Genomic DNA, 72,089 nt, shown 5'->3' on the forward strand with positions numbered 1-72,089 from the left:
CACCTGAATATTCTTGTGGCGTTAACCCCTTAGCTTCCCCCTACTTATTCCCAACTGTGCTAAAATATAGAGAATTAAATGTTATATCATGGACCCAGCATGATTTTTAATAAGTTGAGAGAACTTTCTGACCGATTAGGTTTCTAAAAACCTTCCAAATCAGGGAGATAAAAGCGGATGGTTGGGAGATTTAGCATGCATGCTACCTTTAGGACAAACAGGCTGGGATGAATAGTAAGAGGTTCATCCAAACCTCCTCTCCTCCCTTGAAGTCCTGTTGGTTCCAGGAAACACTAACATTTCCTAGAGACGGGGCCAACTCTAACTCTTCAGCTCCCCCACAGAGAAGTTTAATTAAATTAATTCTCTCTTATCCCCCCTTGAACTCTCCCTCATGGCTTTGGAATCTTCCCCAGCTATATCAACTTGATTTAACCCCCACAAAACACCGCTCAACTCCAGCAAATGAGGGAAAAAATGTTTGTAAGTTGTCTGAAATTTTCCAAACTCAACAAACAACACAAACGATGCAGGGGACGGACAACAGGAAGAGGAAGAAATCCTACACGACTTCAAGTAACTTCTCGTATGTGTCGTCTCCTCTCTGCTCCTCCTCGTCTCTGCATTGTACATCGATCTCCTCTGTCTCAGCCCTCTGCAAGTTTAATATCTGTAATGTTAAATTTATGCCTTAGGATTAATGTCTGCAGACTGAAGTGAAACTAACTTTTCATGCATTTAGTGGTAAAAGTAGTACTGAGTCTTCTAGACTTCTGAAAATAGCCTGTTGAATAAAATATGGTAGGGGGTTGGGGTAATCAACTTCAATCACTGTTTGGATCTACCACCACACAGGATGAGAACAGACTGCAAAGGACAATCAGGACTGCAGAAAAAAATCACCAGGGCCGACCTGCCCTCCATCCAGGACTTATACCGGTCCAGAGTCAGGAGACGGGAAGCAAACATCTCTGCAGACCCATCACACCCCAGACAAAAACTGTTTTCCCCTGAGGCGGTCACTCTGATGAACACTTGACTTGACTTGAGTGTCAGGAACAATTCATATGCAGTAAACCTGTGACACAAACATCCACTATATGCCAGTAAACACATTACACTGTATCAGAATCAGAAATACTTTATTAATCCCTGGGAAATTCGGGCGTTACAGTTGCACACACAGAGAAAGCACAGAGAATATATGGCATAAAATAGAAGTAAGAAAAAAGTCAAATATATGCATTATATACAATAGGATAAGAGATAAAGATTTAATGCTGAGAAGTGGATCTATGGTGATTTATAAGTCCCAGAATAAGTTAAGTTACAATGCAAAGAAGTTACATACATAAGAGTTATTTACAAATGAACAGTATAAGTTTTTATGTCGACATTTTGTTAAATTATTGCACAATCATCCAGCACAATCAAAACAATGCACCTGTACATCCTGTATATTTTTTGACACTGGAAATACTGCTGTACCATCTACCTCATGTGTACAGTCATAGCTGTTTCTCATTGTCTTCTTGTGTACTTTGTGTGTACACAGACAGCCCTGTAGACCGAGGCCAGATTCCTGGAATGTGCTCACACACTTGTCCAATAATGCTGATTCTGATTCTGATGAAGTCTGATGATGATGATGATTAAGTGCAGCTGTGATGAAAGTGCAACTTTATTTTAGAATAATTTCTAATCATTAGTCAAATGGAACAATAAAAGATCATTATCATCTTTACATTACTGATGCCTTACAGGTCATTTATACAGAGATCCAAAGGTTCGGTCTGTCCTCAGACTTTGGTAAATGTCATCATTTAAGTGTGATTTATTGTACATGTACACATAGAAGCAATTTTGACTCCGGTTTCACATCTTTCACTGTATGTAGGTTTAAACAAGAAGAAACATTTGGACATAAACATTAAACTGCCATATACACGAGTACAGTATACTTTGTTTCTATTGTACAGAATTAGTGAAAAAGACAACAGTGCTCCGGTGAAGAGTGTGACAGTTGAATTAAATATGAAAATGTATGCAACAGGTTGCTTTATATACACGAGGTAGGTTTATATGATAAGATTTGTGTTTGGTGGTAATTACAGCAGTTATCAATGTTGATCATCATTAAATCGTTAATAAGTGGTTGATAAATTGATTGCTGTAATATGTTAAGAGTCTTGTGGTACAACCAGGCATCATTAACCTGCGGAACAACAACAAAACCACACGTACCTCTGTAGTATTATAGCTCAGGTTCACCTCTGACAGCACGCTGTAAAAAGTTCTGTTCTGTTAACACCTCAGCTTGCTCTGTGTCTCTGTTGTCTGCTTTGTGGACTATTTCTTTCAGTGTGCCCCACAGCTCCGCCCACACGGTGTCGGTCGGATTACAGATTTTAACTCTTCTATGAGCACTGAAGGTTCGCCTCTGCTCAAGGAGAAACTGTCCCGTGATTTATTTAAACAATCTTTATTTAAAAACCGTTTCAGCTGCTGCGTTAAACCTGCTCTTCGCTGTAGGAGTAAATCTGATGTGCGCCGCTGCTGCGTCTCTTACGGCCGCTCAAAGTTACTTTAAAGACTTTGATGAATTATCCGTAAAGTCAAACAGAGAAGAGGAGACATTATGTCAACATGCATGGAAATAACTGATTAACTGAGAGCTGCTTGTTGTTTTCAACACTGTCCAGGATATAAAGGCTGTCGTGGAGGTGAGGTGAGTGTTTGTGCGCACTTCAGCGGATTATCTTCATATAATCTGAGGAGCTGTCACCCTGCACCGTGTTCTGAGTCGTGATTAATGTTAGAACTGACCTCATCTGTCCCCACTGCTGTTTTTATGGAGCATTCTCATTTTGTCCATCTGATCTTTTGAGGATGAAGACGAAACAGATGCATGATGGCTGACTTGTGAGATACCTGAAACTTCCTCTGTTAGCTGAGCTACTTAAATGACACCTGCTGCAGAGTATTGTGGAAATAACTTTGGAACAGACAAAGAAAATAATTATTCCGTTTATTTCAGATTAATTAAATGGCTTTATTGGCACTGTCTCTTAAAAATACACAATATACAAAATCATTATTGTACAACTTGCTCTTTTATTTGGACAACTACCTAAAAACAAGATAATATATATATGAATAAAAAAACAAAAAAAACGATATCAAAGTACTTAAAGATCAAATTATTTACTTAATTTCCCAACATGCATGCAGCTTTTGACACAGTTATGGACTTAATTAAAAACATGGGCCCTATGATGTCTTTCATTGGTTTAAAGCCTTGAGTTTGGCATTTTGGCTGTCACCGTGCAATGTTTTGTCCCTAGCTGGTTAACAGGCTGCCGTGGTCAGGACTTGTCGTTCACAGGTAGTTATGCCCAAAAGCATACCCTGCTTTATTACCTGTGTCCCAATTCAGGGGCTGCATCCTTCGAAGGACATATTTCAGCGCCGAAGGCTGTCCCATTTCGAAGGCTCCATCAGATGCAGCGAATCCATCGGGTGCATCCTTCGCAGCCCAATGTGTCCCGGGATTCATTGCGCGCCAATCCAAACGAGATGGCGGACTCTTACGCAGCAGAGAAATACACTTTATGTGTAAATGTTCTTGGTTTCAACTTAATCGAATAGCTAGCGATACAAATGTTCAAAAAAGGGGCCTTGAAACTTCTAATTATCTTAAATAATAGGTTAAGTTATGTGATGTGAGTTATGTTAGCTAGTTAGTTAGCCAGCTAGCTACCTGTTGCTAGGACGCATCCTTCATAGCCTGCATCCTTCGAAGGATACAGCCCTGAGACAGAGCTATTGTCAATTTTACTTTATACGGGAACATCATGCTGAGTAGAAGATTTTTCAATTCGATTCGATTTTCGATCCGATTCGATTCAGTATCGATTTTTGTCAGGGGTATTTCAGTTACAATATCAGTGCACCTCTAACCTGGTGCATTATCAAAATGTTTAATGTTTACAATAAGAATTGACCCCAAAGAAGTTACATCATGTACTTTTTATTTAACATGACCAACACACAGCAGTCGACACAACATTAACAATTGCATGAATTAGACAGCTACTGTAATGAACTTTTTGTCCAGTTCAGATTTTTTGTCTGAACATCTGGCTCATGTTTTGATTAAACGAATTGGGCTTCAACTTGCGTGAGATTTGGCCATGAGATCTCTTAGTGCGAAGAACAAAACCACATGTGACTAAGAGTTATGGGGAAAGGCATATTATATAACAAAATGCTGAAAATACACTCGCGGCCAAAGCCGATGCTAACAGAGAGTAACGTTATAAACATCAGTGCAAAACTAACTTTCATATTCACGGATGCACACACGATAAAAAGAGTCTGATCACTGATGTCTCCGTAGTAGCTGCAGTAAACAAGTCCGGGCATGTCTCCCTCACTGCCGTGTTTCAAGGGAATGCGCTGAGTCGTGCTGCGTTCTGGAGCGTTCAGAAATGTGAGTGATCAGACATGTTTTTACGCATATTTTTAAAGATCAATCTCGGGATTTATTAATCGATATTGGGTCATTCGAATGAGAATTGATTTGAATCGGAAAAATCGATTTTTTAAACCCAGCCCTAGTTGAGAAATAGGGTCATTTGCTGGTACACTGTTACACAGTCCAATTTGTTTTTGCAACCAGTGCAGTCTCCCCCTGCTGGCCGTTAAAAGAATGCAGGTTGGTAGCACTTCCTCATCGTCTTCCTCAAACCAAGATGCTACGTTCACTTCTTATACACAGTCTACGGACACAGTAACACTGAACTCAGGAGTCTCTTTCGTTAATTTAACTCATCTAAATATTTGTGTACTGCATATGTGTCCCTACATACAAAGTTTCTGCACTATAAATGAACACATGTAGAGTTTGAGATATCGCCACTTATCAACCAAAAAAGTGAGTGGTGATGTCAAACAGATCCAGCTGTAATCACAGTGTCACACTGATCCCTTTGTCCCTAAATTCTAATAAGTAGAAGACATATCTTTCTAGTACTTTCCATCTTTTTCTGTTCCTGCAGCGTCACTTACATGCTGTGCCAGACTTTAATCACCTTTAATAAGTCAGCGGATCCTCAGAACTGGCAGGTGTTGCTTGAATGATGAAGAGCAGAACAGAGCTTACTTTAACAAGCAAAGGCTCATGTCTTAAGACCACATTATGGATGCATGTTAGGTTACGATAATGAAAAACATCAGCATTTACTCCAAGTTTTGGCTTTAAAAGCAGCTTTGTCTCCTCTTGCTCGTCCCTGTGCGTGGATAATGAGCACTGGGCCCGAATGGAAACTATTTTTGGCTAAATCCACTGAAAGATTAAGGATTCTATTAATGCATGCATATATAAATTTCATGAACAATGGAAGGCTGGAAAGAGGCGACAGTGACCGAGATAAAAGGCTAATAATAGACAGATATGGCCGAGGCTCTGTGGCATTGGTTGGCTAAGACTTAGAGGATTATTGTATTATAATTCAATGAGCATATAACTGACACAGTTAGGTGTCTATAGCCTTGGAGCAGTGTCAACAGTTCTAAGGCTACTTCTGGAGGTTGTTAGGAAGGGAGTTTGCAGAGCAGTTAGGTCCCATCAGGTATGAGGCAGGTTCATGGGAGGAAACCGGCCCGCAGCCAGCTGGATGTGAGGCCGGCTGGAGTCTACAAGACAGAGCTTTGTCTGCAGGCTGCAGGTGAACCTGGGTGAACATGCAAGGTGCTGTCAGTTAATGCAATCATAGGTCTGTCCTGAAACAGGAGAGAGACTTTACTGCACACATTATTTGGCAGAAGCTAAAAATTAAAATTAAAATTAAAAATTAAAGCACATTCACCATAATCACACAGCAGCCATTTTCCTCTGATGTCAGGCTCAGATAATATCAAATGCTATACCCCGATCAACCATAACATTACGACCACTGACAGATGAGGAATAACATTGATTATCTTGTTAAAATGGCACCTGTCAGTGGTTGGGATATGTCAGGCAGCAAGTGAACTCGTTGTCCTTGAAGTCGATGGTTGGAAGAAAGAAAAATGGGCAAGTTTAAGGATGTGAGCGACTTTGGCAAGGGCCAAATTGTGATGGCCAGACAACTGGGTCAGAACATCTCCAAAACTGCAGCTGTTGTGGGGTGTTCCCGGTCTGCAGTGGTCAGTACCTAGTGGTCCAAGGAAGGAAAACCAGTGAAGCAAGGACAGGTTAGTGGGTGCGAATGGGGAACAAAGCCTGGCCGTGTGGTCTGATCCAACAGAAGAGCTACTGTAGGTCAAATTGCTGAAAAAATTAGTGCTGGTACTGATAGAAAGGTGTCAGAGCACACAGAGCATCAATGTTTGTTGCGTATGGGGCTGTGTAGCCGCAGACCGGTCAGGGTGCCCATGCTGACCACTGTCCACCACAGAAAGCGCCTACAATGGGCATGTGAGCATCAGGACTGGACCATAGAGCGATGGAAGAAGGTGGCCTGTTCAGATGAATCACATTTTCTTTTACAACATGTGGATGGCCGGGTGCGTGTGTGTCCTGGGGAAGACATGGCACCAGGTTGCAGTATGGGAAAAAGGCGAGCCAGTGGAGGCAGTGTGATGCTTTGTGCAATGTTCTGCTGTGAAACCCTGGGTCCTGCCATTCATGTGCATGTTACACGTACCACCTACCTAAACATTGTTGCAGGCCAAGTACACCCCTCCTTGGAAAAGGTATTCACTAATGTCAGTGACCTCTTTCAGCAGGATAATGCGCCCTGCCACACTGCAAACATGGTTCAGGAATGGTTTGAGGAACGAGTTCAAGGTGTTGATTTGGCCTCCAAATTCCCCAGATCTCAATCCAATCGAGCGTCTGTGGGATGTGCTGGACGAACAAGTCCAATCCATGGAGGCCCCACCTCGCAACCTACAGGACTTTAAGGATCTGCTGCTAACGTCTTGGTGCCAGATACCTTAGCACATCTTCAGAGGTCTAGTGAAGTCCATGCCTTGACAGGTCAGAGCTGTTCTGGCCGCATAAGGGGACTTACACAATATTAGACAGGTGGTCATACTGTTATAGCTGATGGGTGTATAGTTCTACTGTGTGTTCCAGGTTGTAAGTTACATTAGACATCGGGAATCTGAAAACTCAATATTATTTCACATTCCTGTTTGGTCAGCGGCTTCAATCCCATTCCACCCCGTTGCCCTTTTCCTCCACTTTGCATGCTGCCATGTAAGGTAGGGTGGTCTGTTTTTCTTGGGGATGTAGAGGAAGTGGTCGTAAAACCCTCCAAATGGCACTACGAATGAAGCATTTTTACCAAACCTATCAATAGAAGAAAATTTCCCAGAATGCTTTACAAACTGAGACAAGGGAACATGAAACGTGCAGGGAAGGGGCCATGTCTTAGCAAATAATCAGGAAAAATGGTAGAATATTTTTAGTTGTATTCAATCTGTATAACATGCATTTGATTTATATCGCGGTTCACAACATCGGTACTGCTTTGTGTAAAAGCCGATTTACATTACAGTTATTTAACAGCTCTTTTTGTCCCATATATTAAGCTTCAAAATTTGACCCCAGACCCTTTTTGCTGAGTTCTTGGGGGGCAATACTTAGTCAAGGGCGCTCCAGACCTATTGGTAAGGCCAGGAGGGGGATTTGAGATTTGGCAAAAGGATAGTAAAAATCTAGAGGGACATCTGGCGATAAATCAGAAAAAAAACATCTTTGATCAGCCGTCAGGCACTTTTAGACAACAGTTAATGTTTATTCACATGGGATCAACCCAAACCAGATAACATTACCATTAGCTAGGAATATACACCTTTTCTACCATATTTTGTAACATACTATTTATATACGATTTATTACAGTCCCTAAACTGCAGTACATTTCAAAAAACACATCAAACTTCTATCCTAAAATGTAAGCAGTATAATAATACTGACATTATTTACAGCTAAATGCAGGTTCATCAAAATTCACACCACTGTGGTCTAATGCTTCTGTGTGTAGTGTGGTAATAGTCTGTGTGTGGTGCTCACAGTGGTTTTACTGTAAATAGAACTCGTGATGGAGACGCTCCTTTAAAGGCCGGGTAGTTTAAGCTGCACATATTTTGATAGCAGATTCATCTGTGCATGTGTTGATTAAAGTCCAGAAATACTTTGTGTTTCATTTTCCATTAGCAGTTGCACCGTCCCTCGGATCACTTTCATGATATTTTGTGTTGCAGTGAACATTAGCTGTGTTTTTTCCACAGCTTCATGCTATTAACACCAACATCAGACTCATGGCATTATCCTTGATGTCAGACAGAAAGACTTAGGCTACTTATGCCTCTTGAGAAAACATTTAGCATTATGCACAAAAAATTCATGTCATGATTATCATGGACAAAACAACGGTACTAAAACATACTAGAATCACTTGACCCTACATTTTGTTTAGTAACAAATACTAACATTGCCTCACAGATAGGATACCCCTTTTATTTATCAAACCTCCTTTTTGAAAAACAATCATAAAATAGATTCTAAATTATAAGGTACCCCTGCATAAGTAAAGAAGCTTTAAATCATGCAAATCTAGAGGAGTAAAGTGTCTCAGCCCTGACTGGTCCTAGTTCAGCTCATTTTGCCCTCAGCTCTGTGAAGTTAGCACCATATTAGAGAGCCACAGTTAGACAATAAGCCCACCCAGCTGGAATAAGGCCTCTGTGGTTTCAGCTCCAGTTGGCCCTTGTGTGAGGACGATGGGGTCAGTCAGGATGGAAAATGCTGGGAATCTGCCAACTCCCCTGACCCAGGACAAGGCTCCCTCAGGCATAGGAGTTCCCATATTATACCATCAACTGTCAAAGGTGGACGCAAAGACAATTTCCTCCTTTTGAAGATTGTTGTGTAGATTTAGGTTAGCAGTGAATTGTAAACAAAGGTCACACTGATCCTCTGAGGAAACCTGAACCAGGATACACAGCTCAAATACTGTACAGCATGTGAAATACAACACCAAACAAAACTGTTATCTCTTTTCATGCAACTGTTGGATGGTTGGACAATGAGCCAGATAGCTCATAGGTGTATTAGGTTTTGTATTTCTGTTAAACTTTTTTTAATATAGGCTATAAGCTACTTCTATCAGAACATTTAAAAAGTTTAAATGATTGGGATCTCAGTTTTGTTCTCTTTGACAGTGTAATTTTTTTCCAAGTAGTGTGCAACCTAATCCCTCCTTCCTGTGCTGTGATTAGCTAGCATTACTCAGATGTGTTTAGCTAGTACTTCCCTGCATTGTTTAGCTAGTACTACTCTGCTGTGTCTAGTAGGCTACTACTCTGCTGTGTTTAGCTTGTAGCTACTACTCTGCTGTGATTAGCTAGTACTACTCTGCTGTGTCTAGTAGGCTACTACTCTGCTGTGTTTAGCTAGTACTACTCTGCATTGTTTAGCTAGTAGGCTAATACTCTGCTGTGTTTAGCTAGTAGCTACTACTCTGCTGTGATTAGCTAGTACTCGTAAAATTTTGCCTTCAGAGCCTTTGTCCAGTAGCTACAGAGCCCCTCTGGTGACATTTGAGGGGAAAAATAATTTGCGGCCTAAGGGTTTAGTAATGCATGGCCACAGTATAGTAATGCATGTCCACAGGATAGTAATGCATGGCCACGAGATAATTAAGTTCAACAAACTTCACAGTTCCCACAGACGTGGCTATGACTTCTAGTTTATAAATGACAGCAGTGAGGAAACATTCAGGTGACGAGTGAATGCGTTGTCATCGATGCACACTCAACCCACGTTGGAGCTGTTTATATGAGACTCAATGCGTGGCCACAAGATAACTAAGTCAAAGTTGACTTATTTATATCCAAAACCATGATCATTTCTTTAACTTGTAATCAAAAGAGATATTTCCATTTTTGGTATCCCACATGCCTTGTAATGATCGTCACGTATATACTAGCAAACTGCCCAACAATGTCAAAAAAGTAGTTTTGGAATTTTTAATGGAATTTTAGAGTCTGCCATTTCCTGATAACATAAAAAAGATCCTTCCTATCATTCTGTTATTACAGAAACTTGTAATTGCCAGAATCAAATAGCACTCTGCTAGCCATATCATGGGAGAACTGCAACCATTTAATAACCTTAACCCCATACTTGGTTAGGGTTTAGGCACCAAAACTATGTTAGAGTTAGGAATAGACTCAATATTACAAGTTAGTTTAACACCGGAGCTAACAGTAATGTCCTGGGTGAAAAGTTTTGTTTCTGAACTATTGGCTTTTCTAGCCAATCACAGCATTGTAGACGAGGACATGGCAGAGTCTATTGGGGGGAAAAAATAACCCTACTACTTCAGGTGAAATCTTTTTTTGTCTAATACTCTGGTTCAATAGCACAATTAATTAATTATCAAATGTAAGCACGACAACAAGATTCTGAACATGGTAAACATACTTGCTCAACATGTTAGCATTGTCTCTGTGAGCATCACAGAGCTCATGCATGGCTTGTTTACCTAAAAAATGTGCATTTGAATCAAAGGTGGTTTCACTATTAGCTTTTATGCATCTCTGAAAATCTTGCAGTCAACAGTCTGAAAACTGAAACAGTCTGCTGCAGAAACACAACCAGACAGATTTAGCCTGGTCACCCTGCCATGTTCTAATTTGTCTGCTCAGAGATAAGGACAAAGGAGCAGTTTGTTTTGGGAGGCCCCGTTGACCAGGAAACACTTCCTTATCTTGTTTTATCTGAACAGGAAATTGCTGCTCATCACCGCCTTTATCAAAAGAGATAAACCCTAAAATGTTTCATTTCAGCTGTGTTCAGTGCTGTTGTCTGTTTAGGGGATAAGAGTGCTTTTCAATCTAGATAACCTGTTCCTCAAGGTCTGGTCCAGGCAATAAGCCATGGTCATGTTGGGGGTTACAGGGGGGGCTACAGCACCAAATGACTCTGTTTTTATCGGTGGACTTGTTGGCCTAAAAAAGACTTGAGTTTTTCCGATGCCAGTACCCATATCTGAAATGCCTCTTATTGTGCCTAAAATGTGGGATTGCGAGTAGGCCAGTCTATGGACCCATCAAATATTGTTATTTATAAGAACCAAAAAAAAAAAATGTAGTTGCTACACTGGAAATCAATTGTTCTACACTGCTCCAGAGAGAAGCCGAAGCAAGTTGTTTTCATAGATGTATTATGTCCGCCAATGGTAACTACTGTTTTAGAGCAGCGAAGAACTGATTTCAGGTTATTTACCACCTGACGAAAGTCAACAACTGTGTGGTGCTTGCTAGAATTTTTTAGCTAGAAACATTTTTTTGAAGGTCTTTGGCTGATACAGCATATCAGGAAGTAGGCAATCAGAGCTGCCGCTAATGTTAGCTTAACTAGTTTCTAGGTGATTCGGTTGTTTTTAGGTTCGGATAACTTCAGTGTTCATTGTTCAGGAGGGTCAGGCAATTGTAATTACTGACAATTGCAGTTGCCTCTCTATGCCACTGAAGGAAAAGTCAGTAGGATTTTTGGGACCATTACAACAATAGTACAAAATGTCTCAGCAGTCCATTCAAGAGTTGTAGTGGTATTTCAGTCTGGACCGTAGTGGTGTAATGTCTTTGCCATCCATAAAGAAACAAGTACTTAGAAGTCAACATTACTTCAGGATCTGTGGACAACCAGGGCAGCAAGGTGTCTTATAATCACAAAGGTGTTAAAGGTCACATGCTTGGCCTGAGAGCTGGTTCCCAGTAGATTTATTTTTAGACGTGAGCCTATGAAAATAACACCTACTATACGTTACATGGGCTAAATATATGCAAATCCATTATCGTATCTGTAAGCTACTCCATGCAGAGATGATCCCAACCATTCTGAAAGAAAGAAAGCACCATATTTCTTCCAGAAAGCCATGAGAAACACCTCCTTCTGTGCCAGGACATTTTTACCTGCAGCCCAGGCAACAGGCTTTTCACTGAGGGTGAAGGCAACACGCTGTCTGAACAAGATTGTGTCAGCCTAAATCCCAAGCTTGAGGCTTCAAAATGGTACTAACCAATGGGTGACTTCAGGGTAGTCATGTCCACTTTTTCTAAAAAGTCTATGATGCAACTTGAACAAGTGAGCTGTGTCACGGAGAGCATGTTAGCATGCTGATCTGCATTGCTGGAAAACAGCTGATAGGTGAGGCTGCTTGGAAAGGAGGCTAGAAGAAGACTAATTGGATTTTTGAAAGGCCAAGACCAGGTAACTTTAACCAAACAGTGGCATGCCAAGCCGTGATGGCACGTGTTTCTGCTGTGGTAACAGGGCTGAGCAGGGCCACACAAGTCTTTAAACACCTACAACCGTATAAGTCCTTTGTTCCTAGTCTTAAATGAGACCTACAGGAGCATTTCCCAAATCAGCTCCCCTACTGATGTTAGGCAACAAATCCTCATACCTGCATGTTCGTACCTGACAAACCTGATACACCTGGTTTGTAGTATAGTAGTATAGAAAATATATAAGTATAGAAAATATTTTGTGTAACAAAATAAGTACTCTACTTAAGTAAGTTTAATCTGTACTCAGGTTGTATGAGGTTCTTATCAATACACAGTGACTTCAGTGGATGGCAGTCAGCATGGCCCCTTTTCCCAGAACCAAAAAGCTGATCGGACTTTTCCCCTTTTAAAATGAATCTTCTTGAAACAGGATCCAGTGGTAGAGTCGGTCGTCTCTCAATCAGAAGGTTGGGGGTTCGATCCCTTACTGCTACAGTCGCATGTTGAAGTGTCCTTGGGCAAGACACTGAACCCCAAATTGCTCCCAGTGGCAGAGCCAGCAGGTATGAATGGGCATAGATCTGACTGGAGATTGGCACTTAGGCCTTTGCCATCAGTGTGTGATTGTGTGTGTGAAAGGGTGATTGTGACAGGTAGTGTATGCCTATTTGTGTTTATTTACAACTTGTCGTCATCCATAGATCCTTATATTGTGACTGTAAAGCATATACCGTGTTATTATGTCCGCCCCAGACATGACTCACTGTTCAACCTGTTGACTTCTTCTGTCCTGTGTTGTAACTCCAAACAAGGCCCATGACCGTAAACATGTTCACTGTGTTTCTGTGATAACACACCTCAGTAACATGACGTGACTCGGCCTGTTGATGATTGATGTAATTGTATGTACAAACACTGAGCTGATTATTCTGCAGCTCGTTCTGTTTATTAACTCTTTGCTCTCCTGCAGGTTCCCAGTCCTGTGTGGGATGTTATCAGACTGGTGGCGCGTTGAGGCTGAAGGAGCATGGTGAAACACCAACCCTTACAGGTCTATGAGAAGCAGGTCTTTGTGTCCTTTGTCACTGGGGTCTATGGCTGCCGCTGGAAGCGCTACCAGCGCTCCCAAGACGACAGCTCCAGGGTAAGACAATAAAAGTTATCACTTATCAAGTATGGCTAACTTTATTATTAACTTTGTGTCAGTGTTCAAATCTTTTTGTATTATGTTCTGTTCTTGTTCTCAATATTATAATTGTATGTCATGCATCTTGGCAAGCTGTCGCAGTTTTGATCCTCAAATCATCATTGTTTGATTTAAGTTGATCATGGTTTACATTTTTAACAATAAAAGATATAAATAATAGTGCAATTATAATAACAAATTCGAGAACCAAAACAAGTTTAAACATGGGATAAGTCCATCCATCTATTATCTATACCACTTATCCTGTTCAGGGTAGTGGGGGACTGAGGCTATCCCAGCTGTCATTGGGTGAGAGGCAAAGTTAAACCCTGGACTGATCGCCAGTCAATCACAGGGCTGACACACAGACACAGACAACCTTTAACTCTCACATTCACACCTTCGGGCAATTTTAAAGTCGCCGATTAACGTAACGAGCATGTCTTTGGACTGTGGGAGGAAGCCACCGGCCAAACCAGGATTTGAACCATCACCTTATTGCTGTGAGACAACAACACTAACCACTGCACCACCAGTCCGCCCTGAAGGAATAAGTCTTATTTATGTAATGTCTTATCACCTCTACAAGAACTTTGCAGGAATTAAATAGTCAAATTTGTATTTCATTAATTATCTGTTCTAGTAATGAACAAGACCATGGGTCCTATCGTCCACCCAGCGCAAATCGACAAAGCGTGCAGCACAAGTGTCATTGCTATCTTCCACCTGGTGCAGTCGTCATTTTCACCCCCAGCGCCCATGTTGTGTAAATAGCAAGTGATCTTGTGCCACCGTTAGCGCCCGTGGGTGTGTTTTTTTGGAATGAGGTGTGGTCAGGCAAACGGGTGGCGCGTTGCTATCTAGAGGACGCAGGAAGCGACTGCGCCTAAGACCAACAAAAACCTGGTCTAAAGTCTAAAATCTATGGTGCAGTCTGTATTTGCTACTTAGAGGGCGCATTATGGACATACATCGGCGAGTTTGCAACACAAGTCTGCTTGTCACTCACACGGGACGCACAGCAGCGCTTCTACACATAAGGAAAAAGCAGTGTGTTTGCAGATACAGTGAAAAAACTTTGATTAAGATTCCCCGCTGCAGCCTCGCATGGGCCAAAAACTACCGAGACCGACACAAAGCTCTCCATACTGCGCCCTCATTCTGACGCACGCTCTCTGTACTACAGCAGAAACCGAGACGCACTCACACACACGCAACTAGGAGGTAAATTAATTACCATACTCAAACATAACTTCCTGTGGCACCGACAATTGTGCCCACAGATATTAAAACACTGCCCAGTGCCAACGCATGCACAGGAGACAATACAGCCATGTGATCCAGCAGCAACAATAAGTAAATAAAGATTTAAAGCCGACCTGTCTTTGATAGTCAGCATGCAGAACTTTAATAAACATAAACATCCTGTCCGTCTGGAGATTTAAATCATTAATGCTGTGCCTCAGGTGTAAATGTATACAGTGCGCCTCTTTTCATTTTCGTTTCTGTTGGGCAGTGAGATCGCTTCAGCGGCTTTAACATCAATCCGTGCTTCGACATGTATCATACAGTAACCTGTGTTTTTTTTCTGCGTGTTCGAGGACACAGTGGAAAGAAATAAGTTAAATATGCTGGTCGGTGTCCGGTTTAAGAAGGAAGACTGAAATCCGCCGGGTAAATAGCAACACGCTTGCCTGCAGGCGCACCGGGCTCTTATAAATAATACAGGGACTTAACCCAACCTCTCTGCGTCTTGCACCTCAGTTTGCGCCCAGATTGTGCGCGGTACAACTAGCAAAAGTGCGTCACACACGGGTGGTTGGGTATTGGGTTGGTATTGGGTAACACTTTACATGAAGGGTACAATTTATATATTTAAGTAATGCTTAACTAATGCATGAATTAATGCAGGATGTATCATGAATTCCTGTTGCTCACCATAAAGAAATGATGAAGTCACTGTGACTTTATGTGATTAGTTTACACTTCATACATCAACAATTGAGGTGTTCACTCACCATTACTTCATACATTGATTAATACGCGACCATTTACAAATGAGTATTACGACGTCACTTTACACAAAAGTTAAGGAAGTAATGTGGACCTCGTGTGAAGTGATGATTTAGTAATGATGAACTCAATTAGCAAATACTGCCTTGGCGCTCTACGTGTGGTAACCGTGGAAACGGCTTCTATGTACTACTGTATCCCTGCCGGTACAACTGTATTTTCTCTATAGGCCATGAAAACTAGCTAAATAAGCATAGTTGTTACTTAACCAACAAACATAACATAAAGCCTGGCTTAAGTTAAAACTAACATTACATTACCTGATACATCCAGTCTTGCGCCGATGCTCTGCCATGCAAAGGCCCTCCTGATCATGTCCCAGTAACTGTTTACAAAGTGGTTTTAAATCTCACATACAAACTCACATACAGCACGGATCAGTCTCTCATCCATTGTGGTTTTTGTGGTTCAAGAACTTTCAACTCTGGCAGCGGGCGGTCGTATGCTTGAGACGAGCACGACCGCAACAAGTTCGTGGGATTGCGCCAGCTTGTTGCTCCGCCTGTCAGGTTGCCCATACCTCCCTACCTGCCTGCTCGCCTCTCATTGAAAATGAATGACAAGGCAGGGTGATTGTACACCCCCCGTCTGAAAAGACCTTTCCACCCCAAATGGAAATAGCTTTCACTTTTATTGCACATCACTCTATAAAAAAAACTTTCCACTGTCCAAAGATTGTCAAATTTCCAAGGTGAATCTGTTTTCCATTTGTTTAGCCTTCATTAAAGTAAATCTTTAGGGACTTAAGGAATATTTTTAAATTAGAAAAGTTCTTACGAATCAATTCAAAGTTAATGTCCTCCCAGTGTTTTAATTGAATTTGTGAATTCCTGAACAGCTTGCCGACCAGACCCTGGTAACTGGTGAAAATGATCCTCAGAGTATAGCGAGTCACAGAATCAGCTCAGTGTTTGGCTGTGGAGAGCAGCAGAGGCACCCAGCTGTGTCGGATCCCCACTGTGCAGCCACAGCAACTGCTGCTGCATGTCTTCTTCATCACAAAGAGCCAGTGGCTCGGCCATAAATTAGTCCATTTACTGAATGTGTGAGCCTGGCACTGATGATGTGCTGACTGAGAGGACAAAATGCAGGCACACAGCTGCCTCTTTCCTCGCTGTCTGCGTTCACAAAGCTTCATGTAGTCACATACACAGGTCAGCTTTCATGCATTGAGATGCTGCCTGTTTACACTGAAACACAGAGATGTGTGACTGATTGTTTTAGTAGGGTCTGTCTTTTATTAGTGAGGAAGATTGCACGCTCAGTGCTGCAATGGGTTTCAGGATTATGTTCTTTTAGACATCATAACCGCTCTGAAACTTATCAGCCAAGGAGTATTAACCCTCTCGATAGTTGGAGGAGAAATCTGCTCTAATTTAGATCAATGTTTAGCCCAGATCATTTGTTAATGTGAGGGATGAACAGATCCGGTCTTTATCTTGTCTAAATTTTTGATATTTATGATTTAGAATATGAATAATTACAGGTACTTTTTGAGTGGTGCCACTAAGGTTTATGAGAGAGAAGGCTACAAGGACGTCAATCTACTGAGGGTGTTGCAAAACAACCGTAAACCTTGTGGCCCTGAGGCTAACATGAGCTAGCACTGACTGTCGACAGTAGAGAGCGTGTCCACAAGCATTCTTTTCATTCAGTCTGGGGTTTCTCCCCCCTGCCAAGCATTACTACAGCAAGTGCAAATTACTTACTTACACTACGTTAGTCTCTGTTTTGTTTACATTAGCTTCCCAGTGAGATCACAGGAGGGGTAAGACACAATAATCTCATTAGCATTTTTGTTGTGTGTTCATGTTTGAGATTGTAGAGAACTACATCTGTGAATTTCCTCTTGATGCAACCTGATTTCAAAATCACGTAGTGCTGGGGGTAGACACGTTGAGTTTACAAGTAGTTTGGGAGGTTTAAGACTGGAGCTGTGGACCCGGCAGGGCGGAACAGCAGCGTGTGTGTGTATTTAAAGCATGCGCTGTTTGTTTACACCTCACGCACGTTTTTATTCCGTAACGCCAGAATACTATGTAAAAACACACACTGGGGCAGCTTCACGCTGGTGTTGCTTAGTCCACTGTAAAATGACAAAGGCTGCATGATGGCGGAGCTTCGTTGCGGCGCTGAGGTGCATCAGCAGCGTATAAAGGGCGAGTGTTAGGAGGAGCAAATGGGCTAGAAATTGTCCTAAAGTCCTGAGGTCAGTGGCCAGCCTTAGACAGTTGTGGGTACTTTAATCTTTGTATCATGGTATCATGACCAACAACCACCTTCCACAGGTACTGGATCATTTGAAGCTGCATTTATCGATATTATTGTAACAACACTGAATACAATGAACTAAACAGCCCCAAGTGACAATCAAGGTAGGGATGACAAGCTGGGGAAGGTAACCTGGTCAAGGATCCAGATATTAACTCAAAGGAGAAAATCAACATCAAAGCAGATTTTAAAAGAAAGACTTTTGGACTTTAACTCGTGGTCAGAAACACAACTCCAAGTGAATCCAATAATGAAAAAAAAAAATCTGCTGGATGTGCTAAAGTTGTCGATGTGTTACCTTTGAATGCAGGAAGCGAGGGAGGGCCTTGTCATGGATATTGATTGGCATTTAAAGAAGCCAATAATGCTGTAGTAGAAAACATTCAAACGCACAGTGACGACACATCACTGCTAACTAAGGCATTATGGGGAAGGGACATAACAATTCAAGTGTTTCATTGGACGTAAAATTATTTTATGTGAAATATGGGAGATTTCTTTAAGGATACCTACAAAGCAACATCTGTGTCATTGGTTGGACAGATACTGGTGAATGGATGACAGTCAGACATTTCTAATGAAATAACGTAAACCACTTAAACATCTATTTTAATTTCACGGAAACTTCTACAAGCAACTGTTTGCTCAAATATTGCCTTAAATGTAACATATTGATACTTTGGTACTTTTTGTCTTTCTGAATACTTGATTATTACTGTTTCCCTTCATTTTTTGTATCAGTTCCCAGTATTCATCCCATGTTGTGCTGACTCTGACCTTGTCCTGGTCATACTTTAAAGTATTTATCAGCAGAGGAAAGACGGAGAGAGAGGTTGGTCATACCATGAAGTCAGCATGTAGATCAGGATTTATGAGCGCTGTCAGATGTGAGGTGCCAGCGGCTCTAATTGGTGCGATGGACAGACCTCTGAAGGCCGTGAAGCACTCAGGAGAAAGTGTCAGATATCACACAGCTCCTCTGAAATGACTTGTGAGAGAAGAAATGGAAAATGTGATGTGGAGGTGACAGCAACACGTTGTATGAATGGATGAAATGTGTTCAGTAGAAAGTTAGCGAGGCCCCATGTTCTCGTTTCAATTTTCCAATTGTTATTTTGAAAATTCAACTGATAAGCGTTACACGGCCCCTTTAAAGGAGAGAAGCTTCTCCTCATCTCCTCAAGATTTTCTCACTCAGGGATTACTTAACCTGTTAATCACAACCCTCCTCTGATCTAACTGGTCCCTCTGTCCTGCATCCTCAGCTACTACACAACCGGTCTCTGGAGAAACACAAAGATAAATAACGAAGAATACCACAAAGGAAATGTCATCGTACCAAAACCTGATATTTGGTTAATTTAAGAGTTAAAGACGGTATAACAGGGAATTTTATAATCTGACACGTATTTAAGTAATTAGTTAAGTAAATTTGGGTATATTGAAATGCAGTGTTTCTGTGAATAATTGTCCATATAAGTGACTCTTATTTGGGCAATATTTCCATTGTTGATTGGTGCATGAGCTAAAATGTAACTCTGGCTGAGTGCCTCATATCTTTGTACAGTAACCTGATCTTCAGGCAGCTGCTACATCGATCAAACACAGCCATTGATACTTGTTTTATCCCCACAAACACTGCCATACTGTTCCCTGCTGTGTCAGGTTAGAAGAGTTTCTCTGATGCACGTTCATGGCCGCTCTACTCCTAAAGGGAAACCCTTCATGAGTCGTTCTGTGTAGACTCATCATTGCAGCCATTTGCTCTTCACCTGCACACACATCTAATTATCCCACTGCCTCTTACATAAGCTGCTGGAAATGGTGAGTCCATGCAGGTGGCCTATCATACTCCTCAGCTCCCCTCAGAGAGCATCAGCTCCTAATCCTGTTAACTACTGAAGGGAGGAGTCCTTGACTGCTTCTCAAGCTCTCCTCTACACCTTTGCCCCACATGCCAAACCTGCACAGGAAGGGGTTAAAACCTGGTATGATGGATGATGGATTACACAGATTTGAATGTTAATCTGAACTATACTGAACAGGTAGGGTCTGATATAAGGGTCTGGAATATTACTACAAACATACACAGCAGTGAGAGAGCAACTTCTGCATTGACCAGCAGGTATTTCTGGACCATAAAGGGGACTAATTAGCTTTTCTGTATTTCTGTCATGTTACAAGGGTGAATGTTCAAACATGGCCAAAGTTTAAATGCATAAATTAACCTCATGTAGAAATAGTCCCGCTGGCTTCAGACAGCTCTGAAAACCAGGTTTCCAAGGTGTTTTTTACCTTTGTGTTCCACTTAGTTCTCCTCTGCTGTTGGTCCTCTGCAGACTTTCGAAATGTAAGCCAATCAAAACAAAGGAAGCTCTTAGGGAGAGCTTAGTGGAGACCCACATCAGAGCTAATAGAGGACCTAACAAAGAGACAGCAACTAGCTTGTGTTTCAGACAGAGGCTTAGGGCCAGTATAAGAAAATTAAGAATATATTTGATCTGTGAATAATGCAGGCTTCTAAAGTAGAATCCATCCATCCATTATCTATACCGCTTATCCTCTTCAGGGTCATCGGGGGGCTGGAGCCTATCCCAGCTGTCATTGGGCAAGAGGCGGGGTTACACCTGGCCTGATCGCCAGTCAATCACAGGGCTGACACACAGTACACACACATGTTAACTCCACACAGAAAGGCCCCCTACGTCCAAACCTGGATTTGAACCAGGAACCTTCTAGATGTGAGGCGACAGCGCTAACCACTGCAGAATCTCAGAATAGAAATTATAGCGCAGTAAATTAGCATATCACGTCCTTTAATAGCTCTGATTTTGGTCTCCACCACCAATATTTTTCAGTTTTTTTGTGCTTGAAAAGCTGTTTGGTTGCAAGTCGCGAAACAAAATCCTTACAGATATAGTGTAATTAAGTCCCGCCCACACTGGAGGGAAATCCTTTTATTGCTCTCTATTGAATTTGGATTGCATGATGGTTCCACCTCGTCACTTTTATCTGTTAGCAAATTACAGAATAATGTCTGAAAGCTGCTGTGTGGTGAGATGCACCACCAACAGGGTAAAGAACCTAGACCTAGAAGTTTTTATAAACATCAGAACGGAACAACTGAGCTTTTGAGAAGACAAAGTAATACAAAAAAGACAAAAATACATGAGGCCTCAGCAGTAACCAGTGTTTGGTAACGTTACTTTTAAAAGTAACTTGTTACATTACTGCGTTACCTACTGAGAAAAGAAACATGATAACAGATTACTTGACTTGCAAAAGCAACACGTTATGTTATTCGTACTCTACTACTTCGGATTACTTACCCCCAACATTGGCGTTAGTATTGTGAGAACTGTGGATCCTGATACTGCAGTCATGTTTCCAGACAAATTAAGAGGTTAAACTATGCAGATCCTGGTTTTGATCTTTGGTATGTTGTCTGTTTTTTGAAGGTTCTCATTGAACCAGGTCATTGTAATGGAAGCAAAATCCAAAAAGGGGCAACTGGACTTGGTTGAAGATCTTCAAGGCGTTTCACTTCTCATCCGAAATAAAGCCTTTCGTCTTCAAAAACTTCAACAAAGTCCAGTTGCCCCTTTTGGATTTAGCGTTGTCTCTGTCATGTTCAGTGATGATCTTATCTTGTGATTCAATCAAATAGTTGTTTTCAGAATATAATGCATTGCGCTCTGTCTTTATTGTTTGAGAGAAGCCAAAGTGTTGAAGTTGAGGTGAACTGCAGAGTGAGGTGACACTAGTCTGCCACAATGACCTGAACAGTTCCCGTTACATGTAGTTATTTGATCCACCGTTGTTTAGAGCCTTACCACTATATGTGTCAGACGATGTTATAAGGCCAATGTGGGCCTGTCAGATATTTTGGTATCAGTGGATGTATTTTCTTCTATGTGCCAATATACAACTTCTTTACAGAACATAATGCAGAAAACAACTTTGGGTCACTTAGAACGGTGTCATCGTGCAGTCTGTGCTTCGACATCACAGCTGAGCAGAGGCACAAGAATCCTTCATCAATATAAATTAATGTTAAATATTCTTTATTATTATTCTGAGTCTTTTGGCTATTTGTTTGGTCAAACTGGTGCCCAATTAGTGTCAATATCAGTCACACTCTATTGTTGATGTAATACCACTCATTATAGCAGCTTTAGTTTTCTCAGGCTCTTTAACTTTTAATATTTCTTTACATTTGAAAAGTGAATCTGTTGTTTTCCTTCACAGTGGGAGTGTACGTGGTTCATCATCCTGAGCAGTTCTTTCCTTCTGCTTCTCTTTTGGGCGTACTTCTGGCTGGTGGCTCAAAATGACATCAATGAGTTCAACATGTAAGTCGGTTATCGCTCTCTGTGTTTTTATACCGTTCGTGACCAGGTAAATAACTGGTTGCAAATTAGGCAGCAGGGAGGTGACCAGACAAACAGGTGTGCAGGTGTGCCTGTGTTCTTTGTAAATGTAACCAGAACTAATGCCATTGTACAGCAGGAAAAATTTACCTTTCATCTTCACACTCCAGGTCGGTCTACAACCGCTCTGGGGAGTGGAGCGATGAGACGATCCCTCTCCTGGCGTCCACCACCCTGGGATTCAGCTACATCACATTCTTACTGGTAGCAGTCTGCTTTTAACACCCTGAATGTTAGCAGTCTTGCTTATTGTTCGGTTACAATATAACTCAATACTGTTGCTTCTTTTTCAGATCTTAGCTCTTTTCCACATCTCCCTGGGCCAGCAGATGAACCTCTACTGGGTTCACAAGGTGACGTGATTTACATGTTATATTTCTATCATGGGTTTGCTTCACGCAGACTTTTTTAAAATAATAACTCTGCATCGTTGTCCGTCTCTCTCTTTACAGATTGGGGTGTTGGTGACGCTGCTCTCCACCATCTCTGGTATCGTCTCTGTTGATGACATATGGGGAGATGAGTGGGACATCCTGCTTGTGTCTCTGCAGGTCAGAATCAGAGAGACGTGACTGTTTGCTTTTGCCGTCTTAGTAACTAAAATAAAATACAGTATTGTGACAGTTTAAAGAAGATGTATTAAGTTACAACTAAAATCAGATGTGGGCAGTTTCCATAAAAGGCATCAATGCACGGTTTGAATAAAGGACTCAATTTTGGACAGTTGGGTATTTTATTTTCCAGCTAGCTAAAAACTAAAGATCTCAGTATTTGTAAGGAAGTTTAAGGAGGTTAAATCACTCGTAATTGTTCAGTTTTATTCTTTTATATTGTCCATGTTTTGACAAACCTAGCGCAACACTTTGACATTTTGGAATAGTTTTTCGTTAAAAAGAAATGAAAAGATTGATACCACTCTCTCGTGTCCATTAAAGGAGCAGTTCGCCCCTGTAAAAAGCCACTGTCAGTCAAAGCTGGTGTTCTCTGTAATCAATAGAAGCAATAATGTTTGAAATTGGTGCCATAGCTGTGGAGAAAGTTGTACAAACAGCTTGTGGTTTCGCCCATTCTACATTCCTACAACACCCAGCGTGCACTGCGCCCCTCCCTCCAAATGTAACATCCCAACGAGAGATGCTGGAGTGAAATAATACCGTTTCTCTGCAGGCAACGGCTCAGAGTGGTACAGAATCTGAAATACTACGAGAATATACCGGTGGATCGTCTAAAAAATCTTCAGGTCTGCAGTCTACATTTCAAACCTTTTTGAACGAGACATGACATCAGAGGCGGGTGTCCTAGATCGAGGAAGTGTAGTTTAGCGGGCCTCCGCCAGATGACATGTCCTACATAGTCTTGGAGGTTTTCCAGGGCCCATTGGAGAAGCGGATAGCGCCCTCCAAAGACACAGAGCACAATTGCATTTTTTTCTACCATAATGGCATTAGCTCCCCATAATAGCATGATCAGTCTGAGGTTGAAAATCGATGAACTGGCCCTTTAAATATGGAGCAACAGCCAGTTAGCTTTGCTTAGCAGACTGAAGTTAATTACATGTCTTCACAGGTCAAACTGACCTGAGCAATTAGTTCTGATTGCACCCTATAATTGTAAAGTTTATACATTGTTTTGTTAGGTTTAATACTGTTTTTTATGTTTAACATTGTTTAATATTATTTTATTCCATTGTCACATACTGTAATTTGATGTTGTTATGACTAGAGCTGCTGCTATGATGTGTTACTCATAATTAGGGGTGTGCATCTCTCCCTTTCAAGACGATCCAAAACACAACTGGATACATGGGCTACGATACGATTAATGAACAATTAATTTTAATTGAGAACATTTCAAAGCGATTCGGTGCAAGTTGTTCACACTTTTTTTAGGTGTTTATTTTCCATAATAAATCTAACTAAAAAAGTTGTATTCCATAAAAAGGGCACACATTCAAACAGACATATTTCATCGAAGACAGGAGAATCCAAAGTTTGTTTTACTTCATGCAATGGGGGAAAAAAACCCTAACCACTTAAAAACAAGTGATAGATTCTCAAATCTGAGCCACATAAACTAGAAAACTAGATGGAAGAAAAACATGTTGGACAGAGCTGTGTGCCTGCTCAGATACAAGTGCAATGGGCATGCTGATGTGTTGAAATTTTAATAACAGCATTTCAATACATCCATTTTCTCCTTTCATGATGTCGCTCTGATTGTCACATAAGAATTGGTTGCACATGACTTCATGGCATCAGTTGATTCTGCCATTCACTCTGCATTTGACAGTTCTTGTTTAATTAATTAACATTAATGACATGCACTTGTTGGTGAAATGCCTAGTGTCTTGTACCTCGGTTCAAATATATCTTTACACCACTTCTGGTGAGATAAGGACCCAAATGCAGATGGTGGCAGGCAGAGCAGTGCATTACAAATTGTATTGTTCATTAGAAACTTACAGGCAGGCTTTGGAAGGTCGGAAGGCCGGAAAACCTGTACAGAGAAACAAAGTGATTGATAGGCATGTTGGCAGATAGAGAACAAAGAAGACTCCACACAGATCAAAACAGCAGAGCTCTTTCAGTAACAACTACTGACAACCAACTGACGTCTTAACAAGGAGAGGGTGTGGTAAATATGGAATAAGGCTAATGAGTGAAGTGGATACAGTTGAGCAGGTGGGAGGGGCAGGTCAGGTCAACTCTGATTCTAACAGTGGACAGGTGAGTGGATAGGGAAAAGGAGGGGGAGTCTGTGCCATCTGCTGGAGAGGTGGAGAATGGCAGGAGAGGGGGATGAAGGCAGGAACTGAGAGTGGGTTTTAACATAATTGAGTCTGTTTGCCACACACTATAACATTTCTCTTTCCTATTTTGCTGCTGTAATTGGATCTTAAATCAGCTACATCATAGCATAAGTTACATACACAGGGCAAATATGTTGTATACATAATAATAAATAGACCCTGGACCTGCGGTAATAGAATTGGTTCTGAAACTGTCTTGTTTAAACAAAATTAAACATGTACTCAAATCTTTACAGGTCCTGGGTTGGGTCTCAGGTCTTTGGGTTTGGTCGCCTCATGAACAACCTTAAAGTGCCAGTAGAGCCCAGTTAAACTACAGTTTAGTGAGCTTTTCTGGTATTGGCATATTTTTTTCTTCCCGACTTCTCCCTCATCCCTGTTTTAATCCTTTATGTTAAGATCTAGGAGTGGTGACGAGATTTATCCCATAATGCACCTAGAAAAGAGCTCTAATGATCATTCTTTCTACCTGTTCATGACATATTTATCAACTGTCTTTATGTCCTGAAACGTTGTTTGCCCTATCTCTAACTTTGTGATAAGTATTTGTGTTCTGTCATATGTCAGTCCACAGCACCCTTCCTGCACATCGGAGCCCTGGCCTCAGTGACAGCGATCAGCTGGTTGGTGGCTGGATATGTGGTCCGCAGAGAGAGATCCAGTAAGCTTGACCTGATTTCAAAGAGAAGATCTTCGTCATCACAGGCTGATGATGATTTCTTTGGCTTATACTGCGTGATAAGGACTGAAGATCTTCCTGCTTCTTCTTATCTCTGTTTCCTTACTCTTTTCTCTCTCAGCTTTCCAGGTGATGGTGTTGCTGATCTACGCCCTCCTCCTCGTTGCTCTGTATCTGGCTCCGCTCACGTTCACCTGCCCTTGCATCATGGACCGCCACAGCCTCAAACCCCGACCAGACGTCATTGGGCGACGGGGAGCTCCCATGGTGAGTTGGTGCTTCGCCAGAGTTCACTGTCTGATCCTGCTAATTGTTCAAATGGATGATCTGATGGGAGAATATGTCACTGCCAGGACCTGGTTTTCGTTTCCTCCTAGTACTCAGGATAAAAGTTTAAACAAATAAATGTCCTACATTTGTTTGCAACACATTTCCCTCCAAACTCACCAAATACAGCCGGGGCTCTGTGTTACAAATATGACGATCTAAGCTCCCCTTTAGTGTCAGCTTTGCTCGTGGAACGCTTCAAGGTCAACAAATTAAAATTAAATATGCAATGTCTGGTTAGACTTTCAAAATTAAGCAGTCAAGTTGTGAAAACAAATAGGAATTTCTGGTTCGACTTACAAAATATCAAAAATAATTAACATGTTGTGAAACAATTGCAGGTTTTTTTTTGTCAAAGCAACATTCAGACTTTTATTTTGTTAAGGCTGCCATAATACTTGGCCGGGGGTTAAGAAAAAAATCCTGACTTGAGTCAAACATACGTATGTTCCTAATGTAACATACATAACTTCAAAACAGTCTCTTCTAAAAACTTTGTTCAGTCCCCTCGGGGCATTTTCTGTGATTTTTGTGATCAAAAATGTCTGATTTCATGTCAGCTTGTTTGAAAAGTTGCGATGAACGTTGGAATGTTTTTAGGCTTTTTTATGTGTGTAACACATTAAACATCCACTGTGAGCAACTGGGACAAATAGTCTAATAAAGCCATCTATTGGCTGAGCGAGCTGTTTGTCTTCCACATTCTGGCTGATTTCAGTGTCAAGATGCCAAATACAATCTTACAGTTATGCTGTTCTACTCGTTATTTCGGCTGCTGCAACAGTATCTAACACTGGATAAGAGACAGGTGGATTACTATCTCACTGTACGATGACTCTTTGAAATCAGTGATGACACAAATATCAGTAACAACTAAGTAATACAGTAAAAGATATCCGTGGTTTACAACATTGCAGACCTCAGGGGATCAAAATTTGGAATATCAAAGGAGTGACTTCGGTGATTTCAATGACTTCACAAACGAAGGAAAATAGGATGATTGGTCAAATTTGCGAAAAAGGTGCAGCAGTTGGCCAAAAGTGCAAGGTCGAAAAAAAGTTGTGACAGTTGGTTGAATTTGCATACATTTGCAACTTCCTGGAGGGACTGGTCTTTTAAAAACCTCCTCTGACCTAGTTTGACCCTTTCATCACCCCAGACCTCATCCCAAGCAGACTTTGACTCTCTTCATACCACATCACCTGACTTCAACTGATTTCAATGACATCGACACAATAAGCTGGGAATAGAGGGGACCCTACAGTGTCATATTTTGAGGCTTTGGGCCACTGATCAAGCTGCTGTGTTTGATGAGCTGGAAGTGAGAACAGGCATGACAAGGCACCATCCATGCTTAAGTTCACAGGCTGACTGTGTCGATGCCTCTGCACGCAGCAGCGTGTTGAACAGCTTCAGTACATGAGTCTGCTGTTATCAGGCTCAGTGAGCGTGAGAGTCAACGGCACAGTGAACTGTCATTTCACAGCTGGGCGAGCAAACACTGTTCCAGATGACTGCCTATAAACAAATGTACAGTGATGTTCAGAGCTGTGTTTCCCTGCCCTCTAAATGCACACACACACACACACACACACACACACACACACACACAGCTCTCTCGACCTGGTTTCACAAAGATAATTTGGGTTAATTTCGCTAAAGTTAGACCATTTTACAAAATTCCAGTCTGACTAATTTAAATCTATAAAAATTAAAGTTAGAGGAATACTGCACACATCTATTTCAGGTGCATAGGAGAGGAAAAAAAACATGAAAAATGCAAGGAAACTCCTTCTCACTGTCTAACTCACAAAAATCTTTGGCCATCTTTAGTAGGGAGCGACTGCACGCTTGCAACCAAGCAACATCAACGTGTCTGATCTCAAAAAGTAAACTAATGAAGAAGAGAATAAATAACAAACGTCAGCTTCCTGACTGGGAGTGAACATATCATAAACATGATGATCCATAATAAATTGTAAATTCATAAATTCAAGTTGAGGCGGCAATGAAGGTCCTAAAAGCTAAATTACAAGAAACATGACAATAAATCATGAGACCAAAATACTGAATCAATATTTTAGTTTTTTTACCTTAGTCAAGAAAAAGTTCCCACAATCTGCCCCCAAAATAACTTGCTGTGGAAGGTCACAAGTGGATGAACATAACAGAGAAAAAAATAATTGGTGTCAATAACAAGTAGATTTATGTTGCAAGCAAATTAAATATTTTTTTGAAAGTTAGACAGTGTGCGAGAGTTTACTTAAAAATTTGACACCCCAAAATTTGATCATCTCCTGCAATAAACTGATGACTAGATAAAGCATGAAAAGCAATAGAAACACCGGTAATACACCTGCGTTATCAGAAATATGGAGCATGATACTTTGGAATCAGAGGTCTTTTATTTTCTGTTTGTTAGGAATGTTATTATAGCGCAGAGAACAAACACACAACAGTGAGTCAAGAAAAAGGGTGTTAAAGTTTTCAGGCTGCATGTCCTGCAAACTGCTTACTGTAATGTCTTTATTATTCTTCTTTAGGCTGATTATTTTAGCACCAAAATAAGGAACATGATGCTTAAAAACGCAGACACTGCACTTTGTCTTTAGACAATGTTCACTGAATACAAGAGGAATATGCAGCATGTGCTCTATTAGGAATTTGTTGATGTAAGAAAGTTTCTTCATTAAACTTTACACAAAACAATTAAATAAATCTTTAAGCATCATAAAGGCAAACTTCCATATGATCCAAAGACAAAACAGACAGATGTAAAATGAAACTATCAGACACTTTGATTCACAAAAATGATTATAATAATATAATATAGGCTAATATAAAGATAAAACTAACTGTTCTTATAAACAAAAAGGACTACACGGTGCCTGTTACCATATTGGCGACTACACTTAGTCGTGCTTTTTGACACCAGGAACAATTTCTGATAGCAGGACAAAAGTAAAGACTACACTCAAGAACTTACAACAAACCACATATTGAAATGCAGCACAATCTGTTCAAATAAGCCTAACTTTTTCTATGGCTCTAACACTAGCCAAGGCTATCTCAGCAGCTGGCTGAGACATCATCGTCCTCTAGCTTTAGTTGCCACGGTGTCTGTTTGTCTTTGTGCCTATTTTCTTCTTTCTCTGCTTCTCAGTTATTGCAGATTGTACATCTTTATGACTTATATGGTTTTATATTGTTTTGTTGGGCAAAGTTGTAGCCAGAGAATGTAGAAGTGGACAAAGCCACAGAGACATCACCCATTGGCTTATGCACATCTGTTTTAGAGCCATGAGGATCCATTTAGAGCCTCTATCCTGATTGACAGGTTCCTGTGGAAGCCAGCTGTCAATCTCAAGTATAAGGCAAGCCATGCTTCAGGGTTACCTGTGACCTGTGTTACGTGAGACCATAATCTAAATAGTCAAGTGAGCAGAAGGTTGTTTTCTGGTAAACCACCGGAGCAGCCCCCTGCAGGCCACTGGACAGGTTTAATGCACTTCTGCATTGAAACCCAAAGACCATCTCCATTTCCAATAAGCAGTCTGTTGTTGTAGCACTATTACTCCTCCTGATGAATGGACTGACTCCTCCTGTCTCTTCTCCTCTCCTCCAGCTGGCTCCAGAAAACACCATGGTGTCCTTCCACAGAGCCCTGCAGCACGGAGCCAGCTCCCTGGAGGCCGACGTCTCTATCAGGTTATTCACCCACGTTAAAACATCTTATACTTGTGCAATTTATATGTCATGATGTTCCACATATACATGCCACAGCTGAGATGTAGGTTGTTGTTGTATGTAGACACATTTAAATGAAGTGAGATTCAGAGAATTTTTTTTATTTTTATATTATTTATCGAGCTATTGCTTGTTTTATAATTCTAATATTTCCTTTAAAAACGGAAGGTAAATCACAAGTTGTCAAGAACTACATTTCGGCCATTTTGTCCCTCACAGTATGGACGGCGTTCCCTTCCTGATGCGAGACAGCACCCTGAGACGAACCACAGACGTCAGTAAGGTTTTTCCAGGCCGACAGTTTGATGACGCTTCTTCCTTCAACTGGACAGAGATCCGATCTCTAAACGCAGGACAGTGGTTTTTAGAGGTACGAAAGTCTATTCACCTCAACGTGCCCTGATCAGTTCATACAGTTTAGATCACGGTCCTCTAAAATGACACCACATAATTCCCAATAATCTGTGTCAATTTTGCTCTGAACAAATAATTAACTTCTTATTAATCTCTATAAACAGCTAACAAGTTCAGCTACCAATCTGTCTCTCTGCTGTTCCTCTGCTTCCAGAGCGACCCCTACTGGACAGCAAGGACCCTCACAGGGAGGGACCGCACCAGGATAGCCAACCAGACGGTCTGCAGTCTGGTGGAATTGCTGCGTCTGGCGTCCAGGGCCAACAGCTCGGCCCTGCTGGACATCCGCAGGCCTCCACCAGAGCACCCGCGCCACCGCAGCTGGTTCATGGACACGCTGTGGGCCGTGCAGAAAGCTGGGATCTCCCAGAAGAGGGTGAGGACTGTAGGTCGACCATAATAATCCTTCGATATTTAAATGTGCTGCTTGTAGTATTGCCACAAAACAACTGAAACTGTCATCTGTTGTCTGATTTTTACGTAGTGTCTCTGACTGAAATGACCAAAAAAAGTGCAAATATCCTCTTTTGTTTGCTATCACTACTGTATTCAAAGGTGTACATTTATTTTCCGGCATTATACATAACATTTAATCATCTACAAGCAGCACCTTTCTACCATGACAGTGTAACATTTCTACTTTTAAAGAACGTGCTGCCTTCTGTCTGATCAGGGTCTTTCCATGTCGTATGTGTTTGTGCCAGGTGACGTGGACCCCCGACACGGACAGGGGGAGGGTGCGAGGGCTGATGCAGGGTGCAAACGAGAAGCTGTCCATAAAAGAGATAAAGCAGAGAGGGATCACAAGCCTGAACCTCCACTACAGCGAGGCCAACCACAAAGACATAGAGTAAGAGCAGGAGACGAGGCGCGTGCTCAGAGGAAGCACGACGTGGTATCTGAAAAACAAACTTCAAAAGATCATGTGATGATATTTACGTTTCAGCAGATTTAAGTATAACTTCACTACATTATCATATTTCTTCTTCTTGTATATCATGTTCCTGTGCAAGATATTTGTCTGCTTGTCTGTGGCCCATTGACCATAGCAGACTGTGGATGTGAAATTTTTTTTTAAGTCAAATTTCCTCCAAAGCATTCTAAAAGGCCTCATCAATGTCTGCTTCCAGGTGACTGAGAGCACTACTGCATGTGAAAATAAATGATTTGGCTTCTTATGGCTCTACAAAGAGCTGTCTTAAGTTATTTAAAGGCAAAAGACGTTTGAGACTGAAACCAATCTGAAGTAAGAGTTATGAAGAAGAGAGCTATCTGACCTCTGCATCCTGCTGCTCATCTGAGCAACAGGCTACATGCCTAGAAGTTAGTATTCATTACCAACAGGGTAAAGAATACAGAACTAAGAGCCTAATTCACTAAAGGCTTTTGTGCCCTCTAAACCTGTACATGTCATAGTAAGACTCAACCTCATTCTCCAAGGACACGCAGAGGGTTAAATGCACTCCAAACTGAGCTACAGAGCAAACAGCGCCTCTGTGCTCCGGGGTCGTTTGCGCATATTTAAATGAATCATTAGGCAAACAATCAGGGGCAAATTTGGCCCCTTTACGCAGGATGACGATTATTAAATCTGGAAAATCTGTTATTGCGGGCTCACTTAAGAAATGAAGCTGCGTTACAGAAAGTGAAACTAGTAACCAGCTGTTGAGTTTGGACAATAAACTGTTAAAAGAGCTGCCCCCCCCCTCCCTGCTCATCATCGATCAGTATGACAGCAGAGAGTGGAGGTGCAGACAGCTTCTCTCCACAATCAGACACAAAACAAGAGCAAACTGCACGGATCTGTCAAACTTCATGGGCGTGTTTGCACTTATCACCAGTGCAATTTGCTTTGCGAATCGAACCTTGAGACGGAGCAGATAGCAGGGGGAAAATGATGCGCAATTTGTGGAGCTATAAGCGGCCGCAATTGTGAATTCCCCCCTACGTTTTTTTTTATCACCTGCTGTACTAGTGTTGGGATCATAAGACTCAGTAATTGTCTAGACAAGCTGTAGAGGCTGAAGATAAACTTACAACACCTGGTTTGTATCTGTGTTTCATGATGAAACTGATGATTCGATCATTTCGATTCCAATTGTCCATCCGATGGCTGTAGTTTTTATAGTATGACACATTGCAGCTGCCTCTATGGGATTGAATTACTGCTGAAAAAACCTCCAGGGCCAAATTGTGCAGTAAGCAACTGCACAATTTTCACCTGATTTTGTTTAATGGTGTTTAACTAGCACAGACAAAAAAAAAACATACTGAAAGTCACTCCTGTGAAATAGCCAAAGCTAACTCTAATTTGCCTCCATCACTCAAAATAAGACACATTTCCAGGACGCATATACTCTTCTGATACAAAACACATACATTGACAATAAGTTCTGCGCTGTGACAGGAGAGAAAATAAGCAGAGGAGTGAAAGGGATTTATTGACGTGTGTTTCCTCTCCACAGGGAGTATCTGGCCAATAATGTGAGTGTGACAGTGTACCCGGTGAACGAGCCCTGGCTTTACTCTCTTCTGTGGTGTAGCGGGGTGCCTTCTGTGTCCTCTGATGCCCCCCAAGTCCTCCGAAAGGTGCCTTACCCCATCTGGCTCATGGTAAACAGCTTTTCTCGCTCCGTCTCTCATCTGACAACACACACAGACACACACATACACACACAATCACACAGACACAGACAAGGTCAGGCAGCGAGACGAGAGGACAGCAGGAGAGAGGACAGAGACTGACGAGGGCTCAGCAAGACTGGAGGGCAAGGACGCAGAGAAAATATATGAGGGAGCTCAGCGGCAGACTTAAGCTCAGCGTGGCGGTAGAGAACAAGAGGATCCTGGGAAAGATTTTGAGACGCTATGAGACAAGGTTATAAAGCAGCTCTCAGTGTCAGAGCTGTGTTCGCTTCAGGAGACATGCATGTTAATGGGGACCTCCACTGGTGTTAACTGGAAACTACTTTTCTCTTTCTTGTCTTGCAGAGCCATCATGCTTACCACTTCATCTGGATCACTTCCGATCTGGTCTCCCTCTCCATAGTCATAGGGATCTTCTGTTATCAGAAGTAAGTCCACACTGTGATCACACACCCTTCATTATAAGCGCCTGTCATTAGAAGATAACATTTACAACAGAAATTCATTCAACATTTACATTTTTACTTTCTCAGCGTGGGTGTTCTCAACAAGCATCAGAGCATTTACTTTATAGCACGATAAAAGTGTACTTACAGAGTCAAACTGATCCATTCTTTTTGTCATTGTTCCCAAACTTCACTGAAGGCCCTAAAGTTAAATCCCTTGTTCCATGCTAGTGCAGGCAGTGGTGGTAATACACCTTTAATTAAGTTTGCCAAAACCACTACCAATCAAAATGTAGACCAGTCATTGTAGCCAATGAGTTTGATATTTAGGCTACACGGTGTAAAGCCCCTTAGGCTAATGTTAACCCTAACCCCCCAAAAAATCTGAAGGGCCCCAAGATATTTACCTACAATTGAAGGATAAGAGTAATATTCAGAGAAAGAAACTCTGAGATTAAACTTGTAAATTTCACCACAAAAACTTTGTGAGAAAGTAACTAGCAGAGTTGTAAGATTATAAAGTCTTACATTTGTGAGAAACAAAAACTAGGAAAATAGTGTTTGTAGGAATATTTTTGTTCCCCGTTTAAAAACACACGTTTCTATGCTCCTCGTTTAACACACGTTTCTATGCTCCCCGTTTGAAAACACACGTTTCTATGCTCCCCGTTTAACACACGTTTCTATGCTCCTCGTTTAACACACGTTTCTATGCTCCTCGTTTAACACACGTTTCTATGCTCCTCGTTTAACACACGTTTCTATGCTCCTCGTTTAACACACGTTTCTATGCTCCCCGTTTGAAAACACACGTTTCTATGCTCCCCGTTTGAAAACACACGTTTCTATGCTCCCCGTTTAACACACGTTTCTATGCTCCCCGTTTGAAAACACACGTTTCTATGCTCCCCGTTTAACACACGTTTCTATGCTCCCCGTTTGAAAACACACGTTTCTATGCTCCCCGTTTGAAAACACACATTTCTATGCTCCCCATTTAACACACGTTTCTATGCTCCTCGTTTAAAAACACACGTTTCTATGCTCCCCGTTTAAAAACACACGTTTCTATGTTCCCCGTTTAAAACACATGTTTCCATGCTTCCCTGTTTAAAAACACATGTTTCTATGCTTCCCGTTTAAAAACCCGTTTCTGTACACTTTTCATTTATAGATCACAACAGTTTTACATCTTCAAGCCTGTGACAATAATGTAAAATAATCTAAGGGCAAAAATGAAATTGAATTGAATAAACCATAATTGGTAGACAACAGGTGGCATGTACACAAGAGTTGGCAAACCACTAATTTAGTTAAGCTTAAAAAAGTGTTTCCTCCAGGGTTTACTCGGTGCAGAGGTTTAACTTAAGCTTTCACCCCAATACATATTTAATTTCTGGTGCTTGTAGTATTGAAAATGTGCATGTATATTTAACATCAACATGTCTTCACAGAAACAATGCTATTTTTATTGACTGACTATAATTCCCTGATCACAGTGTTACCTTTTATGTAAACCGTAAATTGATTCAACTTTTAATGAGCTCAGTTTAACACAGTTAGACCTAAACATTCAGTAAATGGTTGTCTTTTCTGTGTTAACACCAAAACTGAGGCTGTTCCTGTTCACTTTGCTGCTTCTAATCTGACATTTTCATTCTGCTCTTTCATTTCTTATATTTTTCCCCCTCCTGTCTTTTGTCTTCTCTCACGTTTCTCCTACATGCTGTAACCTCTCTTTGTCCTCTCTCTCTCTCTTCGTCCCCTGACATTCTTACTCTATCCTGTGCTCTGCCTGATCTGCATGCAACCTTCCTCCGCTGCCCCTGGCATCTGTCAGCTATCATATGATCAGGTAACTGCTGCCACTGCCTTGGCCTTTGTTCCTGCCTCCTTGTCTGTCCTCCTTGTGCTTTCTCTGCCCGACACCTCAAGGCTGTTTCCTCCTTTCTTTCACTGTGATTGTCTTCCTCTTGTTTACCTGTGTACGTTCCATTAAATGTACGTGTTGTTTTATGTGCATCTGTATCCTGAAGGCCCCTTTTTTACACAGATCCCACACTAACACTGTCAAGGTGAACAGTCATTACCCAGGCTTTGCGTTTTTAAATTGACTTATACAATGCTCAGATATTGCTGCTCCAGAGTGTGGCTTTACAGCAACATAGCTCAACAATACTGGTCCTTTACTCTCCCTCACTCTCTGTTGGAGCATAGCCTCTGTATATAAGTATAAGAGAAAATAAATTAGTATGATAAATATAGAATTCTGGTTGTATGAAACATTGAAAGTGGCCATCACAGTTATATGTCAAGGAGAATAGAGGTTTAGCAATGTGTATCCATCCTCTTGTCCCAATATGGTCATTTCTGGTTTAAAAAAAACAAGATGGTGATGGTGAAAATTTAGAACGCAAGGCTTTAAAACGGTAGCCCACAAACCGAGGCCACTTCACAGTGTCTAAGCCTTCTTTTTTGCAGTGTATGGCTCTGAAGGTAAAAAAGCTTCCAGCCAGGTTGTCTCTCCAATTTGTGGACATCTCAGCGCTTTAGGTCAGCTGCTAACTTCATTGTCTTTGAGTTTTCTGCTTACTGCAGGGGGGGTGCATCTATAAGATGTCTTCAGATGTCCCCCCTGTCTTGTCCAGATTCCTTCCCCTTTAACACAGATGTTGAAGAATCAGAATGCCTTTATTGTCATTGTACAGCTGTACAATGAAATTAGCTGCTTCTTCTTAGTGGTCTCCTTAGTGGAACACAAAGATATAGACAAATAAAATATAATTTTCAATAGTTAATATTGCACTATCGCTGGGTAAATCTGCATAGTGACTCAGCTCTTTCACCAACTTTGCTGCCTGTTTAAAGCAGAACAACAATACCTACCGGTTCTGTCTTCATACCTTTTATATGAAAATGGCAATGCAGAATAAAGGCTCAACAATACTGCCTGCGTAGAACTTAATTTAATGGTTCAATGAATTAAAATCATTTCCTCCGTCTGTGTGCTGTAACAGGTGGAAGATGAGCGGGATGCAGAACTATAACCCAGAACAGATCATGCTGAGCGCCGTGACGCGTCGGACCAGCCGGGAGGTCAACATCATGAAGGAGAAGCTCATAATGTCAGGTGCAGCTTTCATTACATTCACACTTAGAAGCCAATGCTTGAGGTTTAAGCAGGACAGAGAAAATGTGCAGTCCAGGTGGAAATACAGAAAACTGAGATCGGCTCCAGTGGTGGACACATGTGCATTTAGCTACTATAAACCAGTATTTCCTGTAAGGTGAAGAAGTCAGTCCAAGTACCCACACATGCAGATTTGGACACCAAAGTGTGTATTCACAATAATAAACTTTAAATTGTATACATTTCTTTTATTGTGTTCTGATCAAGTTCCTAGTTACCACAGATTCAACAGTCTCTGTGTCTGTTGGCAGTTACCAGAAATACAAAAAGGAAATGTGTCTAGTGAGTATTTTAGGACAGAAAAAGAGACTTTCACCTGAATCTACCATGGAGCGTGTGCATGTCACACTATAAAGTCACTGAGTACACAGTTTGATGATACAACCACTTGAGGGTGCCAAAGTATGACATTTTAATCATCCTTACATGGTGCAGAGGTGGCATGGTACAGTATTGAATTGATTTCAGCTAAACAAAGTGTATAAGATAAGATAATCTTTATTAGTCCTCCATTTTTTGAATTAACCTTTTACAACAGCTCAAAAAGACAGGGAAAGAGAAAAAGGATAAACAGTGAGAAAGAGTAAAAAAACATCTACGGACTCTCCCTGTTAGGAACTGCCTGGATCCTGCTTACAGGAAAACCTTCATGGCCCAGTACCGGAGTTTTGTTTTGGTTTTTGCCAAATAGTGTGTCTCAGTCACAGTAGCTTGTGGAAGTGAAACTGAGTTCCAAAGAGTGAGTTGACAGGAGGGCTTTTTGTTGAATTTTTTGAACTGTGAAAAAAGACACTTGTTGCGTTATATCGCCTGTAAACATTTTGTTGACAGTTTTTTGCTTTGCTTCTGTTTCATGATATTGTGTTACTAAACTGTGTTGCTTGGTTTGCCTCTTTATGTTAGCTGTGGTTTGTTTAATGTGTTTGTTTAATTTTACTGCGTAACTGGGTACTTCTTTGTCTGGGAGAGGAACTGAGGTATCCTTGTGGTTGGCTGCACATAAAACTGTCGGTTTATAAATTGTCAGTTGCAGTACTGGCTGGCACCCTGAAAACTTGGTCAAAACCACTGCACTGGTTTTGTAGTGGTTTTGACCATGGCCAGCCCAATCCAGATCTGAACCCCATTGAAAACCTCCTGAATGTGAAGAGGAAGATGGATGGTCACAAGCCATCAAACAAAGCAGAGCTGCTTGAATTTTTGGACCAAGAGTGGCCTAACAGCAATGTGAAAGACCAGGTTATTCCTCCAAATATTGGTTTCTGAACTCTTCCTGTGTTCCTATGTCGTTTTTTCTGCAAAGAAAAGACCTCAAGGAGAATATTTGATTTGGAAGAAATGAGAAATGTTGTTTACCATAAAACAGCAGTTCGTTTCACACAAACACAAACCCATCAATAGTAGAACCAGAGAAAAACTTGTTTTTGCAGTGGTCTTTTTTTCCGCAACTGCATATATAGTTAGTGAAAGTTGGGCCATTGTCTGCAGTGTAGACAGTCACAGCATCATAAAAAGTCCTGTCTTTTTCTTTCAGATCTTAACAATGGACTGGGCAGTGCGGATGAGCTCTCTCTGTATCCTGAAAACGGATATGCGAGATACTGTCATGGCGGCCTCAGTCGCTGAACAGACCTCACTGACACAGCTGGAATACTGTGGGTGTTTGATTTTAGATGATATTTTCATTGTCAGAGGAAACTAAGTTGTCAGAGCACTGACCTGGAAGTGAAACAGAATCAATCAAATATAATCTGAAGTCTGGACTATGGAAGTCTGTTTGGCCTACTGACAAAATAACACATTATCACTTGCTTTTATGCAAGTTGTATGTAATAAATATGTGCGGAATGTACTTGTGTCTGTATTTTTCCCATAATACTGCATAAGACTCTAAGAAGGACAATTTTATTTGTATTATTATTTCGAGCTGGGGAATAACGTCAGACATCAAGTATTTGTGGTATAAAAAATAAAGCAGAGATTTATTATAACTTTATGATTTTTTTTGGCATTTTGAAAATAGTTTTAAAATTCCCCAAATGCAAGAAAATAGATTAATGTATTTATAATTTGTTTCTTCTACCTGGCACTAATACTGAAATGGTGACTTTATTGTTCACAAAATATTAGCTCAATATTTCAACTTATTAAATTCCTCCTCTCTTATTTCTTTCTTACGCCTAACCCTGATACTTTTCCTTTAGACTGCCAGTCATGGACACATTCTTAAACAGTTAACATTAAACCTTTAAAGTAATTTTCTTACTTTCAGTGTTGTAGAACGTTAGCATGTAGCACCAGGAACACATGGTTGGTATTTGTCTGTGTTTTTATACATTAACGGGTCAGCTGACAATGTGGCAAATGTCTGAAAAACATGGTTTGTGAAATGGTAGTGCTGCCTGAACTGAATCTGTTGACCAGGAATAATTTGTGTTTCTCTGTTGTTAAAAATCACTTTGAATTGTAGTAAAAACACCATCCAGAAATCTGACTATCTACCATTAAAATATTCAGCTTGAGTGACTTTTCCAAGAGTTATATTTGAGCCACTAAAGTCTGATATTTTGTATTTTTCACTGTTGTTTTATAACAGGTAATACGCTGTGTAGTGTTCTGTACTATAAAGTGATGTAAATATGAGCTGTTTTTATTTTTTCAATTGTGTGGATATTTCATTGATATGTTTTACGTTTGCATTTATTAATATCGTGACTGATGTTTTCTTATAAGTGTGAAGGACAGGAGACGTGAACACTTTTGTTACGGCCGTTTCATGGGAGGGCGGGTTGGTTGTAGAGTTTATTGTGTTCAGTGTTTTAATCTCTTCCTGCCTCTTTTCTGTCAAACCATGACTGATGTATACGTAGTTATAATATATTACAACTTTCACATGGCTGCCTTTTTGTTTAATGAATGGACTGGTAGAATATTGTGGGTTTAATATTAGGGGTAGGAATTTCAAGTTACATCTTAACTTTTAGTTGCAGACATGTCAAATGTTCAATAAAAGTGATGTTTGACTTTGAACAATGTGCAGGTTTTCTTTTATAGTACATTTGTAACAAAAACATCCTAAAGTATGAATAGTAAACACGGAAAATAGAAATAAAGAAGACAAAGACTTGTATACACTCACTACAGGTCACAAAGCTGAGCTGTAATGGTTGCATTTCCATGAATTTTACCAACGTGTTAAAACATTAAAAATGACTGTGAGTAGGCTATTTAGCCATGCCAGCTGCGCTGCTCTGTTGGTGGCAGTGTTAATCAGTTGGAGCACCATTTTGTACCAAATTGAAAAAACTCAAAAACAACTAGATGCATTAAATTTTGTGTACAGATTTAAAATTGTTCATTACTTAACTGTATGACTAAATACCTGCAAAGTTAATGACTTTCCAAGTGCTAGCATGCTAAATGTTATAATGAGATAATGGCTGTGTCCCAGTTCAGGGGCTGTATCCTTTGAAGGAAGTATTTGAAGGCTGATTGCGTCACAGGGGTGCGTCAAAGGCTGTCCGATTCCGAAGGCTCCTTCAGATACGGCCGACAAATGCATCCTCCTCTCCCCGGGCCGTGAAGGCTCCACCGGGGGGATCCTTTGCGGCCCAACGTATCCCGAGATTTGTTCAAACTTTTAAATGTTATAGTTTTCGGTTTCAACTCAATCATACAGCTAGCCATACAAATGTAAAAAAAAAAAGAAAAAAAGAAAGGAGCTTTGAAACTTCAAACTATCTTTAAAACAATAGGTTAAGTTACAAACGAGTGACTCATCCTTCGTAGACTGCGTCCTTCGAAGGATGCAGCCCCTTAATTGAGACACAACTCAAGTTCGTACCTGCTCAACATCACCATGTTAGCATAGTCAATCTGAACATGTTAGCATGATGACACTGGCATTTTTTAGGGATGCACAATATTGGATTTTTTGCCAATATCCGATATGCCGATATTTTCCAACCCTTTTTGCCGATTTCGATACCAATATATTAGGTGTGTCTTTTTTCACCTAATTGCAGAGATCAAGTCTCCCCTGTAGTGGAATTGATATAATGCCTACTCTTGTAGTGGCCAAAAGCTGACATACTGCACCCTTCTTCACGCTTGACGGAAGAGGCATGGTGCATGCAGTGGCATTACGTCAACCTTTTTTAGGGAATCATCGAGCATTTAGGCATAATTAAAGCATTGTTTTATCGGTGGAAAATATCGGCAGAAAAATGACATATCTGCTGATGGTGATATGCCATAATCTGCAGATACCGATAACATGCAGAAAATATCATGCATCCTTTGCATTTATCTCAAGGCATAAATGTGCCTCAGGAATCTCAGCTAAGCGTGAAGAGGCGGGCTACGACATGGACTGATAGCCAGTCAATCAGAGGACTAACACATGGAGACACGGGCAATTTTAGAGTCATCAGTGAACCTAACCAGTGTCTTTGGACTGTGGGAGGAAGCCGGAGAATGCACAGGGAACATGCACACAGAAAGGCCCCCTAAACGTCACTTTGTACATTGCATAACATGTTCTTTACCATATGAATCTAAGTAAAGTATCAATGAGCAGAATACTAGAGATATGAGAGACAATAAAATACATAATTAACTGTGATCAAAATTATGGCATCTGCATGGCCTAAACAATCAGTCAGTAATAAATGTGCTGATTGACTTTTATAATCTACAATTTTTTCAGATTTCAGCTTCTCAAAAATTCAGTCTGATGTGGGTTATATGCCATGGTAAAATAAATAGTTATTATGCAAAACATAAACAGATTAATGAAATCTTTTATTTCTGGAAACAATTTAACGTCTTACAATTTCCTTGCACGATGAAGTTTAAAGTTGAGGATGTGGAGTGGTAAAGCTCAGCATGGGCATTCTATTGTATAATTAGAAATTACACTGATGCATTCATAAAAAACAGCCTTTGTTCTGCAAACAATATGGAATAAAACATTTTATCAAATGGGTTTTCTCATGAAGCTGCCGTCTCAGCCGGTGGAGGGTATTCAAGATAAAAGTGCAGGTCTGCGTCCTCGGTGCTGTTGTCGGGGCTGTCAGATGGCATGTGGCAGCCGGAGTCTCTTGGGCAGTTGCTTGTTTGTGCCTTCATGTTCTCGCTGGGGGTCTCGGCCTCCTGATTGGCCACGTTGCCTGACTGCCAATCAGCTGTAAAGCAGAGAAGACGCTTGGTTGGATGTACTGTCAGAGAGTAGAATAGATGAGCTCTAAGTAATCCTTTACAGCCATTATTCATGTGCATTAGGGCTCAACAGCCAATCTGTCTGCAGCTACTGTCCTTGTGTGTCCTGCTCTATTCTCAGAGATGCTCTCTGAGGTTATCCTGTTATCCTTAACCTCTTTAGCTGTTGCCCTGTAACCCTCCGAGTCTTATCTGTTTGAGGTGCAATATCACTTGTCCCTTTTCCTTTGTGAATCCAAACCTCTCAGTGTACCTCTTCCTAGTTTTATCCTGTCAGGAAATGTGTGCGATGATGCTGTCCTTGGATGACCTCTTGTGTGTTTCCCATTACTCACAGTGCAATAGCTGCAGGGACTCGACAGCGGTGAGCAGACGATGCCTGTGCTCTGAATCAGTCACATTCAGCTCCGTCAGGTGATGCTCCTTCAGCTGCATCAAGTCCTCCACTGTTTGGTACCCGTTCAGCTGCAGAGATGAGGTGTACTTCTGGTGAAGCAGGTGGAGAAAAACAGAAGCTGAGAGAACGTCCTCGTGTATGACAGATGATTATTACTACATTAAAATCAGTCCAAACCGCAAATATGAACAAATTACCTCCAAGCTGAGGCGTCTCAGCACTTCCTGGACAGTTGACTTCTGACTCATTCTGTGGGGTTGTGTCTCCTCACGTGGATCAGGACTCTCCTCCGTTAGCACGTCCACATAAATGAACTTGAAATTACCCAGTTTTCCATTCAGCATGCCTGTCCATATTCCCATGGGGGGCTTGGCGAAGATGTCAATCACATCTCCCACCTGAATGACAGAGTAGTAAAGCTTTATTACACTTATTTGAAATGTACAACAAATACACAGATAGGAGAGATTCTGTCGCAGATTCAGCTGTAGCTACGCTAATAGCTAATAAGTTCAGACTACAGTAATCACAGATCATCAGGGAAAATATAGCAATTTTCTACATTTACACTTGTGTCTCTGTAACACTATATTTAGACACATTTTAAGCCAAATACAAAACAGTATCATGCAAACATGCTCACGGGGACAATGCTCACATTCTGATAATTAGAGGGTTATATTTACAATGTTTAACATCTTAGCTGAGCAAGCTAACATTTGCTAATTAGCAGTGACCACAAAGTACAACTGAGGCTGATGGGAGAGGCATTAGTTTTGCAGGTATTTGGTTATAAAAGTATTGAACAAATTGAAGTTTGACTAAACGGAGGTTCTAGATGAAATGATATTGTGATGTAACTATCAAAGTAATGCATCCAACAGTTGTTAAGATATCTCAGACAAATGTTATCCTCATGATTGCGCGAGATAAAAAGTCAGGGGATCACCAAAAACATAAGCATACATTGTATGGGAATCATCAATGTAAGAACACTTTCTCTTCAAGGAGAGGTTCTCCATCTTTTTAATTTGTCTGGAAAGATTAGCCAGGGGCCCACATGACGATTAAAACAGGATTTGCCTGCTACAATGATTCCTTTAGTTCCTCATGGCCATTAATTGATCCTTTGTTAATGTGTTTTTATTGTTAGTGTTGTGGGACAAAATCCACCGTCTGCATGGTCACCGCATCCTCCAAAAACACAACTAGATGTTTACTAGAAGCCATGAATTAGACAAACTAAGTTTTCTTCCAAAGTCTTTTTTCTAAACATCACTGAACTGCAGCTCAACAAGGAATCACTCAAACTAAAAGGTGACTGTGACCAACTATTGCAGTATAAATAAGGTGCAATATAAAAAGTGTCAAATAAATGCAGTATTTTATATTGCAGTATGTATATGTATATAATGCAGTATGATATGGAATATTAAGTCAATAACAGTGTATATTACAGCAGCAGAAACAACACATCAGATGTAATGATAACCTAACATAGTGCAGTAGCCTAGTATGGAGGTAAGTAGTAGTATGAAGACATGACAGTATCTGTCAAGTGTATAATTATCACTAGAATCGCCAACAGGTGAAATTTACCTGCAGCTGTCTTTTGATTGTATGTTACTTTTTTCCCAGGAAATCTTCAAGCCCCCCGGGCTGGTTTGTTTTCAGCGAAGCACCTTGTTCAGAAAGTGCTTGGCAAATAAAGTTTATTGTTATATATATATTTCATTGTCATTTTGTAAGCTGCATAAAGACACCACATCTAGCATTTCATTACACAACTTTGTGTTGTAAAAAGATAAATAAATGAACCTTGCACCTTGAAAATCAATACATTCTAATAGCAGGTAAATTTACCCCTTGGCAGTTTTAGGTATACTGTGACCCCTGGCGGTTCTAGAGCATTCAGACCATTAGAGGGTCACTGAGGAGTGAAGGAACAAGCAATAAAGCTTGTTGAGAAACATTTCAAATTTTGCTTTTGAAGTAAAAGTAAAACCAGTTTGGTTATATTTAGAAATAAAAACAACTTGGTTAGGTTGAGGAAAAAGGTCATAGTTTGGGTTTAGGTAAGTATTAACATACAAACTAGCTAATAGTCTGTGTCCGACAGTTGCTTTCAAAAGGGAATCTAAACCTCGGTCTCCTGGGTGAAAGTCCCACATATGTTCGACTTATCCATAACCCCCAGCTGCCACTGCAGGAGGAAATGTATCACTCTTTATACTACATCACTTCAATTCATCGGCACATCAATTCTGTAAGCTAGAGGTCGATGTCCAGAAATATCGCTAGCATCATATTTTGAAGGGTTTGGCCACTGACTAAGCCGCTGTATTTGACAAGATGGGAGTTTAAATAGGCTGCCGTCACACAGTGGTGCCAAAGGGAAAGTCTACGATATCAGTAGAGTTAGTAAGATTCATACTCTGAGGACCGTGACTGTTATTCCAAATAGTTGCTATTTGTTTTATCCAAGTGGTTGTTTGTGATGAGGGACCAACCAGACCGACTGACGCTGCCATCCCTAGAGAAACGCAGCTAGCATGGCTAAAAGATCCCAAAGATATGAGGCTGCAGCAGCTCATTCCTAGTGTAATGACTTTATAGTGATCCCGTCCTAAAGTTAGTTTTTATTTACTTTACACACTTGCTTACCTTGAGTTTCAGGGACTCAGTATCATATGGACTTGGCACAAAGTCAGTATGCACTCTTGCTCTGCCGCAGAAATGTCTTGGGGACAACAGATCGTCATCCAGCCTCAGACTGTCTCTGTTACTGGACCAACCTGAGCCACTGGTGACTCCACCTGGGGAAGAGAAGATAAACAAGAGGGTTCAAAGCCTAAAGCTGACCTCTCTATTTAATTCTACAATTACGTAATTAGGTTTTTGGCATATCGCTAAAAGGACAGCCAAAGTCAGTAGAGGGTGCTGTTTTTGATTTTTAAGCAGTACGTGTAGCTTTACAGATAAGTGCATCTTAAAGAAAGTACAGGATACTTAAACAAGGATTGCATAATGGCTCTGTGCCCGAAGGTGCTTACTTGAGGAGCTTTGTCCACTGTTAAGGCTGTAGAGACTTTCCAGAGAACCACCAGACCGCCGGTGTGGTTTAGTAAAATGTCTCCCACCGACTTTTCTCCTCTCTGCTTCATCTTTGTGTGTGTTTCCATCCTGCAAAGTCAAAACATCAAGTCACATTTATATATACATGTGGTTCTCTGACATTCATTGTCTTCCACTAGAAGCAAAGAAAAGAGAAAGCTAACCGACCAGAGAGCTGAGTCAGGGCCCTAAACTGCTGCGTTTGACCCTCGTGTGACAGAACAGCTCAGTCTCCCAGTTTATGCTGGGACACGCAGCTCTTCTGGCAGGTAAAACACTTAATCCTGAAGGGGTTGCCCTGCTTTTTATAGCTGGAACCTGTAGGAGGTGTGTTGTGAGCTTTAATCCCCAACTACCTATGCTCTGCTTTTAACTTCCTCTTTCAGTGCAGGGGCTTTTACAACACGGACCGTAAGTGTTTAAGTCAAGTCTCTGAAGTGTCAAATTGTTACAGTGGTGTGCAGCAAATAGAGCTGAAAATATGAGCTGATTGTTACGGTTACTAAAATTAAAACTCAAACTGGTAAAAAGATTCAAAATGCTTATTTACCAATGAATATAACTGAATGAATACATGCTTGATTTGCAAACTGCAAACATAACATTTTTCTAAAAGCAGCTTTGACACTTCGGACAGGCCACCTTACAGGCCACATTCTGAGACCAGCTCTGACCAGCCTCACAACAACACTACTCTCCAAACACCATTCAAACCATAAAAAACAAACTTATAAAGCATTGTAGGGAAAACGTATGTGGAACATTTAAAATAAAAAAACTTAAAGTAAAAGTAGTTCAGAGCGTTAGCTGGCTCTATAAAGATGTTTTGGCAGAATATCTTTCTGTCAAAGATACATGGGAGAGGCAGATCCTAAAACAACACGAACAAAAGAAATCGATGAAGAAAGAATCACGGAAACTTAAAGAAAACAGAATATTCGACTGAGGTGAAGCTGAAAAATATACTCCCTTCCAAAATGTAAAACATGAATAAAAAGGAATATTTAGTTTAACAAATTTAACTCTGAAGTAGTTTCCCAAAAGAATACTCCAAGGAGAAAGAGACGAGGCATAACTCTCTGTCCACTGTTGCCACCCAGGAATTTATAACACATGCTATGTATTCATGCATTAAACCATTATGACTTATGCTTTAGTCATGCATCACTCATGTATTTTTCATTCAAATGAAAAGATGCCACACAAAAATTGGCCCATCATTCTTGAATAGAAAAGTCTATAACTTGAACTAAGGTTTGATCATATTGCTGGATGATTGATGTCGTTTTTTATTTCTAAAAAGAAAGCAGAAATACAAAAAAAGAAGGATTCAATTATTTCCCAGTTACGACATTAGCTGTCTTCATGGTTCATCAATTGTTTAGTTTTCTACATTGCCTATGTGGGCCCAAACTCCAACCCCTTTATGAGCTCACTCTGAGCCCCTTTCTACGCTTACAGAAAAAAACACGTGTTTCTTATGTTTTGTTTTTTTCATGTGATCACATGTTGCAAAATTTGGAGCCAATGTGGAAATTTGGAATTTACACTGGCATCACACATCACACCAAAAATAGGCTTTACCGTTCACACACAAGAATGACCAAAAACACATGTGCAAATAAATGTGTTCCATATTTTCTACATGTGAACACGTGTTATGTAAAATGTTAAATTAATGTTGTTTTTCTGTAAAGGCAGATAAAGATTAGCTGCTTTATCAAACAGTCATATTGTAGTTGTTACTTATGTATATATATAATAATATGTGAAATATTACGGATAACATCGTTACCCACGTACCATTGTCTAAATGAAATAAGTGGGACCTGTCGATCCCTGCTGTGTTTTTATTGTCAACATCAGCCCATAGTTTGTTAGTTTACAGTCTGGCAGAACAGGTGTGCTGCTGACAGCTGTGTGTGGTCGGTGACAGGTGTTCATTCATTAGATATGAATCACAGCACAGCAGGGTGCCGTGAACTCAAAGTGGTTGCATTAACATTCGCTGTAGAGTGCATGACATACATTGATGGCTGTCAGTGTTGTCTCTGGTGAGGCCTTGACGTGCTTCCTGTCACTATTTGATGGAGTCTCCGCCTCCTTCCTCTGCACCCACAGTTTGGTTTGATCATCTTTCTGCACCTCCTGTTGCTTTAAAAACAAAACATATTAGAAAAGGTGCTCTCCCACTCCTGCCAAATAAAATTGTCTGTCTAATGATCTGATTGGGCGTGGTTTGGAGGGTGTTGGAAAGAGTTAAATTCCTCGATGACCGAGCTGGCACATTGAGAGGCTTGTTCCTCTTACCAAACAGCTTCCATTATCCTGCGGCTTCATTAAAGGCGAGGGCTGTCCGAAGGCGTCAAATCTCCCAAATCTGGTCAACTGTTTGGGCAAAAGAGAGATTAAAATATTGGTTTTCTGGTGACAGATGGGCATATTATCAGCCCGTGTGTGTGACCCTTCAACACTAACAGCTGGGTGTTTGTTCCCTGTTTATGATTTGTTGTCTGAATTAGGTTAAACCCTGGCAGCCATTCAAGTCTTACAGATATGATATATTTTTCACATCCTGAGTCATAATGTTTTAACTTGTATGAAAGATCATGTTGCACTGATCTCTTATTTGTGTCCATATATCTGCAGTTAAGTCCCGCTTAATTTGGATAACATGTTTGTCTCTATTCTGACATATTCCCATGTAAGTGTCATTAACAAAGAGACTGAAAGCAATGAGTCATCCCTGGTTTGCCGTGAGCTTCAGTTTAGTGGTCATTCAATCCTCGGAGCATCTGTTCCACTGACTCTGGATCATTTCCAATGTTGACCGTTAGTGAATTGAGGCCTCACAAACAGTTGGATAAACCTGTAGTGGTACCATTGTCCTTACTGCTGGAAATAATTTAGAAACATGGCTTTATTTGTTGTCTAATTGTTGTGCTCTGTTTTTTCTCCTTATGGCTTTTATTTGAAACCAGAGCCTAGTAATACAAACTCTTATGTGCCGACTCCAACACTTACATATGAATCTACTGACTGCTGTGTCAAAGGACAGCTGTGTGAGATTTGTGATGAGGGTGCGTTGAGGGACTTATATTTATAGTGAGTTATATTTTATCTAAACTGTCCCAACTCTTTTAAAGCAACAGTCTGGCAGTCTCTACTTTGATATTTTTGCTTTAAGTGATGTCTTGTGCTTGAGTTCTTTCACATCCCTCGAATCTCTACACCGAGGCTAAATGTTGTGCATGTTAGTTAACAAAAATAATTGATAAAACTGTTGTATTGTAACAATATTACAAAAATATTTTTTTTCTGTCACATTTTGCCGAATACAGTAAACACAAGCTTTTTATACCTAAAATATATATACACTTAAAGATTAAAGGCTATGTAAACTATGCTCTGTGTGTTTTTTTTCACTATTTAGGATTTAGTCTAAACAGGTTTTCAAAACACTTGGGCCACTTCCCTTCCACCTGCAGGAGGCCAAACCCTCTCTATCGCCCCCTGCTGCCTGGCTGAAGCATAGGTCATAAAGCCCGCCTCCTCCATGTTAACAGATGGGACATGAGTCAAACTATAAAATCAAAATAAACGTCAAATACATTTTTCTCAAACATGGTTTCTGTCATTATAGTTAGTTCTTATTATGTTGATTTATGTCCAAGTGTTTATTTTTCTGACTGAAGTTTACTCTAAATTAGTTATTTGATGCTATAAAAAGAATGATTGACAGCTCTGTTGACAAATCCGGCTCCTGCAGCCGATCTGTTCCGGATTAGCAGAGCAGAGAACGAACGCCGAGAGGAGACGTAACTAAAACAATCACTACAGTCATTGAACTTTCCATAACCGTGAGTATCTGCTTCAGACCAACACAAAGAAGCTGTTCTGCTGTTAAACACGCCGACGTGCTGTTTCTTTGGTAAGTTAAGTTTGTGCCATCACAAAATGGCAGCGTCTATCACGGGGGCTATTGTGGCATCAATTACGAAACGTACGATGGGAGCAGATGGAGACACGTCGTCTAAATATACAGTCATTGTGTTAAAAGCACATCGTTTAGCTTCAAAAAATTAAGTATAAATTCCTAGAAATGTTTTATATCATATCTCATGCACTGTAATACTGTTATGTTTGTTAAAGAGGCATTCAAGTACTTTGCTGATGTGTTTCCCTAATATGGGACTCACAGGACAGATAACTTTTAGTCCCAGGTATTAGTCACGCTCCAAAAAATCGGAATCCTAAACTTCCCATAAAGGAAATAAATATTGTCTTTTACTTGATGCAGGATTATCTATTTGTAGTCTCCAAGCCGAGGCGGATAAACTCACTTGAGTTATTTTCTCACTGAGATTTAGCTGCATTACTTCTCCATGCATTAACCTCCAGACGTTCAAGTGAAAGATGCTGCCTACTTCCTGGTTAGTAAGCGTACATAATGAACTAAGATCAATTGTTAGATTTTATTAAGGGACAATTTTGTTATGTATATGTATCGTTATGTTTGAGCAAGATGATCAACACACCCATCATACATCCTTATTTAATGTCATGACACCTGTTTTGTTTTGAGGCCATTATGACTTAATGAAATAGCAGTGAACCTAAATCACTCCTAGTTTAATGAGTTGGTTCGAGGTTTTTAATCAAGTCCCATTTTCTTATTACTTATGGTGTTATTAATACCAACGTATGTCTTACTGTCTTTTGTGAGAGCTGCAGATCTGTGCTGGAGGGTAACGTTGGCAGAGGAGACAGATCCGGCTGTTTGCTGTCCAGCTCCTGTATCAGACTCTCAAAACGATCCCACTCTGTGGCCCAGGGCAGCGACAAGGTGCCTCCACAGACCCACAGTTCATGTTGAGGCTGTTGGCAGGTGTGGTAGAAGGGAGACCAGGTCTGAGGACACTCAAACGGACTCCACCAAACTCCCTCGTCTGCTGGAACTTCTTGGACATGTTTGTCTTGCTGCTGCTGCTGCGATGATGGAGCAGCTTTAGAAAGCTTCTTCTCTGTTCTCTTGCCTAGGCCGATGCAGGTCAGCACAGGGTTGTTGTTACTAAACACATCTGCCAAATGATCTGGAGATGAGCAGAAGTTATGGTTAATGATAGCAGATTCAACTACGGAAGCCCAGAGGGGCCAATGAGAAAATCTGTTGGTTCTCACCATGATTGTCCGATACACTCTTTCCTTTTTCAGCGGCGTTGTGATGTCCCTTCTTTGTTTGCACCAGATTCTGTAACTTCTTTATTCTGCCTGTGGCGTGTATTGACTCTGCTGTTTCAGCTGCTGCTTCACCCTATAACAAAGAAAGAATGCATGAATATGGTGCAGTGCAATGACAGTCAGCACTCAAAGTAAGAAGTATATTTCTTCGTCAAAGCAGAGGAAATTATTTGTCTACATAAAAAAAACTACTTTTACTTAAAGGGCCAGTTAGCTGATTTTCAACCTCAGTTCTACCATGCTAATGCCATCATGGTAGGAAAAAAATGCAATTTGGCTCTGCGCCTTAAGAGGACACTATCTGCTTGTCCAATGGGCCCTGGAAAACCTCCGCCAGAGTACGTAAAACGTGTCATCTGGCGGAGGCCAGGGAGCTTGCTAAACTAAAGTTCCTCGATCTAGGACGCCAGCCCTCGATGTCATGTCTCATTCAAAATCGTCAGGTTTGAAATGTAGACTGCAGACCTGAAGAGTTTTTAGACGATCCACCGGTATATTCTCGTCGTATTTCAGATTCTGTTCCGCTCTGAGCCGTTGCCTGCAACGAAACGGTATTATTTGACTCCAGCGTCTCTCGCTGGGCCGTTCCTTTCAGAGCGAGGGGCGCAATGCATGCTGGGTGTTGTAGGATTGTAGAATGGGCGAAACCACCAAACTTTCTCCACAGCTATGTCACCAATTTCAAACATTATTGCTTCTATGGATTACAGAGAACACCAGCTTTGACTGACAGTGGCTTTAACCAGGGGCGAACTGCTCCTTTAAACAGGTGAAGTAGTTCTATTCAAATATGCCAAGTTATTGATTTCACGTTCAAATTTCAGAACGCTTTGTTTCCAAATCCTGCCCTGTCACCCTGCTTGCACTGACAGCACTGATGAGCTGCTCTCCAGCTTCAGCCCTTCTCCTCATATTCAGGCTGTTTCTGTGCGCTTGTGAAGCGCCTGTTCCAAAATCATTGGAGCAACAACCCTGTCAAAATGCCTCGACCAATAGAAGGCTTGATGTGATGTTGACCAATGAGATGATCCCTGGCTTGTTGTGGGCATGTTTGCTTTTCTTTTAATGAGTTAGTTTGCTTATTTATATTTATATTTATTTTCATTTATTTGTTTCACTTTAAGAAAGATAAGCGGAGATAAGTTCTAGGCTAGAGTCCTCTTTTTCTTCTCATCGTTTATTGATTTGAGCAGCACCCACAGGCCCACTCTCAGTTGTATTTTTGCCTCACTTTTCTTGTTGTAAAACCATCACTCTTCTTTTGTTAATAACTAACTTTGTTTTTTACCAAAAACAACAGTTTTTTGTTGCTTCCGTTTCCCCTCACAAGCTGTGTCGTAACACAAATGGGGGCTCGTCGTGGATAAATCTGTTAAAAGATTCCCATAGCCAAAGTTATGTATTTTTTAGACATACGATTTTAAGGTAGAATGTGGGTATGTGCGCTTTAGTGGTTGTTTAATTTGCGACACTTCCTGTCCAGTCCCTCCTTAGATCAGATTGACCGCTGCCACAAAGACGATTTGTTTAAAATCGCAGACTACTTCGGTCTCACCTTCGTTAAACAGATCCTTAAGAAAGAGCTTAAAGCTCTAGTTATAGGTACGCTGGAGGAATTGGGGTTATTTGTGTTGCTGGTACAATCAGCTGTGCCTGAGCCTGACACCATGAGAGAGGTGGCAGGTAGCCACAAGCCTTTCGGCCATCCACCTGCCGTCTACAATGTCAGTGAATGCTGATGACGTTAGTTTTTTTTTATCCACAGTTTCCTGCTGAATGAGGACCTTTCCTTTCAAGGCTTTACAGTTATTTGGTTGATAATACTTCTGCACTGTATCGTCTTTGTTTGGACTTTTACTTGTAATGAAGTATTTTCTCAGTGTGCTGTTTTAAGTAAAGGCTCTGAATAAAACTGTCTAAAATAGGTGTGTCACTAATCTGACAACTGGGATAAACTTTCCAAATGTGCTTTTTCCCCTCTACAACCATGTCTAAACAAGGTCACAATGTCATACATGTGCTGCTCCATCACTTGTGATCTCCGCTCTCCACTAGGGGTGGGAATCGCAGGGTAACTAACGATATGATACGCGCTAAGTGGCCCAAGGTAATGATAATATCACGACACATCGACACAGACAATCATATAATGATACATCATGATATCTGACTAACTGAAGAATACATAATGCACATAAAAAGGTGAAGTGCAGAATTAATGTATTATTAACTACAACTGGGTGTCAGTTTCACAGAAGTTGAGATGACTGTATGTCACTTTACTTTTCATCAACCATATCACCATGATACACATCGTGTGTGTGGTTGACTTGGTGCAATTTTTTTGTACAAAAACGTAACCATCCACAATAAGTGAAAGGTGTACATAGTGTATATATTTATTATTAATATTATTATTGTATTAACCCTGTCCTTTACTTTGAGCTGTTGTAACAAGTGAATTTCCCCCAATGGGGGATCAATAAAGTCTATCTTATAAACAATGATGCGGTGACTCAAATTGTGCTGAATTTTTAAAAAATAAAAATATCGATATTTGGGGCGCGATTAAAATCGTCAACCATGTACAGAGGCTCGGTCCTCTGTGAGGCGACCCCGGGTTCGGCTCCCACCCTCGGCCCTTTGCCAGGTGTCATCCCCTCTCTCTCTTCCCCCATTTCCGCCACAGTCCTCTCTCTAAAATAAAGGGTATAAAAAGCCAAAAAGAAAAATATTTTATTTAATATAAATTATATATATAAAATATTTTTATTTGGCGCCAGTGAACATTGTGTCACACCAGTTGAGGTGATGATATATTACGATATCGATATCTTGTCCCCTACTCTCCATAACTAGCTGCTGGTGTGAAACGCTTTCCACAGAACAGAACACAGGAGTTGTCACAGAGCAGACATAAAAGATCCGCAGAAAGAAGATTAAAGACTACAAAGCAGATTACAGAGAACTGAGCTGATCTCACTGACTGAATACTGACTCTCTCAGGTTCACTTTTCAGCCCCTGTAGCTGAAATCTGAACCACGTAAACATATTAAGTGACTTAACTTTAAAGCATTGGTATGATCATCATTTTAACGACATGAAAAGTACTTGTATCTACTGTCAAACCTCCTGATAATGTACTTATAAAACAACTTATAGATCCATACTAATATCTAATTTGTCAGTTACATAATCAGTGAGAGGAAGATGATCAGAGACGAACAATCATTGTCCCTCACGTGCATTAGCATGTGCACGAACAATCAGGTATGCCAGGTGTGTCTGTCTGGCCCTCATGTGGGTGCAGGATTACAAAAGACTAAACTCCGCCATCTGCACAGCCCTGGAAAATAATCAGCATTTGTTGCACTAAAGTGATTGTGTCCACCTGTGAGTGATGAGTGATGAAGTGCGACAAATGCCAATTTTAACCACTTTATTCTTGTGTATGCACGTGCTCTTGTACAAAGAGTATTCTCTATAGGGATGAGAGAGTCAGGGTTGCTTATAAAATGGGTACTGTACTGTATTTGTCATATCCTGACTCTACTGGAGGGTGAAACCTGCTCTGAGGTGACAGTGATGCGGTTTTACCTGAGCTGGTGGATGAGTCTGCGTCCTGTCAGATCTCAACTCCTTCAAGCTGCCATTTCTCATCAACTTGCTGCTCTGACAGGAGGCTTGACACTTTTCTGTTGGAATCCACAAAGATCAAACAAAGCTTTGTTTCCACTTTGTTAAAATGCACATCCATCATGTCACGAGAAAAGATCTTACACCCCAAATTCACACGGCGGCCATTCTCCTCTGACATCACGCTCAGGGTGGGAAGCTTAAATTCTCTTATAATGCCGTACTGCTGTGTTCCAGGTTGTTAACAGGGTTCATTTTGGCAGCTACTTCAGATTTAGTATTTGAACATGATCATTAATTTTTACCCTTTATAGTTTTAGTCGACAGCAACTCAAAACATGTTTAGTCCTGTCTCGTTAAGGAAAATGAAACATACGTGTTGTAAGATTTTTTTAGCTCGTCACGTCTCATCTTCGTCATGGAAAAATGGTCATTGACGAACATTGATCGTCATAATTTTTGTCAACGAAATACACACTTGTTGTTTATCATGTAAACATGGGGAATGTGTCAGAAAACATTTCATCCCTTCTACATTGATCGGCAACAAAAAAAAGACAATAGATAGTAAATGGGACATTTGGCCATATTTCAATGGAAAACTGAATATTTGATCACCCACTAGTTACCTTTACACAAGAGCTAACATTAGCATTCAATTCAATCGTGGCCAACATTACTGTTCAAAACTATTACACAATACCTAGTTAATGATAATGTAAGCTAGGAATTGGTTGAATTGGTTGGAAACACTTGTGCTTCCCACTCTGAGCTTGATGCCAGAGAAATATGGCCGGCCTACGTACAGTGATAAATGCCAATAGTCTTACCGTTATCATTTTAAACCTGCTTCTTTCAGCTGTCAAACAATCACCCTGATAAGTTCTCTGATATTCTACACTAACTACTTCTAGCCTCAGTAGACTGTGGTTTTCAGTATCAGCACTGCAGTTTTATTCAGGTTCAGGAGTTTCTCTACCTCTGCTCTGGACTTTGGTTTGATTAGGCGAGTCCTTCTTGTCACCTGACGACATCAAGCAGCCATGATTCATTTCTCTGTCTGCAACAGATAATAAAGATTAAGATGAGAAATGTGAGCCTGACTTTACTTTTACATGAAGTCCAAATCATGATTATTTTGTACCAACCTGATGTTGGATTGTCCAAAGATGATGCGGGCACACATGACCTAAAATGACAAATCAGTCTAATTAAGAGTAAAATAAAAACAAAGCTACAGAAAATCAACTGAAATGTGCTCACTTAAAAATGATGCAGCACAAAATGAGCAAGCAAAACTCAAATACCTTCTATTATGCCTTTTCAATTTCATTACACTCTGAGGTCGGTCCTTTGGGAAACAAAGACGGAAACAATTATGGCGAATTCTACGGAAGCCCAGAGAGGAAAGTGAGAAAAAACGTGCTCATTTTTCAGAGTCTGAACTGAATCGTTTTTACTCCTCTGTCTATGAATTAAATACAGGGGAGTTTTTTTGCCAGCATTACATTTGTTAAAAAAAGAAATTAGTACGTTAAACTGGAACATTTTTTTTGATCATTTCTCTTAGTTCCTGTTTTAAATTTTAACTTAAATATCAGACGAAGGAAAATTTAAAAAGAAAATAAATACACAAAAATACTGAATGGGTTTCACTAGCACTTAGCCAACTGATCTGGACACTGCTTTTTTTAGCAGCATGCTGTCTGTCAGCCTGTTCACCGCTTGTGTCCAGACTGAAAGATATCGAGGAAACTGAGAGGATTAATCCTAATGATGTTGACTACAAACAGATCAAAGTTTTAATTCATGCTGTGACTGAACTCAACATCTACAAGCATTAAAAGGATAACGACTACTGCCTGTGATGTTGTACTTCTAGTTCCACCAGAAGGCTCACATTTTATCTCAACAACTATTAAACCATTTAATCTGAAAAAAACCCATTCTTGCCTCTGAAAGGTGGAAAATAACTTTTTTACCTTTAATCAAGCAGAACTTTGACATATCCAAGACTTTATGACAAAATACCAGCAAAGTTAACAATATTCCCATCAGCCTCAGCTGCACTTTGTGATAAGCACTAATTAGCTAATGATTTAGCGACGTTTGCAATCTGAGGTTATATGTCAGAAGTTATGTTAATGTGCGACAAATGTTCACAACTGGACATTAGTTTCTGGTCTTCTTGAACTCGTATGCAGAACAGAGGAACGAACTAACCAATCAATATGAACATGCAGATATTAGCGTTTAGCTCAAATTTAGCTTGAATTTAGCAACACACAGTTTGGAGACAGGTTAAATTCCAGGTTAAGAGAAGTGAATAGTGACAGTGAACATGCAGTGAATATCACTGCAACACCTCTTTCTGCTTTCCAGAGGTTTGCTCTTGGTGATGCACAGCAGACTTTCACCCTACATCACACAGACACTCTGTGTGTAGCCAGTAAGCAAACTAAAGATTGTAACAAGTCAACCTGCTCAGCTTTTTCACATGGGTTTGAATGTTTGCAAGCTGTCCACCATGTGCATCAGCAGGTTTGGATCTGAGTTCATTATAAAGATGACTTACAGAATTGATGGATGGATCTGAGCCGGTCCATTCAGGTTTATGCCTCAGGAGAGCGGGGCTGCACTGGTACCTGGGCAGGACTTCCTTCAGTGTTTGGCTGTAGGCTGGTTCGTAGATGCTGTCTGTGGAGCCCTCCTGGAAGAAAAACAGTCATCAGTCTATGTGGTGACAGCAGCCTGGTTTAAATGAAGCTCTAGCGAAAGTTCAGTCAGGAAGACCATATTGTACATGCTGGTTCTGTTGTTCACATCTCATACCATTCTGCTCACACTGCCCTCGCACATGCTCACTCTTATTTTCCTGCACTAATCAGCTGTTCTCATCACCTGGTCACATCTGTCCGATGGCACAGCAGCACACCCTCATCATATTGCTGCTGCCTTTTTAAATATGATTTTCCTCTGCCTCTCCAGTACATTCATGCCGTCCTTATGTGCATCCCTCCACCTCCACATCACCGCACCGTCTTCATCATCAGCTCATCTTCTCATTGGCCTCAGATGACATCATCAGCCAACACCTCCACCACCAGTGTCCGGACTCCATTGGGGGAAGTATCTTGCGGCCGCTCAGGGTTGACAACCTTTGATCAGTCAGACAACTAGCGTTTTTATAGATTGACATGTTTACCTAGCAGCATAACATAGTTGTGTTTGCAGAATTATTTACATGCGGATTTTGAGGAGTGATGAGATGAGATGATGATCTCTTAAACCCCCCTAGCCGGAGCCTGCAGGTGGATGCTGGGGCTGAAGTCAGAGTGCAGGCTGCTGCAGGGCAGCGATAGCAAAGACAGAGCAGAGGCAGAGAGCGGAAATCTTGCAGCTTAAATAGACCGCCAACTGGGAGGAAGTGTTTGTCATGTGACTGTGGAGATGTCGATGTCAGCTGTGAATCAGTGCAGCTCGAGTTGTCTGCCTGAACTAGCTCGCAGGCATCGCCCCATTTATGGTCACCAGTTAAAAACATGTAAAAAAGGGAAAGTTGGCACGCTGGTTTAGCTCAGCAGTTCAATCACACGTTCCATAGACGCACGTCCTCCCCACTCTCTTCTCACGTATTTCTGACTCCATCCACTGAACTATGTCATAAAAGCAAAGTCCAAAAAAAAAAGTTCCACTTGAGCCATTCGCTATTCTATGTTCTGTTTGTGCTACACACCATGTGATCGTGGTCTAGAGTCCATCCATCCACTATCTATAGAACTTATTCTGTTCAGGGTCGTTGGGGGGCTGGAGCCTATCCCAGCTGTCATTGGGCGAGAGGCGGGGTTACACCAGGACTGATCGCCAGTCAATCACAGGGCTGACACACAGAGACAGACAACCTTTCACGCTCACACTCACCTACGGGCAATTTAGAGTCACCAATGAACCTAGCAAGCATGTCTTTGGACTGTGGGAGGAAGCCAGAGACCCACACATGCGCGAGGAGAACATGCAAACGCTACACAGAAAGGCCCAGTTTTTGCCCAAACCGGGGTTTGAACCAGTGACCTTCTAGCTACATTTGATATATATATATATATGTATATATGTATGTTTCTTAGATTTTTTTAAATGTATCTTTATTTCTCAAACAGTTCTGGTGAACTATGAGGTCTTGCAGGGGGAATTTAGACTAAAGACCTCAATACGTTTAAATACCTGGTTAAAAACTTATGTAAGAAGCCGCTCAGCCTTTGAGAATCAGCTCTTCAGGTCATGTTCTGCTGGATCAGCAGCATGTGAAGACCTCTCTGTTTCTATACAGAGCAGGGTGAGATTGATGGGTAAGAAGCCCCATCATGTAAACCTTAAGACTCTGACACAGATACTGTAAGCAGTTCAACCCTGACGTGTGTGACCAGTGACACTTTTGATACTTGTTTTCAGGCTGCATGATTTACAGAATCTCCTTCTTTAATTTATTTGGGGAATTCTTTCGTAAATGTTTAACCTCAATTAAATTTCACACATTTCACTGATAGAAAAACACAACAGTTCAACATAAGGTAATGAAATGTTGTGTAACCACTGACACAAATCTGTCATGGTGTGTTCAGGGGAACACCTTATGCTGTTATGTTCTTACAGTTTTCAGTTCATGAGGCTGGTGACGTCCTGTTCTCTCTGTGAGGCTACATTTAGACTAAAGCCACAGACCTGGCGCTGAGTGACGGAGGAGTCCATGTGGTGTTAAGAGCTGCTACTACTACTCACTGTTGCTATTAATCTAATTTGACAAATGCAGCCATGATACGAGTGTAAATGTAAACACTAACAACAGCCAGTATTTGGGAAGCTACTTTTAAAGTGCGCGTGAAGTTGAACTGCTGCAGAGCTACACGAAGAAGAAATCCAGTTTGGATATCGAACACTGCTTAGAAAAAGTATTTTAAACTTCTTGTAAAGGATATTGAACAAAACACACACATGCTATCAAAAAACACTGCTCACGTGAGGAGGTGGAGGAATGTCATTCATCAGGATTAATCATGTAGCCGGAGAACTGCTGAAATACAGCATTACTTCTTTAAACATGTGTTAAGAAAAAGCAATAACCTTTATCAATGACATCTTATAAACTCCAGTTTTACACATTCAGATTGAAAACACTGAGGTGACCTGATACCGACATCTGTCCAAAACAACTGTGAGTTATTCTATACTTCTGTCACTAACAAAAGTAAAGGTAAAGAAAACATATTTAACTCCAACAATACTCTCAGTAGCTGCACAACATTGGCAAAATAATAATTCAGCTACTTTAATCTCTCTGCCAATAGTTGAACTACCAGGAAGCTAATGCTAACTGGAACTGGAATTAGTTCACTGCTCCACCGCCAACAACAAACCGTTACAGTGAAACACGCTGCAGCTAGGGTTGCCACCTTCCATGCAAAAAAATAAAGGACGTCCGCTCCTCGTGGCCACGACCTCCACAGGCCCTGCGGCGCGCCAGTGGTGGTAAATCATAGCTTAAAACATGGTTTCAACAAAGAATTAATATTCATAAAGTTTGAAGTGCTTTATTACCAACGGACATAAGAAATGATCTGAATGAACAGGGGAGGAGCAGGACGACAAATTGATAATGAAATTGAATAATTGTAATTGTTGTTACAGGCCATTCTGATTGGCTCTGACCCTGACGATCTCACCCTATCACAGAATGCTGGTGGGATGATGCTACGTTCAAAACAACTCAGAAATACGGGAGAAACCCCGTCCCGTATTGATTCAAAACAGTTTGCATCATTTAATTGTCAAATACGGGACAAGCTGCAGCTGCTATAGTGTGATAACTGTGATCACACAGAGGTTAGCATTATTTTAATGGTGTATTTTCTTGTTGTATTAATCATCACATTATTGAGTTCATTCATGTTAAAACAAACCAGATGTACAGTCAGTCTTTCTTAACATATTTACTGAAATTCAACAAATACTTGACTGTGACTGTGATCCATCTGACAAAGTTTTTAAATCCTTTACTTTACTGACAGATCCCCGAGGTCCTCCACCACCGTTCATTCACCATTTCCTGTTTGTCTGTATATGGACAGCTTAGTAGTGATAGTTTAACTAATTCATGTTTTATTCCATTATTATGTTATTTCTTATTTTACATCCATGTTTCTGTCGTCAGTGCACTTCCTCTTTGAAAAAGAAAAACAACAGTTACACTGTCACTTCTGTGAGTATTAAACAACTTTATATTTGAGTGTTTTTAACAGAGAATGATATAGGACAAATGAGTAGTCTCTGGAAACTGGAGTACCAAGCTCTCTCTCTGTATAGCAGTAGTTAGTAGTTGTATTAGTTTCATAGGTTTGAATGGTAGTAGTTGGTAATTGAGTCTGACTTTTTATCATTGTTTTAATCATTTGTTTTTTACTTTATATTGATTTTAAAAATTTAGATTTGTTTTATTTCTGAATTGTTTTCTGTCTTGCAAATTGTGTCTATTGTTTTTTCCTTCTTATTGTCCACCTGTGTTGCTTTAATTTTGCTATTTGAAGCAAGTTGGGCTGCAAGTTTATAAGATGTGCTCTATAAATTAACATAAATAATTGGACCTTTTTGTAATGATTATTCAAACTAGTATGAAGATTACATTTGCAGTTGTGAACAGCCAACAGCACAGAAAGACAAGAAATCCCAGCACGTCAAACAGAGATGGATCTAACAGAGAGAGAAAGTTGTTTGCAGTTCTGTCTCGCTCTCCGGAGAGCCCATTTCAGATCCTTGTCAACAACAATAACATCAGCAGCCTCTCCCTCAGCGGCACACTGACTCTCCTTTGCCTACCTGCTCTTTAAAGGCCGCAGGGACCAAACAAACGCTCCTGATAGACAGACCTACAAACTGACACAAGCTCAGAAGATGAAGAATCTTACCAGCGTGAAGCAGAACAGGTTCATGTTTGAAGGTCCGTGGAGCCAAAGTAAAAACAAGCTGCACACCTCGGCCTCTGGGACTCACTTTTCACACACACACACACACACCCCCGTGAAGCAGAAGCTCACGCAGCCCCCATGCCGTCCACAGCCCATTGGCCTAATCCTGGAGTCAAATCCCTCACATAATCCAATAGATGCAGTGAGCCATCGCTGTGCAACACAGAGAGAAAGACTGAGGCCACCGTGACAAAGAGACAATAAACAACACAGGCGGCTTTGTTTGGCACGAGTCTGAAATGATTATTATAATGACCTGACAGAGACTCAGTAATCACTAAGTGAGCTTAAACTCCGGATGACTGCAGGAAAAAACGACTGATTTACTGATGAGTTCCTGTTATTATCCACTCAGAATACAGAAACCACGAGAGGTTTGTCACATGCTGCAAAATGTGTATGAGTGGGCACATGTGTTGCATAATACAGTTTGTAATCAGTCCAGAAGTACTTTAAATCCACCATTGTTTATCAACTAAAGCTTTTACTTCTCATGTTTTGAGTTGTTGTCAGAGGGAAGCTGCAGGGATTTACCTTATTTTCCATAAAAAAATGCTTGGTTGAACTATTAACCCAACTATATGGTTTCTTGAGTTGTGTCAATTATATAGGTTGTGTTCTGATACATGGGAGATTCAGTCTAACTCAAGCAGCAACCTAGGAAATGTAGCCAAAACTGCAGTTCCTCAAGTGTCCACTTGAGGTCGGCTCCAAAAGGGAGTCGATCCCCATTAGGCACCATGTTAACATGTATAACGTTACAGCCGAATTTAAAACGTTTACAGCCTGTTATAAAAAACTGTTTTCTCATGTCACACATGATAACTTTACAGGGGAAATACAACTCATATGATAAAATTATAACAAGGCTTAACTGTATTACTTTACTGAGAGCTCAACGCACAGCAACTTATGAAAACACAAGCAAATACACGAAACACAAGCGTATTAAGAAAACATCTTCATCAATTTGACAACACTTACATAGCACAAAAATGCACAGAAATTACAAAAACGCTTTAAACACAAATACACTGCAAATACAAAAAAAAGATAAAATACAAAAACGTAGAAAATAGAAAGAAATGCAGAAAATACAAAAACGCTGTAAACACAGAAACGCTGCAAAGCCTCGCACAGCCCCGGACTGATTAGTTTAACTCAGAGCGTGACATCCCTTACAATACTGCTTCGCAGTTCCCACCAGCTCTCTGCAGGCGGTAATATTTTCACTCTAACTGCGCGGTGCAGTCAGTGCTCCTGTTTGTGAGTTAGATGCTTTTTGCCATGAGGATCATTTGCATAGAAAGAGGACAAATTTGCCCCGAATGTCGCATTTAAATATTCGCAAACAGCACCGGAGCACAGAGACGCTTTTTGCTCTGCAGCACTTGCACCCCTCTGTGTGTGTTTGGAGAGTCTTTTTGTGTCGTTGGCACAGAGTTAGCAGGTGCAAAAGCCGTGCAATCCTTTAGTGAATTCCCCCCTTAGTGTAATAGTAAGCATAACGATAGGCCTAAAAGATGGCCAATAGTATAAAGTGGTACGAATATTTAGATTATATGGCTAACGTGATTGCCTGCGGTTTGTTTGAAATGGGGTGGTTTGCTGTGCTCGTAACATTTATCTCAACCAAATGCTGCATTACTATGCATATGTGATCAATCAGAGCTCCCAGGCAGGATATGAAAAATATGTAACATAATCAGTGCTTGTGTCAAGTATCACTTAAGTAACACTCGAGAACTGTTTTTCTATGATAAATGGGAGAAACCTGTAAATACAAACCTCTCATTACTGTTCTTTCTTTTCATCTATCCTGAGGAAAGACATCAGTTTCAGTCTCAAGCCTCTGGTTCTTCTTCCCTCCCTGCGATGGTCCCAGTGAACAGGCTCTGAAAATAACATTATTTCAATTATTATTGATGTCAGACTCAATTTTAATCTCCTCTTGAAACCCCCCTCCCCTGTGTTCCTCACACGTACAGCTGTCTACACCTTCTCCTGCCTGTCTGTCTCCTTGTCTCTCATGCAGAGATGAAGCGGACCTTTCATGTTGTTGTGATCAGAGCTCCGCTGCAGATTTAGGTCACAGAATGAGAACATTGTTTCTGTGGTAATAAGGAACAAAGATGCTACTTATATTTTACTCCAGAGCCTTCCTGTCAGTTACCCCGCAGTGTATCTCACATTTACATCTCTTTTAATGCAGGAAGGATTTATTTTTACTTAAAAAGACGTTTTACAGACATTAATGCAAATGCTATACTTCTAATAAAAATAGCATGGCCTTAGTTATATTTATCCTCATTACTCTGGTTCACAGGATGTTTTACTGAGAGCTTCTAAAGACTCTTAACGGCCTTTTTCTTTGCTATATCTAAGTTCCTTTTTAAACACACCTTTATCCGAGAGCCTTTCTTGATTGAACTGATCATTTAATTAATTATTTTTTTACTGGCTTTTATTTCTTTTCGATTTGTTTTCCTATTTTCCCAAGCACTGAATTCATTTCTGTTTTCTTTAAAAACAAAACATTTTTATGACTTCTCTTTTATTTTGCTGCATTTAGTAATGTACATTCTCACAAGCCTCACAAGGGGCACATTATGTTGAATGGTCTAAATCAGCAATAATGTTTGAAATTGGCGCCATAGCTGTGGAGAAAGTTGTAAAGTTGTGGTTTCGCCCATTCTACATTCCTACAACACCCAGTGTGCATTGCGCCCCTACATCTGAAAGGAACGACCCAATGAGAGATGCTGGAGTGAAATACTACCGTTTTGCTGCAGGCAACGGCTCAGAGCGGGACAGAATCGGAAATACGACGAAAATATACTGGTGGATCGTCAAAAAAATCCTCAGGTCTGCAGGCTACATTTCAAACCTGATGATTTTGAACGAGACATGACATCAGAGGCGGGCATCCTAGTCTGGCGCAGTCTGGCAGAGGTTTTCCAGGGCCCATTGGAAAAGCTGAGCGTCCTCCAAAGTCACAGAGCCGAATTGCAATTTTTTTCTACCATGATGGCATTAGCCCCCCATAATAGCATGATAGGACTGAGGTTGGAAATTTACGAACTGGCCCTTTAAGTCAATAATATGAGTCAAAATTCAAAAACACTACTTCCTATACTTCCCATAATGCACTCCAATAGCATCTGATGATGATGATGATGACGATGATGACGTCATCAGGGTAATTTTTTAAAATAAAATTTGAGGTCAAACTCATTTTTTTTCCCCATATGTGAAATCCCACTTAAATTATGAATGTGTTGACTAAAGCAAATTTTGAATTTGGTGGTCAAAGGTCACACTGTGTATACATTTCTGGTCATAGTTGAAGAATGATAACGTTTTCACATCTTGTACCCCAAAAGGTCAGAGGTCAAACTTCACAAGGTCAAACCAAGCGGCAACTTGGGTGTATAAAAATGAAAAACTGCAGTTCCTCGAGTGGCCACTTGAGGCTCCACCTGCTGATAACATTACAGCAGGTGGGTAAATGCCAAAATAAACATGTTTACAGCCTGGTAGAAAAAACAGTTCGGTTATAAACAGCTAATTTTAATGTTCAAGATAACTGTACGGGGGGTGAATTTTTATTCCACGCACCTGTTTTAATCATATTAAGCCTTAAAGTCGAGCTGAAACGGCATTTCGAGAGTATCTAGCTTCCGTATCGTGACGTATTTCCGAGTGAAACAGGACGTGCAGTCGGGACATATCATTAGAGGGATTTGATTTGATCGTTGACAAGTGGGCGTAGACAGACGTTCTCCACAGCGCAGTAGCTAGCTAACTGACCGAGCGTTCTTGGTGCTCTGCGGCTAAATGTTGCAGATTGATTGGTTGAAATTGGTTGGTTCTAGCTTACGTAAGCACACAGGATTTTTTTTTTTACCGGAAGAATAAATGATCAGATTTTGATATAAGAATACAAAGAAATTGGTTTTCTGTATTTTTTTTGGCCTTCATTGTCAAATAGATGCACAAAATTACCGGGGATGTGATCTAAAAGGATTAAAATGACATTTTTAATTTCACCTCGACTTTAAATCATAGGGACTGGCTCACTTGATTGACAGGTGGATCCGGCTGGCTGTCTGCTAGACGTCAACACAGACACACAGACACTGAGCTTAACTTCACCTGTTTGTGTTGTTGGAGACTTTTGGGGATTTTCTCATTCAAAGTTTGGACAAATAATCTCTCTGTGGGATTTATGGAACTTTATGGCCGTGCGAGAAGTCTGAGCTCCAGCTTTTCGGTGAGTTAAATGTTAGTGTTATTGTATTGAAATATTTTTAGCACTAAGTAGCAGGTATACTGTGCTCGCTTTAGCTGCTTGTTAGCCTGTGCAGTGTTTATCAAACATGTATTTAATCATCAGCCAGTGAATAGGAGTCAGGAGTTGTGCTCCGCCTCTTTGCCTGCCTCTGGATCAGCCGGCTCTTGCATTTCCAATATGGCGACCCTCAGCGCTGGCTTCTTCAGAAACCAATGGGTGACGTCACTGAGACTACATTCATTATTTATACAGTCTGTGGGTCAAACACTTTTCTTGTCATCATCCCTGTTCCATTCTAGTGAACATGATCTTACAAATGCCTAGAAACAGCCACGGTTAAAATTTTGATGGTCAAAGGTCAGAGGCCACGTCCATCCCATAATGATGAACACAATCTCTCTGAATGTTGGGAGGGAATTTTATTACATCTGTTTTTGGTTTCGTTTTTATCTGTCCACAAGAAAGACGACGTCCTTGCTTGATTGATGAGAAGAGTCTTCTGATAATCACATGCTCTGCAGAGAAGCAGACTGTATTGCGTAACAGAGGCCCCCTTATGCTGTTCAAATACCTTCAATATACAAATACGTCCTCTGGCTGAGCAAAAGTTACACACAGTTCTGTGGAACACTGATGGATGTGAATTGCAAGTTGACTGGTAGTTTTTCAAACCTAAGCTCACGGAGCATTAAGCCCTCTGTTTTCCTGCTTCAGCCAGTCTCACACTTTCACACCTGGAAGCTGCCCAGTACAACCAGTCTGATCCTTTGGCCACCGAGCTGTTGGGGGGATTAAGCACCTTGCTTGAGTGCGCCTCAGCCGTGGCAGTGGTTGTTTCTGTAACCTCTGGGCTGCCTCTCACTGCAGGCCTGTAGCAGCTCATCTGGTTTCAGTCACAATCCTCTAAGTAGCTATTTATGCTGCAGCTTATTAAAATGTTATGGCTGCATATTTAATGTGTTGTGGCTGCTGCTGCAGAACATCTGTCAGAGTCAGAGGTACTGTAGGACAGCTGAGGGGATGTGGACAGTGTGCACACGTTCATGTTAGATGAAGTGATGATATTCACATGGTAAGTTAGGATCTTATGGACAGGCAGAGTGGATGTTTTTCACAGGGTTCTCTGTGGCTGAGTTCAGCAGAGTGAAGCCTGCTGGAAGAGACTGTTGTTGTGTCTTGTTTTGGCATACAGTGTTCAGTAACGCCTACCAGAGGGGAGAGGTTTCAACAGTCCAGGGCTTTCACATTAGGGAACCTGGCCCCGGATCCGAGTGCACTTGACCCCAAAGTCCAGTTCGTTTGATGTTTGTGTGCTGTGCTGTGTACCATATTCGAGCACGGAGGGTCCCCTTGAAAAGGTGGTCTCGAGTATGGTTCATGTGTACTCGGGCATCAGGTGTGAAAGCTACTGTACCAAACCATAGAAGTGGACTGCTTTTTTATAATGTCTGTCCGATATCCGCATATGCGCACAGCACTGCCGATCTCATCCTCTGAACTGCACAGCCAGGCTGATACGGTAGGAATGTAAGTGAGAGGGTCGTTCTTGAGATTTTCTCCAAAATATGAATAATAGTCGGCACAGTGTGAAGGTCGGCTCCCTTGTATGGGCTTGGGATCATGTGAACACTGGAACGCAACATAAACAATATAATGTAGTTGATGATACTCTTCTTCTTCTCCTTGTTTTTGAGGTGCCTCGCCGCCACCTTCTGCTTCGGAGTCCAACCGCAGTGTACTCGGGTACGGAACGAAATTATTAATGTGAAAGCTGACAGGCGGGGAGAGCAGAGGGGGGACATACGTATTCGGGTATGGTACGAAGCAATCGTACCTAATGTGAAACCTCCATAAGTCCTGGATGGAGGGCAGGTCGGTTCAGATGAACCTCTCTGCAGACCTGACTGTGCATTGCAGTCTGTTCCTGTCCTGTTTGGTGGCAAATAATTATTGCAATTATTGTGACGTCTGTTTATATTATATACATACATATATATATATAATACACACAGCTCCGGAAAAAATTAAGAGACCACTGCTAAGATGTGTTTTTCTATGGTTCTACCATTTATAGGTTTGTGTTTGTGTAAAATGAACTTTTCTCACCACTTCCAAATCAAATATTCTCATTGAGGTCTTTTATTTGCAGAAAATGACGACTGGTTAAGAAAACAAAAAGATGTTCTTCAGAGCTCGAATAATGCAAAGAAAACAAGTTCATGTTGAAACAACAGAATACTAATGTTTTAACTCAGGAAGAGTTCACAGGTCTATATTTGGAATATTTTACAGCTTTCATCTCTGCATGCTCTCCTCCAGTCTGTCACAGTGCTGCTGGGTGACGTTAGGCCGCTCTTGGAGCAGCTCGTCTTTGTTCGATGACCGTCCATCTTCCTCTTGATCACATTCAGGAGGTTTTAATGGTTCAGATCTGGAAATCTGGACATGTACGTAGCTGTATATATCAGCATGCAAGACTTGGTATTCTGATTATAGACAATAGTCAACATTGTAAGTCTCATGTTGTTTCATTCAATGTTTAAATTATATAAGTGCAATTTTCAGATTTTTTTTGTGTGAAAATGCAGAGTGCAGTTTAAAATTCAGTCCATGAGCACACTGCTAATGTTTAAGTAGAGTAAAGGTTGTGGACTAAATAAACCTCTCCCTGGTCACTGGTGGTGATGGTCCCTCTGACTGTGTTGTATTAAATTTAAGGGTACAAAAATAAAACATCTGTTTTCGAGAGTTACATCGGCAATGTTTAATTGGAAACCACATGAAGAGAAAAAACTGTTGAGATTTCACAACACCACACTCATTTTCTTTCTTTTCTACAAACTACTTTCTCTTACAATAAATCTATTTTATGTTATATAAGATCTGTTTTATACGTTTTACAAATTACTCTTTCCAATTAAAAAGGAATTATTTTACTGCGTTATTCTGGTTGGAACGATGAAGGGTTACCCTTTACCAGTGTCATTATGAACTACTCAAAATTAAATCAGGGTCATGTTAATGATTGATCAGTGCTGCGTGCTTCTGTGCTGCCCTCTGCTGGGACTCGTCAGGAATACAAGTTCTCAGCAGGCCTCGCTTTAATCCAGCTACATACATATAATGAGCTTTATCAATGTACTTCACTTTACATGTAAGAGACATGTTGGGCTATTGATTAGAGGTGATAATCTTCTGATTGTGTTATACAGTGTTTCAGCATTTCACTCACAGAGCACTCACTGCATCTCTATGATCAGAATCCATCACAATACTGTTAAGTCTAACATGTGTGCTGATCTTAATCATCACATTGAACTTATTTCATTTAATGCATCATTTTATAAAATTGTAGAGTCACAGGAAACCATTAAAAAGAATAAACCTGTAAAGCAATAATGAAATATAAAAACCTTAAACCCTTAGTGTATTATTTCAGAATATTCTTTAATGTATTTGTTTCCTTTTTTAAAAATCTTTAAATACTGTCATATATTTATGATTATACTTTTTCTCATTCCTCATTCTTTTCTACGGAAGCTCTAAGCGGACATGCATCCATACATTGTATTTACTCTGTGTCCCTTTGATAACGAGTCATTTCCAGTTGTTTTCTCGAGATCTCGATTTGAAGATAACAACGCTGCACCACCGTAACGTCACATGATCATAACTCGTATCTCCAGAGCTGCAAAAGCACAAAACAAACATAGAAACAGGCTTAACTAACTTCATCAGTGTGGGCGATGGCAGCATGGCATGTCCTGCTCTGTGATATCACAGTGACCAGCCTGTAGATTTGTTTCCTAGATCAACAGAAAATTATCCCGTTATCACGAGAAAAATTGAAAAACTGAATTAAACGTGGTAAATAAAATGTATGGATTCATGTCCGCTTAGGGCTTCCGTACTTTTACCTGTCCTTTATGATATTCCTTAAAGGGCCGTTGTGTCAGTCAGGGGGCTTTAGCAGGATTTCCTGCCCAGGCTTATAATTAATTATCTATTATGTTATTTATTCCTATTTATATTTCCACATTTTACATATTTAGATATTTATTATTAATTGATATTGACTTATATTTCCAAATATTTTTATTTTCTTGTTTATTTGCTTGCTTGTTTATACTGATTATAGTGCGCAGGCGCCGTAGGAGGAGGGCGACTGGCAGTGAGTCCACTTGTTAGGGTTAGTTTAAGTTATTTTTGGTTACTTTTAGGTTATATATGTTTAGTTTGTAGGTTATTTTAGGTTACTCAGTGCTTAGCGACGTTAGATAAGTTAAAAATATTTTGGTTTTTTCCAATACTCACTTGTGAATCAATATTTCTCCTCTGCCATACATGTACATAATTTGCCTTATAATGTATATACCTAGAAGAATGTACATATTTCTCAAATATCCTTATTTTTTATTTTTATTGTTTCATTACTGCTTACTTGTTTTTTATTATATGATATTATATTTTATGTGTCTTATATTTAATATTAACCCTTTCTAAATGGAGCCTCCACAAGAATTTCACATGATTGTACTTGTATAAGTACAATCATGTGAAGACTGACAATAAACATCTTGAATCTTAGCCTTTTTTTTTTTCTACTCTTTATATTTCTGCATAATTTTCTTAAATTTTCTGTCTTATTGTTCCTGATCAGATTTATTGTCTTGTAAGGCACCCCTCTGACTCCATAGAACTGAGGTCTTTGAAAGCACCATGTAAAGCCATGCTGACTTCACACTTGCAGTTTCATGTTGCTCCAGTAGATGGCAGCGTCACACCTCCTGACTCTAATGTGGCTCATTGTGTGTCATCAGGTCCATACTGTTAATACCAGCAACACTTTAATGTCAAGTAGAAATGTATGTAAACATTTTTGAACTTTATCTTCCATAATGTTAAATTTCCTACATGTGTTTATTTAAATTATTCACCATCCCTCAGTGTTGTGATGAAGCGCAGCATGCACACGTACATTTGGACCCTCGGACAGAACGGCTGTCCTGGGATCTTATATTAGTTACATAAATTTCACCCGATGCAGCAACAGTTATGTTTGAGAAGCTTAATTAAACGCTGTAATTCTTCTTCTGACAGTGTGAATATAATATGCTCCATCAGTTCTTATTATCCTCCGTCCACTGTGTGTGATTATTATATTAAATCACAGCAGCTACACCTTCTGTAGGTGCAGTTTGACCTCCAGTCTCAGGAATAGCACTGAGTACTTTTCACATTTACTCCGACATGTTCCTCCGATTGGGGGATGGAGACCACACCTTTGACCCTGCTCCCGACCTCCCGTTTGCCCTGCATTCCTGCGCTGACCTCTGACCCCAGGACACATAGAAACTCAGCCCAGAGGCTACGACCTGGTGTCCTTTACTGCGACCTTTTGAACTTTCGACACCCCCCAGTCAGAAAGTGAAACAGTTTGTCCCCCTGGAATAAATGACCTCTCGTCCCCCCTTGTCCGGCAAAGGTATGCGAGTACGTTGACCCCGCTCAACCTTTCATTAGCGCTTCCTTTTATTACAGCGCTTCCTCCCTGCTGCCTTGTCAGCACGTCACAGTGTGGAGCGGGGGATGGATGGAGGGAGGGGAAGCTAAAAGAGAGAGAGAGCAGGAGAGCAAAAAGAAAGCCAAAAGAGAAAGAGAGAGAGAGAGAGGGAGATAGGGATGTAAAAACGAGGGCAGCAGATAGAGCCGAGGGAAAGATAGATTGTCGGCATCTGCTGCGTTGACTGAAATGTCACCTTTAAATGGCTTCCCTGTCCTTGATGCTGGACCTCCCTATCTGATCCCCGCTCTCCTTGGGAGTTGTAGTTCTGATGACTTATGTAGGACACAAAACAGATCTCTTATAAAACACATCCCCGGTTCAAGATAAGCTCTGAGCTAAACAAGGAAAAACAATTTCTCCTGCCTCCTGTGCTTCTCTGAGATCTACTGAAATTGACCATTTGAATGTAAGGTCAAAGGTCACTGTGCCATGTATGAATAAGATAATTGGATTTTTTAGGCTGGCTGATACTGAGAGCTTACCAGGTGATGCAGCGACTCACCCCAACAACTGTGATTCATTTTTTCCCTTCTTTTTTGCCCTCACATGATATGAAATCTTTTCCTTGAACACTGCAGCTACAGAAACACACATCTGCAGGAGGAGGGAAGGCATGCAGTACAAATACCTTTACTGTACCTTATCAGAGTTTTCATTATCTGGACTTAAGTATTTGTTTTTCTGACAACGTCCCTCTTTTACCCCCAACATTTAAGCACAAATATCTGCACTGTCTAATACTAACATACTTAAATCAGATGTGTTACAGTACTAGAAAAGAAATTGTCGTATTTCCCTTTTCCTTTTGTTGAAGGTAAACACAGCTGTGTCAGTGCGCATGTGTAGCTAGCTAATTCAGATAGCGAGATATCAGAGAGGACAGCGTTTACTTTGTGGAAATATTCACATTATGAGAATGTTTGGGTGAAAGGGACGAGAACAACATGACGGTGAAATGTAAGCTGTGTCTGGAGGATAAGTGCTCATCAGCCGTGAAGAGCTCGACTTTTAATGTGAAGAAGCATCTGCAGCTAAACACAGCTCCACTACACTGGTGGCACTAAGAGCCTGTGTTGTATTGTTGTCATGGAAA

At 40.7% G+C, this 72,089-nt stretch overlaps 2 protein-coding genes across 3 annotated transcripts; one reads left to right on the forward strand and one right to left on the reverse strand.

Annotated features, from left to right (window-relative positions):
- Window positions 1-2,451: 2,451 nt before the first annotated feature.
- Window positions 2,452-39,495, forward strand: gdpd5a (glycerophosphodiester phosphodiesterase domain containing 5a). 2 transcript variants are annotated; one of them, XM_069671729.1, is made up of 17 exons: window positions 2,452-2,728; window positions 13,264-13,437; window positions 22,072-22,175; window positions 22,364-22,457; window positions 22,547-22,606; window positions 22,706-22,804; window positions 25,630-25,723; window positions 25,863-26,008; window positions 29,694-29,776; window positions 30,035-30,185; window positions 30,384-30,605; window positions 30,934-31,079; window positions 32,695-32,842; window positions 33,221-33,303; window positions 35,162-35,176; window positions 36,339-36,451; window positions 38,046-39,495. In XM_069671729.1, the coding sequence occupies exons 2-17, from the start codon at window positions 13,321-13,323 to the stop codon at window positions 38,135-38,137; spliced, it is 1,767 nt and encodes a 588-aa protein (XP_069527830.1). In that variant the 5' UTR covers window positions 2,452-2,728; window positions 13,264-13,320; the 3' UTR covers window positions 38,138-39,495. The 2 variants fall into 2 exon arrangements, with proteins under 2 accessions (XP_069527830.1, XP_069527821.1); XM_069671720.1 differs by lacking the exons at window positions 35,162-35,176; window positions 38,046-39,495 and having other exon boundaries at window positions 30,384-30,614; window positions 36,339-36,628.
- Window positions 39,496-41,347: 1,852 nt separating this feature from the next.
- On the reverse strand, window positions 41,348-56,979 carry samsn1b (SAM domain, SH3 domain and nuclear localisation signals 1b). Its single transcript, XM_069672873.1, has 15 exons — window positions 56,953-56,979; window positions 56,696-56,830; window positions 55,269-55,309; window positions 55,100-55,176; window positions 54,082-54,179; window positions 53,073-53,180; window positions 50,424-50,556; window positions 49,956-50,335; window positions 47,553-47,630; window positions 47,271-47,396; window positions 45,182-45,311; window positions 44,793-44,944; window positions 42,326-42,526; window positions 42,067-42,217; window positions 41,348-41,697 (listed from the first exon to the last, which is right to left on the reverse strand). Exons 1-15 carry the CDS (start codon window positions 56,977-56,979, stop codon window positions 41,504-41,506), a joined length of 2,031 nt encoding a protein of 676 aa, XP_069528974.1. The 3' UTR covers window positions 41,348-41,503.
- Window positions 56,980-72,089: the final 15,110 nt, after the last annotated feature.

This window comes from Semicossyphus pulcher, unplaced genomic scaffold (assembly GCF_022749685.1).
Source record: "Semicossyphus pulcher isolate SPU_LCO1_2020_fin unplaced genomic scaffold, fSemPul1.0.p SCAF_10, whole genome shotgun sequence".
Lineage (NCBI taxonomy): Eukaryota > Metazoa > Chordata > Actinopteri > Labriformes > Labridae > Semicossyphus > Semicossyphus pulcher.

Bases quoted from the DNA above. Each gene is read 5' to 3' on its own strand.
- gdpd5a (XM_069671720.1), top strand. From the start codon at position 13,321: ATGGTGAAACACCAACCCTTACAGGTCTATGAGAAGCAGGTCTTTGTG. The intron at 13,438-22,071 runs GTAAGACAATAA...TTTCCTTCACAG, and splicing joins CCCAAGACGACAGCTCCAGG to TGGGAGTGTACGTGGTTCAT. The intron at 29,777-30,034 runs GTTATTCACCCA...TGTCCCTCACAG, and splicing joins GAGGCCGACGTCTCTATCAG to TATGGACGGCGTTCCCTTCC.
- samsn1b (XM_069672873.1), bottom strand. From the start codon at position 56,979: ATGTGCGAGGGCAGTGTGAGCAGAATG. The intron at 56,831-56,952 runs GTATGAGATGTG...TTTTTCTTCCAG, and splicing joins AGGGCAGTGTGAGCAGAATG to GAGGGCTCCACAGACAGCAT. The intron at 53,181-54,081 runs GTAAAACCGCAT...CCTTTATTTTAG, and splicing joins AGACTCATCCACCAGCTCAG to AGAGAGGACTGTGGCGGAAA.